The sequence below is a fragment of the Euphorbia lathyris genome, chromosome 7 (assembly GCF_963576675.1).
Source record: "Euphorbia lathyris chromosome 7, ddEupLath1.1, whole genome shotgun sequence".
NCBI classification, from domain to species: domain Eukaryota; kingdom Viridiplantae; phylum Streptophyta; class Magnoliopsida; order Malpighiales; family Euphorbiaceae; genus Euphorbia; species Euphorbia lathyris.
The window spans coordinates 424,233-496,321 of record NC_088916.1 but is presented as its reverse complement, the minus strand read 5'-3'; the positions used below and the strand labels follow the sequence as shown (position 1 = coordinate 496,321).

General features: G+C 33.7%; 4 protein-coding genes across 8 annotated transcripts in view; 2 read left to right on the top strand and 2 right to left on the bottom strand.

Moving 5' to 3' along the window:
• Positions 1-11,441, top strand: part of LOC136235802 (organic cation/carnitine transporter 7-like) — a 13,782-nt gene extending 2,341 nt beyond the window's left edge. Inside the window, exons 1-6 of one of the 2 annotated variants that reach the window (XM_066025835.1) lie at positions 688-784; positions 2,564-2,829; positions 4,488-4,725; positions 6,340-6,841; positions 7,580-7,782; positions 10,895-11,441. In XM_066025835.1, coding sequence (XP_065881907.1) covers positions 713-784; positions 2,564-2,829; positions 4,488-4,725; positions 6,340-6,841; positions 7,580-7,782; positions 10,895-11,128 — 1,515 coding nt within the window. In that variant the 5' untranslated portion in view covers positions 688-712 and the 3' untranslated portion in view covers positions 11,129-11,441. Of the gene's footprint in view, positions 1-687; positions 785-2,563; positions 2,830-4,487; positions 4,726-6,339; positions 6,842-7,579; positions 7,783-10,894 lie in introns of those variants that run through there. The other variant, XM_066025838.1, reaches the window with a different exon arrangement.
• Positions 11,442-29,988: 18,547 nt separating this feature from the next.
• On the top strand, positions 29,989-39,296 carry LOC136235331 (glucan endo-1,3-beta-glucosidase 6). 2 transcript variants are annotated; one of them, XM_066024932.1, is made up of 2 exons: positions 29,989-30,696; positions 38,044-39,296. In XM_066024932.1, the coding sequence occupies exons 1-2, from the start codon at positions 30,365-30,367 to the stop codon at positions 39,149-39,151; spliced, it is 1,440 nt and encodes a 479-aa protein (XP_065881004.1). In that variant the 5' UTR covers positions 29,989-30,364; the 3' UTR covers positions 39,152-39,296. The 2 variants fall into 2 exon arrangements, with proteins under 2 accessions (XP_065881004.1, XP_065881005.1); XM_066024933.1 differs by lacking the exon at positions 29,989-30,696 and adding an exon at positions 31,738-31,887.
• Positions 39,297-40,593: 1,297 nt separating this feature from the next.
• On the bottom strand, positions 40,594-44,599 carry LOC136200732 (3-ketoacyl-CoA synthase 15). Its single transcript, XM_065991158.1, has 3 exons — positions 44,167-44,599; positions 42,757-43,341; positions 40,594-41,262 (listed from the first exon to the last, which is right to left on the bottom strand). The coding sequence occupies exons 1-3, from the start codon at positions 44,554-44,556 to the stop codon at positions 40,699-40,701; spliced, it is 1,539 nt and encodes a 512-aa protein (XP_065847230.1). The 5' UTR covers positions 44,557-44,599; the 3' UTR covers positions 40,594-40,698.
• A 5,123-nt stretch (positions 44,600-49,722) lies between these two features.
• LOC136235478 (uncharacterized) lies at positions 49,723-69,494 on the bottom strand. 3 transcript variants are annotated; one of them, XM_066025173.1, is made up of 25 exons: positions 69,350-69,494; positions 68,762-68,885; positions 68,606-68,671; positions 67,678-67,779; positions 67,391-67,559; positions 67,167-67,265; positions 65,899-66,048; positions 64,544-64,583; positions 64,216-64,273; positions 64,021-64,103; positions 62,767-62,865; positions 62,518-62,630; positions 62,330-62,448; positions 59,476-59,546; positions 58,684-58,789; positions 58,471-58,610; positions 57,872-58,030; positions 57,697-57,800; positions 57,332-57,507; positions 54,522-54,711; positions 53,833-53,932; positions 53,355-53,523; positions 52,799-52,881; positions 52,642-52,718; positions 49,723-50,154 (listed from the first exon to the last, which is right to left on the bottom strand). In XM_066025173.1, the coding sequence occupies exons 1-25, from the start codon at positions 69,431-69,433 to the stop codon at positions 49,983-49,985; spliced, it is 2,853 nt and encodes a 950-aa protein (XP_065881245.1). In that variant the 5' UTR covers positions 69,434-69,494; the 3' UTR covers positions 49,723-49,982. The 3 variants fall into 3 exon arrangements, with proteins under 3 accessions (XP_065881245.1, XP_065881246.1, XP_065881247.1); XM_066025174.1 differs by having other exon boundaries at positions 68,606-68,668; XM_066025175.1 differs by having other exon boundaries at positions 68,606-68,668; positions 68,765-68,885.
• Between the last annotated feature and the right edge of the window lie 2,595 nt (positions 69,495-72,089).

Below are 72,089 nucleotides of genomic sequence, written 5' to 3'. Positions count from 1 at the left end.
CTCCTAACGGGCGCATCAAGCGCTCTACGTCCGAATTTAAGTTCATAATATTATAAAAAAAAATAAAAGGCCTAAACCATCGGGAGCCCCCTAAAATTGTCAATTTTGGTCATTTTGCCCTCTGAGCTTAAAGGACAACCCATTGGTCACTCTAACTCCCTGAAAATGACATAAAGCGCCCCTTGTTTTTCATGGATTGGAGCAGATATTTATCCGTGAGGACAACACGCCTTCTGGTTGACTTCCCATAGGCAATGTGGCTAATGGGCTATCAAAAAAGAAACATTGCATATGGGAAGTCAACAGAAAGGCGAGTGGTCAAAATCTTATTCGATTGAGGAAAAATAAGGGGCTCGTTATTATTCCTGTCATAAATATTATGATTATAGTATGATTCCTGTCGTATGGGTAGAAATTTATTCTACTTAATCCACATTAATTAGTGTTTGTTTATATAATCTAGTAATTTATATTCTTAATTAGCTTAGGTACTGATTCAAGTTACAGTGGAAAAGGGGGAAACACAATTCTATTCACTGGATTGGAATAAACATGGTTCTGATGAATTAGGGATTGTGGTTTTGCGGTGATAATATATACTGATTAGATCATTTCTTACTAGTTTTGTGTGCTTTAGATAATCAAAATTATGTAGAAATTTATGCTACTTAATCCACATTAATTAGTGTTTTTTCTTATAATCTAGTAATTAATGGTGTTTTCTGATTCTGATTCTGCAATCAAATACTTACAAGTTAGGGTTTCTCTCTCAAGTTCAGAAAAGGTATCATCTGTTTAATGTTCTTTCTTCTGCTCATAGATATTATGATTATTGTATGATTCCTGTTCATATGGGTAGAAGTTTATTCTACTTAATCCACATTAATTAGTGTTTTTTCTTACAATCTAGTAATTAATGGTGTTAATTAGCTTATGTACTGATTCAAGTTACAGTGGAAAAGGAGGAAACGCAAGTCTATTGGCTGGATTGGAATAAACATGGTTCTGATGAATTAGGGATTGTGGTTTTGCGGCGATAATATATACTGATTAGATAATTTCTTACTGGTTTTGTTTGCTTTAGATGATCAAAATTGGGTAGAAATTTATTCTACTTAAGCCACATTAATTAGTGTGTTCTTTTGATAATCTAGTAATTAATGGTGTTAATTAGCTTATGTACTGATTCAAGTTACAGTGGAAATGGGGGAAATACAATTCTATTGACGGGATTGGAATAAACATGGTTCTAATGAATTCGGGATTGTGGGTTTTATAGGTAGCTAGCTCGTGATAATATATACTGATTAGATCATTTCTTACTAATTTGTTTGCTTTAGATAGTAGTAGTTGTCAAATCGAAATTCAACTTGTGAATCGAAATACTCATTTTGTGAATTGTGAACCGTGAATGGTGATTTGAATTCAGTTCAAATTCATAATATTATAAAAAAAAAAAGCTTAATACATCATTTGCGTGTCCTGAATTTATCGCTTAAGCTTGATTGCCCTGAACTTTCAATATGTCGTGATAGCCTCCGCAGCTTGCTTAAAATGCAGTCAATTAATCATTCAGTTTAAAAAAAAGTAAGTTGCATGCAATTAAGTGTTTTGCACGTGCCGTTACGAAGTTCTTAATTGCTCAATTGTATTACTAACTTAGTGGAGATGGAGAGTTTGAGTTTCTAACTCTGTTTTTTCGCCTCATTGTCAACTTGATAATGATGGAATGGAACTAGTTTGAGTTGATAATTTGTCTCTGCTCATCTAATGTGGCACCACGCAAAGCAAAGTTCCGTTTTCTGAATGGGATGGGATGGGACTTGTGTTTTGATTTGTTAAGGGTTAATTATAATTTATTTTATTTCTTATCTTTCAAATTTCTGATTGGTTCTTTTCCACTAATTTGATTTCTTCCTTCATTAGATACTTCTAGTTTTCCTAATCTACAATTTGTAATCTGCGTCAGTAGTTATTATCACGACTTTTTTAGCATATTTCCTGAATCGGTGGAATCGCCTATTCACATCTGATTCTGTTATGATTTAGATTTCCCCTATAGATTCGGCTCGAAATACAGCTGAATCAAATCGAATTGTAGGATTCACGATCTGATAACATTGCCATAGATAATCAAAATTATAAATTTGATATGATTTCAGAACGTGGGTAGAAATTTATTCTAGTTTATGGTTACTCTGCAGTAATATATGGTTCTATTTAGCTTTTTGAATGCATTAGTTATCCTGCAGTTTGGTGATAAATATAATCTTGTTGCACGGACACAGACATGAATAGGGAAACGGAAACTGACAAAACATAATTTTCATAAAATAGCCTTAATACGGACATGGGAACAGAAATCAGAAACGTTATTCCTAAAACATAACCTTCATAAAATAGCCATAAAAAGCAGATACGTACACGAAATGCAGAGAACGCTACTAAAGAGGAGTGTCCGTGCAACATAGAATTAATTCTTTGTTTGTGATTGGATGTGAAGCGAATTGTTCTAATGAAATACGAGGTTGAATATGCTGACTTTGTTATTTAATTGGTTTAGATGGATGAAGGTGTTGTGTACACTCTAGATGAGGCACTTGCAGCTGTAGGATTTGGGAAATTCCAAGCAGGTGTGCTTTCATATGCCGGAATGTGTTTATTCGCGGAAGCCATGGAAATCATGATTCTATCATTTGTCGGACTGGCTGTGAAGTCCGAGTGGGAACTCTCCTCAAATCAAGAGAGTTCAATAACAAGTGTTGTTTTTGTTGGTATGCTATTCGGAGCGTATTCTTGGGGTCTTATATCTGATAACTATGGAAGGAGGCAGGTTTTTGTTTCCTTTCTATCTACAGTTTGCTGCTTTAAACTACAAAGTTCTTCATCAGCATCTTCAATGATTTATGATTGAAATGTTCGAGACGAGCTTAAAGGTCGTTGATTTTAATTTCTTTCTTCGGTTTTGCAAAACTATAAGAAAAGATTAGCCATTTGTTCAATGTTTTTGTATCATCATCTCTGGTAATGCAAAACTATTAGAAAAGATTTAGTCATTTGGATGTTTCACACTTTGATACCTAGTTTTCAAGAGCAAAAATATACCGGAAATATGACGTGGCTTCCACGTTACCAGTAGTTAACTTTCATCGGTGATCGAAACGACACGTGGATGCCACCTAGCTGACCGAAACGGCACATGGCTGCCACCTAGCTCAGATGTGTCCTTTCGATCAGTTAGGTGGCAGCCGGTTAAAGTTTGACTGATGCTAATGTGGCAGCCACGTCACTTTTCCGGTGTCTTTTTGCTCTTGAAGTCTCCGAAATAATTTGATTGAGAAAAAATTCAAAGTTAGAATGATTTTATTGGGCCTAATACTTACCAGCACCCCAAATTGTTCGAAAACTCCAATTGACCCCTGAACTTTAGAACTAACCACCTCAACTTGCTTATTTGGAACAAATAATCCCTCAAATGTCGCGTGGCAGCGTGTGATTGGAACTTCAAAACGTTAATCTGAATTTCAATCATGTTTTGAATTTCCAATCACCTAACTAACCAAAACAGCATGTGGCTCCCACTTAGCTGACACTTGTCAACAGTAGTTAACTTTCACCGGGGATCGAAACAACACGTGGGTGCCACCTAGTTCACACATGTCCTTTCAATCAGTTAGGTGGCAGACATGTGTCATCTAGGTGGCAGCCACGTGCCGTTTAGGTCATGAGTTAAAGTTTGACTAATGCTAATGCGGCAGCCACGTCACTTTTCCGGTGTCTTTTTGCTCTTGAAATCTCTGAAATGAATGATTTGATTGAGAAAAAATTCAAAGTTAGAATGATTTTATTGGGCCTAATACATCCCCAGCCCTCCAAATTGTTCAAAAACTGCAACTGACCCTGAACTTTAAAACATTACAACTAACCCCTCAACTTGCTTATTTGGAACAAATAACCCCTTAAATGCCATGTGGCAGCGCGTGATTGGAACTTCAAAACGTTAATATGAATTTCAATCATGTTTTGAATTTCCAATCACCTAGGTGAAAAAAACGGTACGTGGCTGCCACCTATATGACACATGTCAACTTCAAAACGTTAATATGAATTTCAATCATGTTTTGAATTTCCAATCACCTAGGTGAAAAAAACGGCACGTGGCTCCCACCTAGCTGACACGTGTCTTTTCGGTCAGTTAGATGGACATGTGTCATATAGGTGGCAGCCACGTACCGTTTCGGTCACTGGTGAAAGTTGATCACATCATTTTTCTAGTGTCTTTTTGCTCTTTAAGTCACCGGAGTGACTTGGTTGAGAAAAATATTCAAAATTGAATAATTTTATTGAGATATTGGCCATTTTGAAACAATCTCGAGCATTTGAGAAATGATTCATCAATAGTTGAATTGAATACATAACTAACGCTAGGCCTTGTAAAACTTGGAGTTGAGTAGCTTACATGAAATCTTTTGAATTGCTGAATCCAGGAAAGGTATCTTCGGGTCAACGATTCTAACAAGTATAGCAGGACTACTAAGTGCTTTCTCCCCAAATTATATATCATTGGTGACTCTTCGTTGTTTGGTCGGTGTCGGGCTTGGTGGTTCACCTGTATTTTCCTCTTGGTTTCTAGAGTTCGTTCCTGCTTCAAATAGAGGCATGTGGATGGTTGTGTATTCCACGTTCTGGACACTCGGAACAATTTTCGAGGCTTCACTTGCTTGGGTATGTTTCGTTCCTTAACTTATCTGATTACGCTTCTCTTACTTTTTTGATCCTTTGGCTTTCAGACTCGGATATTCATATTAATTTCGTAATACATATTTTTCATCTTCTTTTAGTAGCAGTAGAGATCTACCCAAATATTATAGAGTAGAGACTTCTAAGAATTACGTTGAAGCACATGCAATATATTTTCTGGTGTGAGATGCTAAAGTTCTCAACGAATCAGTGATGTTTAGTTTATGTTCTCCCCCGCAAGTTTAGCCGCCTTTAATTTGGTGTGATAATTTTCTGCTACATGCCTCACATTTAATCCTCTTTGTTCCTTGACCAACAATTTTTCCGAGTTCACTTGGACTATCGGACTAATGATTAAAGTTCACGATGATGATCGTATGGCATGATAGTTGATTCTGACATTAAACCCTAAACCCTTTGTTCCTTGACCAACAATTTTTCCGAGTTCACTTGGACTATTGGACTAATGATTAAAGTTCATGATGATGATCGTATGGCGTGATAGTTGATTCTGACATTCGTATTTTATAAATTCTTAAATTACTAACATAATTCATGGCAAGACAGGGAGCAGCATATAAATTGTGTTCCATGAATTGTTATTAGAAATTGACTTTTTTCGGGTGATGTTTTCGGTAAACTTGCTCATAATTTTCTGTAGATGCATTTTCCAGTTAAAGTTCATTGAAGCTTTACTTATATCTTATTATTGCATAAGTTCCATTCCCTTTAAGCAGGCAAAAAACGCAGTTTTGACCTTGTACTTTCAGAATGTGAGACATTTAGCGGGTAAATTACATACGTGGTGTACAACTTTTGTCCTATTTCACACTATGGTGTACAACCTTCAATTTTGCACACAAAAGTGTACAACCTTTTGATGACCTCCCACTAAAAAGTACAGCCGGTAATTGTGACCGGCCAACGCACCACGTCAGTAATTTTGACTTTTATGACATGACGCGTCGACTTTGCGTTGACCGGTCAACATTTGACTTTTATAGAAGTCAAATTGCTGACGTGACGCGTTTACTTCGTGTTGGCCCGTCACAATTACCGATTGTACACTTTAGTGGGAGGTCACCAAAAGGTAGTACACTTTTGTGTGCAAAATTGAAGGTTGTACACCGAAGTGTGAAATAGGAAAAAGGTTGTACATCGCGTATGTAATTTACCGGACATTTAGCCCTTGTACTTTAGTTATTGTTGAAATTTAGCTCCTCGTTGCATGACACGTGCCGTTAAGTAGCATGTTTGGATGTCCAACTTAACAACGCGTGTCATGCACAACTAACAGTGTTGTCAATGAGGAGCTGAATTTCAACAATAATCAAAAGAGGGGATAAAGTTCAAGGCTATAAGTCGAAATTTCGACAAGCACGTGGCGCGAAGATAGGGTTATGCCCCTTCAGATGTTACAAACATTTTGTTTAGGCTTGTTAGTGACCTACATCCTATGTTGGATGGACACGGATACAGAAATGAACACGGAAAACGTTATTTTTAAAACATAACCTTCATAAAATAGCCTTCAAATGAAAACGGACTCGGACACGAAATGGATTCTCAATTAATTGCATTTATATTATGATTTTGCAGATTGTGATGCCAAGAATGAGTTGGAGATGGCTACTCGGAATTTCCTCTCTACCATCATTTTCACTGCTTCTCTTTTACCGTTTCGTACCGGAGTCCCCGAGGTATCTCTGCACAAAAGGTAAAACAGATGATGCACAAAAAATTCTACAGAAGATAGCTTTAGTCAACCAAACAAAGCTCCCAAATGGGATGCTTGTTTGCGATAATATAATCGGATCAGACGATCCCTCTTATTCTTCGTGCCGTAGCCCTCTAGTCTCCTCAAATAAAGAAAAGGTCTCCGGTCTCTCGTCTTTCTTTATTCTTTTCTCATCAAAGTTGATCCGAACAACATTTCTCTTGTGGATCTTGTACTTTGCGAATGCATTCTCGTATTACGGGATTGTATTGCTAACCTCGGAACTAAGTGGCGGAAAAAGCAAATGTGGCTCAGCTATCTTGCAATCGGAAAATCTCCACGATGAGAGCCTTTATGCTGATGTATTCATCACTAGTTTGGCAGGTATTGCAAATCTAGCTCTGTAGTTTTTTTCGTCCGTTGTTTTGCGGGTTAAATGCACTATTGGTCGGTGAAAATGGCCACTCACTTCCAATTCGTCTAAATAAAATCATTAAACTTTGAATTTTGTCTCAATTAAGTGACTCCGACGACTGCCACATCATATGTTCGCTGACGTCAACTCATCAGACTCATGATTTGATCCAACCGCAATCTCACTCGACTCCTCTCCGCAACAACGTTAGAGCAACTCACATCAAATACTTCCTGATGTGGCAATTGAGCCAAAACACCTGAGACCCAATCAAGAGAAAGGTCCAAGTCCACTAGAAAGGGTCAACCGACCCTAGGAACGACCCAAATCCTTCGGTGTAATCGTGGGTCAGCTAGGTGGCAGCCACGTGTCATTTCGGTCAATTTTGAGATGAAATTCAAAGTGGAATGATTTTATTTAGACAAATTGAAGTTGAGTGACTATTTTGAGACAACCATAAAAGTTGAGCGACCAACTATGCATTTAACCTGTTGTTTTGCATAATAAATAGTTCAATGTCTATGTTGCACGGAAATGGAAACGGAAACGGATACCGAGAAACGTTATTTCCAAAAAAAATTGCAAAGAAACGGACACGGATACGGACACAAAACGCTATTGAAAAAGAGTTTCCGTGCAACATAGTTCAATATGAATTTTTCATTGGTTGAATCAATATTCGACTAACAAATCGATATTGAATGCAGAGCTTCCGGGGCTTATTATATGCGCAATGATTCTGGATAGAGTTGGTCGGAAGCTTTCGATGATATTCATGTCGGTTTTGGCTTGTATTTTCCTTTTGCCACTTGTTTACGAGCAGCCTGCAACTTTGCAAACAGTGTTATTGTTCGGAGCTCGCATGTGGTCGTCGGCAATCTTTACAGTAGCATGTATATATTGTCCAGAGGTAAATTCCCTTTTTCTCTCGTTATTCTTATTCTTTCTTGTTGAAATCTTACGATTCGGTTTGATTCAGCTCTATTTCGAGCTGGATCTATAGGGTGAATCTAAATTATAACATAATCATTGGAATCGATGGTGAATTGGTCAGGTCGGCCGATCCCACCGATTCAGAAATATGCTAAAAAAATCGTGATAATAACTATTGCAGCAGATTTCAAATTCTAGTTTAGAAAAACTAGAAGTCTATAATGAAGGAAGGAAATAAATTAGTGGAAAAGAACGGGTTAAATGCACCGTTCCTCACTACACTTTCATGGTTATCTTAAAATGGTCACTCATCTTCAATTTGTCTCAATAAAATTATTCAACTTAAAATTTTGTCTCAATAAAGTCACTGCGGCGACCTCAAGAGCAAAAAACACCAGAAATATGATGTGGTTTCCACATCTGCACTAGTCAACTTTTACCACTGATCAAAACGACACTTGAATGCCATCTAGATGACATGTGGTTGTCAGCTAGGTGGCAGTCACGTGTCACTTCGGTCAGCGATAAAAGTTGAATACTGCTGATGTGGCAGCACATCACTTTTTCAGTTTCTTTTTGCTCTTAAAGTCCCGTAGTGACTTTATTGAGACAAGATTTAAAATTGGATGATATTATTGAGACAAATTGAAAATTGAGTTATCATTTTGAAATAACCATGAAATTGTAGTTATCAGCCATGCATTTAACCCGGAAAAGAACTAATTAAGAAAATAAGAAATAAAATTAATATTAGCTATATTTAGTATATATTAGAGAAGAAATTCATAAAATAGCCGAACATATGAGGGCGAGCCTTAGTGTAACCGTAACCGTTGTTGTCGTGGACCGAGAGGTCACAGGTTCGAGTCTTACAAGCAGCCTCTTGCCAAAAAAAAAATTGGGAGGGGAAGGCTTGTCCTCAATACACCCTTGTGGTGGGTCCCTCGCTTAGCGGAGACGCATAGTGCGACGGGCAAAACACACTTTTAAGCCCTTGAACTTTCATGTTTGTGCTATTAAGTCCTTAAACTTTAAGCATTTGTAATATTAAACCTCCAACTTTTATTTTTGTTCTATTGAACCCTTGGAACTTTGTAATTGGAACCTATTGAGCTCTTTTTTTTGGATAAATAATTTATTAGTCTCTTACTTTTTACCTAACACACTGTTTAGTCCTTCTATTTTGAAAAATACATTATAAGGTCCCTAGCTTTTGCCAATATTAATCCTTTGATCCTTTTGTCTAGTTTTTTTAGACTTATAATCGTTATATTTTAGCATAAATAGATATATATATAAAAACAGAATAACATGGTCAACTTGTATTGTACCGTGGTTGTCCTAAAAGCTAATATATGTTCGGTTAAAAATCTAAAAAAATAGATAAAATGACCACAAGGTTAATATTGCAAAAGATAGGGATCTTAAAATGTGTTTTTCAAAATAGGGGACTAAACAGTGTGTTAGGTACAAACTAAGGGACTAATAAATTATTTACCTTTTTTTTTCTTCATCAAGCACCCTTTCATGGTATAATTGAGTTGTTTGTATAAAAAATATTCTTTGACCTTGATGTCATGCATGTTTCATGGTGCACACTTTTTTTTGGTCAACTCTATCAGGCACTTTTTTTTACGAGGTTAATTACATCCGTGGTCCTTCAAGTATCAGGAATGGAACATTAATACTACAAAATTTAATTTTGTAACATCAAAATCATCCTAATTTTGCATTTGATTTCTCATGTAGTCATTTTGTCCAAAGTCTGGTAATAAACATAACCGAAAAGGGCACGTGGACGAAACACGTATGACAGATTTTTGAACGTGGATTAAAAAATAAAAAAATATACCTAGTTTAGCATTGCTAGGCTCGGCTGATGTGAAAAATTGTAAGGGAGAGGATTAATGAAGTTGACTTGATTGGGTTGACTGACATGTATTTTTTTATTATTATTTTTTAATCCATGTATAAAAATATGGCATAAACTCCGCCTGTGAGGGCCAGTCCCAAGCCTGGACAAAGGAGGAGGGCTGTGGTAGGTTTGTGGCGGTCAACGTAAAACTTAGCCACATCTTATAACATGAACCAGAATACGGTTTTATATGATGGTTCATGTTAGCCAATCCCGAATCATTTCGGGACTAAGGCTTTGTTGTTGTTGTATAAAAATATGGCTTACTTTTCCTGTCAGACTACTAAAAAATTAAATGTGAAGTTTGGTGATTTAATGTTAAGAAATAGAAGTTTTGTGGCGTTAATGTTCCATTCCTGATACTATGAGGACCATAGGTGTAATTAACTTCAAAATGTGTCTAATTACACCTGTGGTCCTCCAAGTATCAAGAATGGAATACTAATGTCACAAAGCTTAATTTGTTGACATCAAAATCATCCAAATTTGCATTTGATTTCTTCTGTAGTTCGTTTTGTCTAGATTCTGACAATAAGTCATCGAGAAAGACACATGGACAACACACGTATGACAATATTTGCACATGAATTAAAAAATACCTAGTTTGACATTGCTAGGCTCTGTTGATGTGAAAAATTGGATGAATGAAATTGAATGGATTTTTTTTATTATTTTTTAATCGATGTATAAAAATTTGGCCCACGTGGCTTTTCCAATGACTGCCAATGCCGGAATCTAGATAAAAGGACTAGAGAAATCAAATGTAAAGTTTGATGATTTTGATATTAAGAAATTAAGTTTTGTAGCGTTAATGAATCTTTGTCTGCTATGTCGTGCATTTTTATGATGCATACAATATTCTTTATTTGTCTCGTAAGACCTCAATTATAAAGATGAGGAGTTCAATAGAACAAGGTTGAAGTCGAGAAGCTTAATCGCACAAATATGCGAAGTTGAGGTAACTTAAAAATGCGGTTTGCCTAAAAAGTATTCTTGGTATCAACTTAAACGAAGCTAAAACGTAAAGGAAACATTATTTCTAGGAAATGGTAGTGAAAACGGAAAAGAAACTGAAACGGAACTAAACATGGAAAAAAAGGGTTTCCGTGCAGCATTGAGCTTAAATATTTGGTGTATAAATTTGCTGATATGGTATAAATTTGTTTGTCCTCAGCTATATCCAACTTCTGTGAGGACGACCGGTGCTGGAGTTGCAAGCGCGGTGGGTAGAATCGGCGGGGTAATTTGCCCGATGGTGGCGGTCGGACTGGTAAACGGTTGCCACGTGGTAGAAGCCATAACATTATTTGAAATAGTAATAGCAATATCAGTAGTTAGTCTGATGTTTTTCCCATTTGAAACTAAAGGACGTGAATTGAGTGATGATGTTTCATCATTTCATCCCTAATGTGTATATCTATGCAATAAAAATAGGGGTAAGGGCTAAATTTAACATAACATTTCAAACGAAAAGCAGATTTAGCTATAACGTATGAAATGATGTAAATTTAATGACGTTTTCAAGCAAGATTAATTGTAGCCTTGGCGATTTTGCTGATTAAAAAGCATCGGAATGATCACATGTTGTATCTCTGACCGATATTGCATATGACATTTACGTATACGTCATTGGTCACTGAACTTACATGTTTGTTTTAAAATGGTCACTCAACTTTAATCTGTCTCAATAAAATTACTTAACTTGGAATTTTGTCTCAATTAGGTCACTCTGACGATTTCAATGACCAAAAAGTATCGAAATGATGATATAGATGACAAGTCAGTATGAGTCAATTCATATCTCAGGCCGAAACGATACGTAACATCTATGTATGTGCTACCTGGCTATCACAGATCAGTTATTTTTATGGGAAAAAAAACAAAATTTAATATTTTTTCATAAAATAACTGATCTGTGTCGGTCACTTTTTGTTTCGGTTAGAGATCTTAATTGTCTCATGTTAACGTGTCGTCCATCTCATTATTTCGATGTCTTGTAACTATTGAAATCAGCGGAGTGATCTAATTGAAACAAAATTCAAAGTTGAGTGATTTTATTGAGACAAATTAAAGTTGAATGACCATTTTGAGACAACCATGTAAGTTCAGTGACCAATAATGCATTTAACCTCTATCACATGACATTTATTTTTATGGAAAGAAAAACAAAATTTAGTTTTTTTTTCATAAAAATAACTGATGTATGGTTGTCACGTTTCGGTCAGAGATCTGAGTTGATTCATATTGACATGTCACTCATATTATGTCGATGGTTTTTAACCACTGGAATCGGTGGAGAGATCTAATTGAGACAAAACTCAAAGTTGAGTGACTAGTGGTACATTTAACTCTTTAATTGTCACATCGGACCTTTCAAACAAGTTTTTCGATAAATTGAAGTAGTTTTGTACATTTTTTATTGGTTTTTTTGTAACTATATTAATAACATAAGAAATATTTTAGACAGTGACAAAAAAAATTATGCCTAACTTATACGTAGCAGATTTTGTTTTTAATATTTTAACAGAATTTTTTTAATACATAAAATAAAATTTAAAAGTCTAGTAAATTTTATAATTTAAATTATATTAATATATATATTTTATATTATTCCAGTTTAATCAATCTGAGTCAATCAATCATTGACGAGAAGAGTCTCATTGTATATAAGCCAAGTGAAAGGCGAGAAGTTAAAATCTTCTCTTATTGAGAAAAAATAAAGAGCGCGTTATTTCACTTTCAGAGAGTTTGAATGACTAATGGATTGTTCCTTAAATTTGGAAGAAAATGTGACTAAAATAAATATGGGTGACACGTCAACTTGAATTAACTCAAATCTCTCACCGAAACGAAATGTGACATTCACATGCCGAGTATTTTTATGAAAAAAAAAACTAAAATTTATTTATTTATTTATAAAAATAAGGGTAAATTTCAAATAAAACTCATATGGTTTCACTAATTTTCAGATAAAGAACTATTGTTTATTTTTTGTCAAAACGAGAATTGAGGTTTCACACTTGGATTAATGCTATTAAACCATCTTTAATGACCTGAAAATGAAAATTTTCAAAAATTAAAGTTGTTCAATGTCATATTTTTTATGGAACTACATTTTCGATTTTCAAAAATCATCTTTTTTAGAACTTTCTCTCTCTTTACCAAACATCATCTAAATAATCTCAAAATAAAAAAGTTGAAGAATTAAAGTTGTTTAGAATATTAGTAGTTCTTAAAATATGTCATTTTTGAAGTCATCAATGGTGATTTTAATAGTATCAATCGAAAAAGTCCTTATTTTGCTAAAGTTGAAAACTCCAATCCTCGTTTTGACAAAAAGTAAACCACAGTCCTTTATCTAAAAATTAATAAATCACATGGGTTTTATTTGAAATTTACCCTAAGAATAATCGACATGTGATAGCTACTGTAGGTGGCGCATTGTGGATGTCATATGTCATTTCGGTTAGAAATATGAGTTGTCTCATATTGACGTGTCACTTATGTCATCATTCCGATATTTTTTAATCACTAAAATCATCAGAGTGACTTAATTGAGATAAAACTCAAAGTTGAGTGATTTTATTGAGAGAAATTGAAGTTAAGTGACCACTTTGAGACAATCATGTAAGCTCAATGATCAATGTTATATTTAGCCCGACAACAGATGTATTAATCTAAAATTCTTTGGATGACTGGCCATATAGAGAGTGAAGGGTGAGTGAGAAAATAAAATAAATGTTAAAAGATTTAATACATCATTTACCTCATAAATTTGTTCAAAAAAAACTTGATTGGCTACTTTAACTTTCAAAACGTTTGATAGCTGACTCAATTTATATAAAATGTTCAGTTAGCCCTCTGAACTTGCATAAAATGTAATCAATTAATCATTCGACTGTAAATAAAAAATAAAAAAATTGCATGTAGAAAATGTGTTGCACGTGCCTTATAATGTTATTACATAATTCACAATATAAATTAAAAATGAAGTTCTTACTTGTTCAACTGCAAAATTTGTCTTCTCTAATATTAGATTAGAACAGCATACCTTGATCTTGGTCGTTTGCAATTAACTTACTTTTTTACAACTAAGTGATTCATTAATTACATTTTACGTAAGTTCAGATAGCTTACTAAAACATTTTATGTAGGGTTAAGGTGCAAAAATACCCCTAACGTTTTGGGTTAGGAGCAATTTTACCCCTAACGTCTAAAATGGTGCAATTTTGCCCCTAACGTTTGTAGCCAAGAGCAATTTTACCCCTAACGTTGGTAATTTGGGTCAATTTCAGAAATAATTCATCAAACTATCTTCTCGGTCATGAATCTTATCATCTACACTTCCATGTGCGTCATTTTATCAATAATAAATCATAAATATATGTTGGGATGTGAAAAAAAATAAAAAAATATACTGTCTTTTGTACGAATTAGACAAAAAAATTCAAAAAATTCACCGAATTTATAAATATTAATCTCCAATTCTATTATTAAATTACAAAAAAACATGAAATCCTTTTTTTAAAATGAATTGATATACAATTGGTGTAAAATAATGAACAACGATATTTATGTTTTATAATAGTGTCTGAAATTGACCCAAATTACCAATGTTAGGGGTAAAATTGTTCTTGGCTACAAACGTTAGGGGCAAAATTGCACCATTTTAGACGTTAGGGGTAAAATTGCTCCTGACCCAAAACGTTAGGGGTATTATTGCACCTTAACCCTTTTATGTAAGTTAAGAGCTATCGGGATACTTTAAAAGTTAAGGAGGCAAACAAGTTTTTGGATAAGTTCATTAAGCCCAATTGAAACAATTGGTTTTCCGCATGCTCTATTTAAATTGATGTTTTTAATTTATGCTTAATACATCAAAAGCTCCCTAAATTTATCCAAAAAGTTTGGTTGGTCTCCTGAATTTACATAATATCTCATTAGTCATTTCAACTTGCTTAAAATAACCTATTAGCTATCTTAATTTATTTAAAATAACATATTGCCCCCTTAAACTTGCTTATAGTGATGCATTCGTCCTATAAACTTGTTTAAAGTGAAATAAATTTTCTCTAAATCCGTACGAAAATCAAAACTTACAAAATAAAGGCTCAATTGGTGATTTTGAGTTTTTAAAATAAATTAACCTTTTATTTTGTATATTTTTATAGCGTTTTTATATATTTAGAGATTTAATAATGACATTTTAAGCAAGTTTATAGAGGCTAATGAGATACCATATAAATTCATAGAGCTAATCAATTTTTTTTGGACAAATTTCGGGAACAAACGATGTATTAAGCCTTTAATTTACATGTTCGCTTTTTATTCTTTTGCCCACCTTAATTTCTGGTTAGAAATTTTGTCGAGATGTTTTTTTTTTTTTTTTGTGCATTGGAGTTTTAAATGGGTTAAATGCACCATTGTTTATTGAATTTAAATGGTAACAGATTTCAAATTCTAGTTTAGAAAAACTAGAAGTCTATAATGAAGGAAGGAAATAAATTAGTGGTAAAGAATGGGTTAAATGCACCGTTCCTCACTGCACTTTCATGGTTATATAAAAAAAAAATGGTCACTCGTCTTCAATTTGTCTCAATAAAATTATTCAACTTTAAATTTTGTCTCAATAAAGTCACTACGAGCCTTGGTGCAACGGTAAACGTTGTTGTCGTGTGACCAAGAGGTCACGGGTTCGAGTCTTAGGAGCGGCCTCTTGCCAAATAAATTAGCAGGGGAAGGCTTGCCCCCAGTACACCCTTGTGGTGGGACCCCTCCCCGGACCCTCGCTCAGCGGGGACTTATAGTGCGACCGGGCCGCCCAAAGTCATTTCATCATTTCATCCCTAATGTGAATTGAGTGATGATAACAGTGGATGAATCCACTTGTAATACAATATCTTTCTGAGAAGATCATCGAAACTTATCCATGGAGAATTGCCCTCCCCACACGCTAAGATTCCCGCCTGGACCGTCTAGACGTTCGAAAATAAGAATCCACCGCAATTTTCACCAATTAGTCCCTTTAGGCGTTTATTGACTCCTAGGTGATTTTTAGTCATCTTGCCTCCGCCTAGGCTGCCTCAACACCGCCTAGACCGCTTAGGTACCGCTTAAGCGACAATGAACAAAAGCATGTTGTATTATGAATTTATTTTTTTAATTTATTATAATTCAGTTTTAAGTTGTTTCAATGATATTGTTATTAAAATGTTGATGTTTATTTTTTAAGATATATGTTACAAATATACATGTTTTTCTATATTAAATAATTTTATATTATTATTTTTAGATAGTATAATACATATTTTAATTGAATTTATATAATAATTTATTGATTAATAATAAAAAAATACAAAAATACAAATCCGACTAATCCCCGATTAATCCCTGAGGGCCTTGTCCGTCCGACTAGCGCCAAGCGTTTTTTACAACCTTGGTCCCATCATAGCCATCAGGGACGGATCTAGATGGGGCAGGGAGGGTCGGTCGACCCTCCGGAACACCCGTAAGGAACAGTGGTTCAACTCCGAACAGCTCCCAAGATATCATTATTATTAATTAATTTAAATTTTTTTGATTAAATTTTTTCCCTTAAATATGTTTTATCCAATTATGATATTTCCCCTTAAATCAATTGTTTCCCTTAAACCTCATTCCCATTAAAAATATCAATATTATTACATAATTTAATTAATTTTAATTTTTTTATTATATTTCTTCTCTTAAATCCTCCAAAATGTGTTTTTATCCAATTATAATTTTATCCCATTGTGATTTTTCTCATTAAATCATTTTTTCTCTTAAACCTCGTTTCCATTAAAAATGTCAATATTATTACCTAATTTAATTATATTTTTTCATTATTATTATTAATTAATTTTAATTTTTTCTTTAATCAAAATTTCAATTTAAATATTCAATTTATAAAGAATAATATACTTATTTATGGATTTTAATTTAGGAAATTATGTCTACTTTTTCATATTAAAATCAACCCCTCTAAACGTTGAGTCCTGGCTCCACCATTGCTGTAAAAGTAGAGGGTTTTGCACCATAAAGACCACTTCACATATAAAACCCTTCTTGGCAACTAGTAATGAATCTGTCTTCCCTCTTCAAAACCCATAGACTCAGCGCATGATTTGAAAACCACAAAATATGTACTTGTCGTTTGTAGATATGTAATTATCTTATTTATGAAATATATTATTTGATTGATTTGTAGTTATCATATTAACATAATTATAGACAATTGTCAAGTATGCTCCATTTACAAGTATCTCTGAATTTTCTATTTCCTTTACTATTTCCTAATCTGAATAAATGTCCATTGTCAATTGTTTGTAAGTATATAGATAAGAAATGTAACTTTTTTCTCTGTATTAATTGTTTTTTTTTAATAAAATGTCATATTGGCATCCCATTAGAATAAAAAATACAAATATAACATGCAATTAAGAGAAATAAGACCTCTCATCTATACAAACCACAGCCACTACAAGATCCACAAAGAGAAAGAAAGAGACCACAAATAGCATAAAAAGACTATAAAGAGTAATAAAACAAAAAGGTACACGTACAATAAAAATAGAAATCATATCCTTCTTATAAGTCGATTCCATTGAAAAAACATTGTAACTCATACTTCATCATTTAGTCTCTTCCGGACGTTCGGATTTGAGTCATTTCTTTTTTTACAACCACATAGATCTATAGATCTACGGAAAAGATGAACTTTTTCCGCTCTTACTAAGACCGAAGAAAGAATAAATGAAAGAAATATAGCTAACAAGTATAAATCTGACGGAAAAAGAAGTTCAATAAGAAATATAGACTTCAAGCTAACAAAGTAGATTTGAACCTAAAAACTAAAACTAAACATAAATAGGAGGAGGAAGAAGGAAGACAAGTAAACCTGGTTAAAAAGCAAAATCCGGAAACATTGAGCCGTAGTGACGATGGTGGAAAGCTGAAAAAATCACGATATTTAGAAGAGAAGAACAAGGAGAAGAAGGGTGTAGAAGTTAGAGAGAAGACAGAGCTTCTCTCACTACTAGCTATGACTCTGGCTACTTTTTCTCTGCATTAATTGGAGTTTTGTCATGTTGAAATGGAGGATCAAGAGAGAGAAATAAGGTTAAGAGATGAGTTAGAGGGAAATGAGAACGAGGAAGAAGAGGGTATGAATCTAATTTTATATTAGGTGGTCGAATTTTGATTTTTTGACTAGTCAACTGTTGATGTGGCACATTGATTTTGGGTTGACCGGCCATTTTTATTTGCTATAAATCAAAGTGGGAGATCACATATAAGTTCGTCCATATTAGTGAGGCAATTTGAAGGTTATATATCAAAGTGTGAAATTACCATGTCGTTTTGGTTAGAGATCTTAGTTGAGTCATGCTAATGTGTCATCATTCTGATTCTTTTTAATCACTGAAATCGCCGGAGTGGCCTAATTGAAACAGAACTCAAAATTGAGTGATTTTATTAAAACAATTTGAATTTAAATGACCATTTTGAAACAATTGTATAAATTCAGTGACCAATAATACATTTAACCATGTTTTAAATATTTTTCTTGGATCCACAGCACTTAAAGATAAATAATCAGGGGAGACTTATAATAAAAATAAAAATAACTAAAATAGTGGACAACATGTCTGTTCTTATTTTATTGCATTTGGAGTTGTAATATTTGAAGTATTTATGTTCTTATTTATTTTTTAAGATTTGATAAAAACAAATTTTCTTTCCATTTGAATTGGTTAAACGTACTATTGGTCACTGAATTTATATGGTTGTTTTAAAATGATCATTCAATTTTGCTTTGTCTTAATAAAATTACTCAACTTTGAGTTTTGTCTCAATTAGGTCACTTTGTCGATTTCAATGATTAAAAAACATTAAAATGATGACATATGTGACATGTCAGCATGAGTTAACTCAGATCTCTGATCGAAACGACACATGAAATCCAAATATACACCACCTGGCTATCACGTGTGACGTGTTAGTTATTTTTATGAAAATAAAATAAAATTTAGTTTCTTTTCATAAAAATAACTGTCTTGTGGCTATCACGTTTTGTTTCGGCCATAGATCTGAGCTGACTCATGTTGATGTGTCACTCATGTCATTATTTCGATGCCTTTTAACTAATAAAATTGGCAGAGCGCGCATTGAAAAAACTCAAAGTTGGGTGATTTTATTGAGACAAATTGAAGTTGAGTGGCTATTTTGAGACAATAATGTAAGTTCATTGGTCATTTTATTCCGAGCTGCATTTATATCACTGACGTCGTGTGAGTGCATTCTAACCTTGTGGTGTTTCGATTGCACCCCTACGCGTGAGAGAGCATTTTCCTTTAGAAACTAGTGGAAACTCTCAAAAAATTTCAATGTGGGATGGGGAACGTTAATTTCCTTTATCATTCTCAAAACAATTTCAAGTGGTTCACTTTAAGCATCAATTTCTCATTTATCACTTGTCCGTTTTGAGCTCGTAACATGGCATATAATACATTAATGTATTTCAAGTTATTTTAACCTCTATTTATACATTATATATTTAATCCTCAAGTTGACAAAAAAAAAAACAATGAAACTTGTTATTTTAATATAAATTTCCAATGAACTATTATGAAGAGAGTACACGTGGGTGGGATAACGAGGTGACTTCACTCAAAAGCATGACTGCTGGACACGTGGCCCAATCAAATAGAAGCATCAAAAGACACTCATATCCTACCCCTTATTCATCATCGGACTAAGCGGAAGCAGTAGGTGTCTCCAAATATAACCGTAATTGATTCATCCACTAAAGAATCACCATGTGAAAATCTACTAAAATCTAGGGTACTGCCTAAATCTCCTATAAATACCAGATACAACACTACAAAGGTATTCACTCACTCTTTTATCTCAGCTCCTCTAAGTTTATTTATTGCTCAATACTATTCTTCACTGACTTAAGTATCAGAGCGGGATCGTCGGTTCCCAGCCCATTCTCTAACCACTTCCATGTCTTATTTTAGACAATTAGTGTGCCCAACAAGTCCAGTTTGAAAATCTAGACATCAATTACAAACAAAATTCTAAAGAATACGGTAAGTTTTCTCAAATTAAATAAGAGCATAATGAATCACTCCAAAAAAAAATTATCATTTTTTCTACTTATATAATATTTTATTAGATAATTATTTAAAAAAATGATATTATACGATTACGACTCTTTGGATCAGTTCTTAGAAGATGTGACTAGACGTCCTAAGGAATCTTATAGAGGATTCAGATATGGACTTATAGTCGGCTGCTAGGATGCTCCAGTTCCGAATGTCGTACATCTGGTTATCACTAAACACGATGTCATCTTGAACCCTCTAGAGATCGATGGCATGGTATCTGGATGGATGTAATATAATAGGTATTAACATTGTATCTCTAAAGAAACGCTAGTATAAACACATAAAAGGAAAGACAACACAAATGGAGGCCTCCTATTGGAAAAATGCAATCTCTCAATAGGAATGTGACACCCCAAAACCTAATAGGGACCTCCACAATTTGTAAATAAATTGTTTAAGAGAATCTTTCTGGTATGTCAAAAATCCTGGTCTTTAAAATCAAATCTCAAGCTCAGTCCATATAAATTCATCTAAAAATATATACATAATTTTTAATTATAAAAAATAAAATTGATAGTTAAAAATAGATATTTAATATATAAATTAATATTAATAGACGAGCCGGGCTGGCTGTTCCGTGCTAATTGTATCAATCTCAAACCCGTCCAAAAAATAGATGGACTTTAACGGGCCTGGACCAGCCTGGACCTAAGATCTCATTGTCCAAGTCCGTTCCAGGGGACACGGGACCGGGTGGGTACTCGGACTTGTGGACAGATCTAGCTGTTAGAAGACATATAGAAATATAATTTTTGTTGAGATCATTACTTTTGTGGATAAATTTAATTAATTGAAGATTTAATATATCAAAGTGAGAATAAAAATGTAATCAACAAAAATCTGAAAAAATCAATATTGCTTTTTGGTATAATTCTTTGTAATAATTCTCAAAATCATGGTAGAAAGAGAAAACCAAAAAAGTTGGATATAATGGATGAAACCCATAAAGGAAATTGGAAAAGTAAATATGTCTCTCTCATAGAATTATTCCCTCAAAATTCCTTATTACATCCATCCATCCAAAAAGAAAAGAAATAATTAATATATCTCTCTACTTATTAAAAAAATCAAAAATCAAAAATAGCCTAATATTTATAATCACGCACAATTTTATTTCTAACATCTAAAATGGTGCAATTTTACCTCTAACATTAGCTGTCAAGAGTAATTTTATCTCTAACATTGGCAAGTTTGATCAATTTCAGACATTATTTTAAAACACATATATTCTATTCCTTATTCTATACCAATTGTATATCTGATTTTTTTAAATTTATATTTTCTGTGATTTAATAATAGAATTAGAGATTGATATTTATAAATTTGGTGAACTTTTTTGAAATTTTTTTGTCCAAATCATACAAAGACAGTATATTTTCTAATTTTTTTAAAAAAAAAATCACGCTAGTCATATGTTTATGATTTGTTACTAACGGGTAAAAAAAAAATTCACGTCTAATCAAAATAATACACATGTGAAGTGACAAGATTCATGACTAAGAAGACAATATGATGAATTATTTCTTAAATTGACCCAACTTAACAACATTAGAGGTAAAATTGCTCTTGGCTGCCAACGTTAGAGGTAAAATTGTACCATTTTAGACGTTAGGTTAAATTGCTCCTGACCGTAAACGTTAGAGGTACCTTTATACCTTATAAAAAATCAATTTTCTCACTGTATTTTTAAAATATCCAATTTATTTTCTCAAATTTGTTAAATTGTTTTATTAACCCTCTAAAATTCACGTGACGAAATAAAAGAGATTTTAGAAAATTTGAATGTATACTTTTAACTAAGTTCAGAAGGATAAGACCATTTCCAACTCATTTCATCTTTTTTTGTTACATAAAACTAAATTTTTTTCATTTTCTCTCTCGGTTTTGATATTGTTATTGTATTTTTACTCCAACACATCTCTTATCTCCAATCAAAAGATTTATTCAAATAATAATATTATTAACAAAATATACAATACTATATTTATATGCATTAAAAGTAAATAAAAAGGTCAAAAGATATTAATAAAATATTATATGATGTTTTATAATAAAAAATTGATACAACGTCAAATTTGTAGTAGAAAAATTATATTCATCAAAATGAGAATACCATGATGGTTGGAGAGCGGACCATAATCAAATCTCATTTTCAATATTAATTTAAGGGTTAATACATCAAAAGTCGTCTTAACTTATCCAAAGAGCTTGATTGACCCTATGAACTTACATGGTGTCTCGTTAGTCCTCTCAACTTGCTTAAAATAATCTATTGATCTTCTGAATTTGTTTGAAGTGACCTATTGATATCTGAACTTGCTTACAGATATCCATTTGTTCAATAAACTTGTTTAAAGTGATACGCATTGCAATTAAACTAAATCTGTCTCTGCGAAGGTAACCGTGCCGCGGACTGGATGGTGAATTACGCAGGAAGTTTACCCCTGGGTCTTCACGAGTGTGAGGTGCCCCCTGCAGGCATCCTGGATATCTTATTTTCTGATATTTGTGGTACTTGTCTTCCTAGGATGACTAGTATCACTTAGCTTGTTTTTTATTGTGCTCCGGGGTTTCGTCCCCTCCATTAAGATAAAAAAAAAAACTAAATCTGTAAAAAAATTCAAAATTTAAAAAATAAAAATCTAATTTATAATTCTGAATCTTTAAAATTTATATTTTATACATTTTTTTATCGCGTTTCCATAATCAATTAAATCGAAAAAATTTCAAATAGTTGACTTTTTTATGGGTATAGTTGACTCTTTTTAAAAAACAAAATGAAACTAAAAATGTATTAAAAAAAGAAAAAACACAAACGGCGTCAAAGAGCCGTTAAGAAAGTGAAGAAAGTTAACAAACGGCGACACTGTTCTGTTCTGTAAAAGACATGGGATGGCATGGCAGACAAACCAGCCACCTTCCTGCTATTTCTTTTTTCTTTTTTAATCTCTAAATGTAAGCTGTGCTGTACATTTACATTTACACCTCATTTCTTTCTCTTTTTTCTCTTTTCTACCCCTTTCTTTTTTGTCTTTGTTTTTCACTCCAGTGGGGATAAATTACATCTATGGGTAAATTACACCCATGGACACTGAACTTTTCCTTTTTAACAATATAGTCACTGAACTTCAAAACATAATATAAAAGTCGCTTAACTTTACACTTTTTAGCACTGATGGTCACTCAAATTTAATTAACTCCTCAAAATGACCACTAACAACCTTAAAATGACTTAAATCATTACATCTACGTGATTGCACAAGAAATGACTTAGATTCGAAGATTCAGAAGAGTTTAAATGCTGAAGATATGATTACAGATGTTTTTCTGCAAATTTGGTGTTTGAGGAAGTATATATTTCATCTATTGTTTGTTTTAACTATACCTTTAATGGTTTATTTTGCTATTTGTAGTCGTTTTTTTACCTTTTGTGGATTTTGTAGTAGGCGTAACCCTTTACTTATATAAGATTTTATTCCTTACTTTTCTTACCTTAAAATGAAAATATTCAAAAATTAAAGTTGTTTATAACAATATTTACTATGAAACCATATTTTTTATTTTCCAAAATCACCTTCTTTATAATTTTTTCTCTCTAAAAATTCATTATCTCGCCTAACTAAACAACGTCTAAATGACCTCAAAATGAAAATTTTCAAGAATTAAAATTGTTTAAAATATTAACTCTTCAAAAAATTTATTTTTATGTCGTGAACGGTCGTTTTAAGGCCATAATGTTAAAAAAAGAAGCAAAATTCAGTGACCATCGGTGTAATTTATCATTACATCTATCGCCACTAAACTTTACTCATCTTGACAGTATGATTTACTAAACTTCAAAAATGGATAAATTACACCCATGGCCACTGAACTTTACTCATTTTCACATTATGGCCACTGAACTTCATTTCTTCCTGGTATAGTCACTGAACTTTACACTCTTTAACACCGGTGACCACTCAATTTTAACTAACTTCTTAAAATGACCGTTAACGACTTCAAAATGAAAATATTCAAGAATTAAAGTTGTTCAGAACGAAGTTTACCATGAAACTACATTTTTTATTTTCAAAAATCATATTTTTTGGAGCTTTCTCTCTCTAAAAATTCACTTTCTCTCTCCTAACCAAACAATACCCAAATGACCTCAAAACGAAAATTTTCAAGAATTAAAGTTCCTTAGAATATCATTAACGCTTTGGTCGTTTTGAGACGTTAAGTGGCCACCGGTGTTAAAAAGTGTAAAGTCCAATGGCCATACCGGGAAGAAATGAAGTTCAGTGGCCATGGGTGTAATTTACCCCTTCAAAAACTTCAAAAAAGTAATATAAAATCATATTTAATTTTACAATTTCTAACTTTATAACTACTGAACGTTAATCAATATCTCAAAATAACATTTGACGACTTCAATAAAAAAAAATCAAAAATTGACAATATTCTAAATAACTTTAATTCTTCAAAATTTTCGTTTACAAGTTATTTAAGTGTTATTTGATTACGAAAAAAAATGAATTTTATAGAAGATATCTCAAAAAATTGTAATTTTGGAAAATTTTATAGTAGATGTCATCGTAAACAACTTTAATTTCTGAACGTTTTTATTTTGAGGCTGTTAACGGTCACTTTGAGGTGTTACTTAAAGTTTAATCGCTATTAAATCGAGTGACTTTTATGAGATAAATTACACTAATGGACACTGAATTTTACTCATTTTCATGATATGATAATTAAACTTAACAACGTAACATGAAAATCACTCAACTTTATATTTTCTAACATTATTGTCACTACATTTCAATCAACACCTCACAATGACTGTTGATGATATCAAAACAAAAAAAAAATTAAGAATTAACAATATTTTAAGTAAATTTAATTCTTTAAAAAAAATTCAGGGTAATTTAAAATTTGTTTGGTTAGGAGATAAAGTGAATTTTTAGAAAGAGAAAACTCAAAAAACAGTAATTTTAGAAAATAAAAAAATATGATTTTATGATAAATATCGTTCTAAATAACTTTAATTCTTGAATATATCTACTTTTAAATCGTTAGTGGTCATTTAGTATAAAATCGAGTGATTTTTATGTCACGTTTTGAAGTTTAATGATTATATCGTAAAAATAAATAAAGTTTAATGATCATAGGTGTAATTTACCCCTCCTTGTTGCATAGGCTTAAAAAGAGATGCCAAGTGAGCCTTTGTGAGAGGTGGTGAGTTGTGCTTTTATGTACTTTGTAATTGATTGGATTTTTGGATTAGGATTGATAGATTCTTGAGTGTAAATTACCATATTCTCACTAAACTTTATCGATTTTCATTTTACAGCCACTAATCTTATACGTTTTAATATTATAGCCACTGAATTTTAATTAACGCTTCAAAATAAACATTCACGACATCAAAATGGAAAATATAAGAATTAAAGTTGTTTAGAACAATATTTATCATGAAACTATGTTTTTTATTTTCCAAATTCACAATTTGCAGAGCTTTCTTCTCTAAACGTTCATTCTAGATGACATCAAACTAAAAATATTAAAGAATTAAAGTTGATTAGAATATCATAAACTCTTCAAATTTTCTATTTTGAGATAATAAACGCTCTTTTTTTAACGTTAATATTTTAGTGATCATAATAGGATAAATTACATCTATTGCCACAGAGCTTTACCATTTCCACATTATGATCAATAAGCTTCAAAGTTAACATAAAAATCACTAAATTTTGAAATTTGTTACATTCATAACCACTAAACCTTAATTAAATCCTTAAAATAACCCTTACCAACCTTAAAATGAAAATATTCAAGAATTAAAGTTGTTCAGAAAGACATTTACCATTAAACCATATTTTTTAATTTCCAAAATCACATTTTTTGAAATTTCTCTCTCTAAAATCCATTTTTTCTCTCGTAACCAAACATCACTTAAATGACCTCAGCGGTAATTTTGAGGCGTAGATTAAAGTTTAGTAGTTACGGGTGTAATAAAATGTAAAGTTTATTAAGTTCAGTAGACATACCATGAAAATAAGCAAAGTTTAATGACCGTGGTTGTAATTTACCTGATCAGAATATTAAAAAGTTCAGTGGACATATATTGAAAATTATCAAAGTTCAATCACCATGAATGGAATTTACCCCTCCATCTCACCATCTTTTAACCCTTTTCTTCTCTGTCTGTCTGGATTTCTGTGTTGTTTTCTGTGTCATCATATATTTTCTTTCTAGATTACCTATTTCTTCATCTTCTACTTCTGCAAACTTCAATTATTTTGCATAAAGCACAGTTTTTTATTCTTCTTTTTTCAAGATTACCTATTTCCAAGAATCTTTTCTGGGTTTATCCTCCTTATTGAGCTTCTCAACTATTCCTTTCTGGGTTTTTCATTTCCCCCAAATTTCTTCAACCATGTTACTCTTACTTCCATTGAAATTTTTGCCATAAAAACCCCAATTCCTCTGTTATTTCTGCAATTGATGCTGTAAATCACACCCTCCTAGATTTAAACTCCCAGAAGATCCCCTAATTCTTGCAGATTTGGAGAAATAAAAAATGGGGGTTTTATCTATGTCTATTGCATTGATAACTTTAGCTTTAATAATGGGTTGTGGGAGTGGAATGGGAGTGGAATGGGTTCTAATTGAGGGCACAAAACAATATAAAAAGATGGTTTAAGAGGAATTTTATCCTAACATCTTATATGGTGCAATTTTATCTCTATGTTGATATTTAAAGAGCAATTTTGGTCATAATATTTGTAAATCTAGTCAATTTCAGATATTATGATCAATATAAAGTTCAGTGATTTTTATAAATAAGTAAAATTTAATAGCCAGGTGTAATTTACCTAATAATAATATTAAAAAAAGTAAATAATTTAGGAGTCTCTTTATTTTTAATTAATACAGTGTTTAGTTGTTATTTTAAGGGTACAAAATAGCACCAATATAGACTTGGCGTTTACAAAATAATACGAATTTAAGCTTAACGTTTACAAAATAATACGAATTTAAGCTAAACGTCATAATTAAATTAATCATATTATATTCTTTCCCTATTAACTTTATATGTTATCTTTTTATTTAATTCTATTTTCTTATTTATTATAATATAATTAATTAGTATTCTTGCCCATTAAAAGCTTATATTTGTTTTTCATCAACGATTCTATGACTACTAAATTTTATTGCTCACGTAATATATGCAAACTAAAAGTAATTAAATATCCACAATATTTAATATAAGGTTTTAATAGGCAAAAATACTAATTAATTGTATTATAATAAATAAGAAAATAGAACTAAATAAAAAGATAACATATAAAGTTTTATACAGGAAAGAATATAATATGATTAATTTAATTATGACGTTTAGCTTAAATTGGATATATTTTGTAAACGTTAAGCTTAAATTCATATTATTTTGTAAACGTTAAGCTTATATTGGTGCTATTTTGTACGTGAAGCCTAAATTGATACTATATTATAAACGTTAAGCCTAAATTGATATTATGTTGTAAACGTTAAGCCTATATTGGTGCTATTTTGAACGTTGAGCCTAAATTGGTACTTCCCTAAAAACCTTAGACCTATTTTGGTATCTTATCCCTTATTTTAAAAAACACATTATAAGATTCATATCTTTTGGTAATATTAATAATTTGGTCTTTATGTCTATTTTCACATTATGGCCATGGCCATTGAACTTTATTCATTTTCACATTATGGCCATTCAACTTCATTTATTTCCGGTATGGCCACTAACTTTATACTTTTTAACACCGGTAGCCACTCAATTTTAACTGACTTCTCAAAATGACTGTTAACGATCGTTAACGACCTCAAAATGAAAATATTCAAGAATTAAAGTTGTTTAGAACGACATTTACCATAAAACCACATTTTTATTTTCGAAAATCATATTTTTTTGAGCTCTCTCTCTAAATTCATTTTCTCTCTTCTAACCAAACAACACTTAAATGACCTCAAAACGAAAATTTTCAAGAATTAAAGTTTCTTAGAATATCATTAACGCTTTGGATTTTTTATTTTTAGCCGTCAATGGTTGTTTTGAGGCGTTAAGTGGCCACCGACGTTAAAAAGTGTAAAGTTCAGTGGCCATACCAGGAAGAAATGAAGTTGAGTGATCATAATGTGAAAATGGATAAAGTTCAGTGGCCATGAGTGTAATTTACCCTGCCTAAACTTAATGGTATTTTTAAAGTTTAGTAGTTATAAAGTGGAAATTATCAAAGTTCAATGACCAAGGACGTAATTTAGCCCTCCATCTCACCATCTTTTAACCCTTTCCTTCTCTCTCTCTCTCTGTCTGGATTTCTCTGTTTTCTGTGTCATCATATATCTTTTTCTAGATTACCTATTTCTTGTCATCTTCTCTTACTCCTCCTCCTCCTCCTCCTTCTGTAAACTTTAATAATTTTGCATAAAGCACAGTTTTTTATTCTTCTTTTCCAGGAATCTTTTCTGGGTTTATGCTCCTTATTAAGCTTCTCAACTATTCCTTTCTGGTTTTTTTTTTCCCCAAATTTCTTCAACAAAAACCCAATTCCTCTGTTATTTCCAGGGCTGTAAATGAACAGAGCCGCTCGGTGATCGGCTCGATAAAAGCTCGGCTCGACTCGGCTCGATTTATAAACGAGCCGTGCAGACTTTTCTTTTCCTAATTCCAGCTCTGGCTCGGTTCGTAAACGAGCCAAGCTTCAGCAGGCCAAAGCTCGGCTCGAAAGCTCGCGAGCAAGCTCGATTAGAACATTTATGAAAAAAATTTAGTTTTGTAGAAAACTATATAGTTTTGTGTTAGTTCACAAACATCTAAACTTAATATTATTTCATTTGCTATTAGATGAGTTCGTTCACAAACATAATAAATGAGTAATAGACGAACTATTTGTAAGCATCTTGTTTATTTATTCACGAACTTTGCTTGTGAGCTTGTTTATGTACACAATTAAAGAGTTATTTGCGAGCAAACTTCACAAATATAATTAACAATTTACTCACAAACAATTCATGGTTAGATAATTTTCTTAATGAACTAAGTCCAAAAGAGGATTTTGGGCTTGAAACAAGCTCGAAGCTCGGCTCGAAGCTCGTTGAGCAAGCCAAAGCTCGGCTCGGGCTCGGCTCGTTAATTTTATAGCAGCTCGGCTCGAGCTCGAACTCGTTAATTTTATAACGAGCCGAGCTTGAACAGGGCAAAGCTCGGCTCGATTACAACCCTAGTTATTTCTGCAATTGATGTTGTAAATCACACCCTCCTATAGATTTGAACTCCCAAAAGATCCCCTTTTTCTTGCAGATTTGGAGAAAACAAAAAATGAGGGTTTTTATCTTTGTTAGCCACTCAACTTTACACTTTATTATACTTGTGACCACTAAACTTTAACTAACCTCTTAAAACGGCCTTTTACAACCTCAAAATGAAAATATTTAAGAATTAAGGTGTTCAAAGCAACATTTAACATGAACCCATATTTTTTATTTTAAAAATGTCTAATGCTCCTCCCACCCCTTAACTTCTCTAAATTGGTCATTTTACCCCTCCAACTCATCGAACGTCATATTTACCTCTTAACTCGTATAAATGGTATTTCTACCCACTTGTTCAAATTCATCATTTTACCCCTCTACGAATGTCCTATCTACACCATTAACTCTATAAAAGTAGTATTTCTCATCCCATATTTTTTATTTTTCAAATTCATACTCTCTCTTAACCAAACAACACCTAAATGATAAGTTAAAGTTTCATAGAATATCATTAACTCTTCGAATTTTTTATTTTGAGTCCTTCAAAATGCGTTTTGAGGCGTTGAGTATCAACCGATGTTAAAAAGCGTAAATTTCAGTAATCATACCGTTAAAAATTAAAGTTCAGTGACTATAATATTAAAATAGGTAAAGTTAAGTGGCCATATGTGTAATTTATCCTAATTTTTTAAAGTTTAGTAGTGCATACAGTGAAAATTATCAAAGTTCAATGACCATGGATGTAATTTACACCTCCATCTCACCATCTTTTAACCTTTTCCTTCTCTCTGTCTGGATTTCTCTGTTTTCTCTGTCATCATCTTCCTTTTTTCTAGATTACCTATTTCTTCATCTTCTCTTACTACTTCTACTTCTGTAAACTTCAATAATTTTGCATAAAGCACAGTTTTTATTCTTCTTTTTTCAAGATTACCTATTTCCAAGAATCTTTTCTGGGTTTATCCTCCCTATTAAGCTTTTCAACTATTCCTTTCTGGGTTTCTTTTCTTCACTTCAATTTCCCCAAAATTTCTTCAACCATGGTCTTACTTCCATTGAAATTTTTGCCATAAAAAACCCAAATATCTGAAATTGATGCTGTAAATCACACCCTCCTAGATTTAAACTCCCAGAAGATCCCCTTTCTCTTACAGATTTGAAGAAACAACTCCCAAAAAATGGGGGTTTTATCTTTAGCCATTACATTGACAACTTTAGCTTCAATAACCAGTTGTGGGAATGGAATAGGTGCTAATTGGGGCACACAAGCAACTCACCCACTTTCACCAGATACAATAGTGACACTTCTGAGAGAAAATGGAATCCGAAAGGTTAAGCTGTTTGATGCAGATTATGATACTTTAAGAGCTCTTGGTAAATCTGGTATTGAAGTTATGGTTGGAATTCCAAATGATATGCTTTCAACTCTTGCTGTTAATATGAAAGCTGCGATAAAATGGGTTGAAAAGAATGTTTCTACTCATATTTCTACTAATAATGTTAATATCAGGTATGATTTACTGTGTTTTTTTCAATTTATTTGCTGGTTTAGATCAGTTTTTGTCTATGTTGCACGGAAACGGAAATCGGAAACGTGATTTCTAAGATAAATTGGCTAGGAAACGGATACGAAACGCGGAAATGCTAACGAAAAAGGTCAATTTAGTTGTAGAAGTTCAAGTTTTATGTTGAATTGATGCTCAGAAGTTCATATATAGACTAAATTGATACTAAAAGTCCGTCTTGGAGGAGTTTATTGATGCATTCCATACGTTGTTTTGCTTATGCTTGTTAGGGTTGTAGATGCGCCGAGCAGCTCGTTGAGCTCGATAAAAGCTCGACGAAACGAGTTTGAAAGCTCGCATTATAATGTTTATGAATAGAGCAAGTTTGGTTCGATTAATTTTTTAATAAACGGTAAATGTTGTTGTCGTGTGACTGAGAGGTTACGGGTTCGAGTCTTAGGAGCGGTCTCTTGCCAAATAATTGGCAGGGGAAGGTTTGTCCCAGTAAACCCTTGTGGTGGGACCCCTCCCCGGACCCTTGTTTAATGGGAGGAGAAAAAGTCAAACAATGTAGTTTTATTTGAACTTTAGGTTTTACGAGCGAATTAACGAGTTGCTCGCGATCAAAGCTCGTGAACAAGCTTGCAGCAGCTTTGAGCTCAATCTCATCAATTTGGTGCTGCAAATTGACCCTTTATCTGATGCTTGTTAGGGTGGTAAATGAGTTGAGCTGGCTCAGCGTTCGGTTTGATTGGGCTCGAAAGCTTGCCAGCAAGTTCAGTAATAGGTTCATGAACAAGCTCGATTATAATGTTCATGAAGCTTGGTTCCATTATTTTTTAATAATGGTATTTCTATAAAGGGAGGAAATTTAAAACAACGTATACAAAACTACGTAGTTTTGTAAAAAAAAAAAAAGGCGGCCCGGTCGCGCTACGCGTCTCCGCTGAGCGAGGGTCCGGGGAGGGGTCCCACCACAAGGGTGTACCGGGGGCAAGCCTTCCCCTGCCAATTTATTTGGCAAGAGGCCGCTCCTAAGACTTGAACCCGTGACCTCTTGGTAAATCTGGTATTGAAATTATGGTTGGAATTCCAAATGATATGCTTTCAACTCTTGCTGTTAATATGAAAGCTGCGATCAAATGGGTTGAAAAGAATGTTTCTACTCATATTTCTACCAATAATGTTAATATCAGGTATGATTTACTGTGTTTTTTTCATTTTATTTTCAGTTTTTGTTCAGAAATGAAGTTTGGATGTTAATTTTAGTTGTTGGAGTTCAAGTTTTATGTTGAATTGATGCTCAGCTATGTTGCACGGAAACGGATACCGGGGAATGTTATTTTAAAGAAAATTTAGCTAGGAAGCGGAAACAAATGTCATGTGGTCAGTCCAAAACCCTGTGTGGCGCCTCGACTTTTCCCAAGTCTAGGCCAGCCAACTCCTAAAGAAGGGGTCTATGCTCAAAAGCGTCTCGTTAATGCATATGTCGTATTCTGTCCCGGAGGGTCTCCCTGTGATTAAACCTCGTCCTAGAATGGTTAAGCACTATAGGCTCTCGCCACCCCTGTCGTAATGCCTTGAATCTATATAACACACTACGATAGGATGCAACGGGGTCTCGCTGCCCGGTCAGCGAGTCGGGATCCAGGTTATCCCTGGCCTGGGGTCCGGGGGCGGAGTCGTCCCTGTCCCGTCGGTATATCTTGTTTCCTATTTGGATTAGTATTGGCTTTCGGTTTTCTACTTGGAAGCGACATCGTGGGATCCAAGCCGGTTTAGGATAGATTGAGTACTATAAATACTATTTTATGTAAACCCTAATCTCTAATCTGATTTTCCGCCTCCTTACTAAAAACTATTCTACTTCTGTCTGTGGACTAGCCAACACAAAGTTGGTGAACCACGTAAAATCTATATTTTCGATTTTCGTTTATTTATCTTTCGCTAAATCCGCACAACAACCCCCATAGTATCCATTGAGTTCCCCTCTATGGAGACATCTGTCTCCCTTCAGGAAGGATGTATGCCCGACTCTCTTGTCCCGAGTGGACGAGGGTGGATCGCTTAAGCCAGTTCTGACTAACGACTCAGGGGTGGCGGAGATCCAATACCCGGTAGTACGTTAATTCTAAGATAAATTAGCTAGGAAAGGGTAATGAAAACGGAAAAGAAACGGAAACGGATACGAAACGCAAAGTTTGGATGTCAATTTATTTGTTGAAGTTCAAGTTTTATGTTGAATTGATGCTCAGAAGTTCATATATACTCTAAATTGATACTTGAAGTTCGTCTTGGTGGAGTTTGGTGCTGCAAATTGACCCTTTTTTTATGCATTCCGTATGTTGTTTTGCTTATGCTTTGTTAGGGTTGTAGATGGGCCGAGCCACTCGTTGGGCTCGATAAAAGCTCAACTGTGTTCAGCTTTATAAACGAGCTGAGCATGCGAAACTCGGCTCGAAAGGTTATAGGTTCATGAACACGATTGGTTATAATGTTAATAGACACGCTCAAGAGGAATTGTAAAACGACTTTAGTTGCGTTAGTATGTGTAGATTTTTTAGTTTTATAGGTTTCATTTGTGGTAAAAGAAATTTTAAATGAACATGATTAATGAGCGATTTGCGAGCAAAGTTCATGAATAGAATTAACAAAATGCTTGCTATCAAAGTTCGTGAATATGTTGGCGAGCAGCTCAGATGTTGAGCTCAAGCTTGTCAATTTGGTGCTGCAAATTGACCCTTTATTTGATGCATTCCACACTTTATTTTGCTCATACAACAACAACAAAGTCTTAGTCCCGAAATGACTCGGGGTCTGCTAACATGAACCGTCATGCAAAACCGTGAAATATATAGTCTAAATTGATACTTAAAGTTGTATTAAATCTGGTGCTACAAACTGACCCTTTGTTTGATGCATTCCATACGTTGTTTTGCTTATGCTTTGTTAGGGTTTTAGATGCGTTGAGGCACTTGTTAAGCCGGACCGTGTTTGGTTTTATAAACGAGTTGAGCTTTAGTATGTCGAAACTCGGTTCGAAAGCTCGCAAGCGGACTCGTTTATAGGAACAAACTTGATTATAATGTTCATGAATACGCTTGCGAGCAAGTTTGGTTCAATTATTTTTTATAATATTGTTTATTTTTACAAACGAGAAAATGTAAAATAGCATAGTTTTGTGTGAACTTTAGTTTTGTAGGTTTTAACGAGCGAATTAATGAGTTGCTCGTAAACAAGCTTGCAAGCAGCTCACGAACATATTGTTGAGCTCAAGCTCGTCGATTTGGTGCTGCAAATTGACCCTTTATTTGATGCATTCCACAGTTTATTTTGCTTATGCGTGTCAGGACCGTAAATGAGTCGAGCCACTCATGAGTGGCTCGGCGTTCTGTTCAATAAAAGCTCGACCGTGTTCGGTTTTATAAACGAGCTGAGTTTGCGAAACTCGGCTCGAAAGCTTGCAAGCAGGTTCAGTTATAGGTTCATGAACAAGCTCGATTATAACGTTCATGAACACATGTGAACAAGTTTGGTTCCATTATTGTTTAATAATGGTATTTCTATAAAGGGAGCAAACGTGTAAACTACAAAACTACGTAGGTTTGTAGGGTAAATTACACCATGGCCACTGAATTTTACCCATTTTAACATTGTGGCTACTGAACTTTAATTCTTAACGGTAAGGCCACTGAACTTTACCTTTTTAACATCTGTGGCCACTCAACTTTAACTAACTCCTCAAAATGACCGTTAACGACCTCAAAATGAAAATATTCAAGAATTAAAGTTGTTCACAACGGCATTTACCATGAAACCAAATTTTTTATTTTCCAAAATCACATTTTTTAGAGCTTTCTCTCTCTAAAAATCCACTCTCTCTCCCCTAACCAAAAAACACCTAAATGACCTTAAAACGAAAATTTTCAAGAATTAAAGTCCCTTAGAATATCATTAACTCTTCAAATTTTTTATTTTGAAACCGTCAACTGTCGTTTTGAGGCATTGAGTGGTCACCAGTGTTAAAAAGTGTAAAGTTCAGGGGTCATACCGTTAAGAATTGAAGTTCAGTGGCCATGGGCGTAATTTACCCTATGTTTGTATTAAAAAAAAAATCAAATGAACATAATTAGTGAGTTGTTCACGAGCGAATTTCATGACTTACGAACATGATATTGAGCTCGAGCTCGTCAGTTTTCTAACGAGCCGAGCATGAGCAATCCAAAACTAATTGGATTACAGTCTAATCCTTTGTATGGCATTTAAAATAGGATATTTGGTGTTCAGGTCCCACTTTATACACTAATTTAGCCAAGCAGAATCATATTCTTCAAGAAGATTTTCAGTTGGATTTGACAGCATAAAATTGATTCTACCTAATCTTCATTTGATATAAAAATTAATAATTGTATACAATTTTTGATGGTTGATTCTACCTACTAGAGTTTTTTCTGAGTTTATTTGATGATCACGCAGCTAATTGCAGTTTTTTGGATTAAATTCCCATGTTTAAATTATAAAAGTAAAATGTCCAAAACTTCAATTGCTCCTGAACTTTCAAGAGTTCCAAACGACCTCTATTCTTGTCCAATTGCATTCAATAACCTTTGTTGATGTAGAAAATTTGAGACACGTTCAGCCACGTGACAAAAAGAAAATACCCAATAGATAAATAATTAGAAATTTTTGAAAGTTCACGGGACAGTTGAAATTTGTTTTGAGGTTATTGAATGCAACGGGTAAATTATACCCATGGCCACTGAACTTTGCTTTTTTTAATGTATGATAACTGAATTTCAAAATGTAACATAAAAGTCATTAAACTTGACACTTTGTTACACCCGTGGCCACTCAACGTATCTAAACGACTGTTGACGGCCTCAGAATAAAAAATTCCAAGAATTAATGATATTCTTATTAGCTTTAAATCTTGAAAAATTTCATTTTGAGATCATTTTGGTGTTGTTTGGAGGAGAGAGAAAGTGGCTTTTAGAGAGAGAAAGATACAAAAATGATGATTTTGGAAAATAATAAATGTGGTTTCATGGTAAATATCGTTCTGAACAACTTTAATTCTTGAATATTTTCATTTTGTGGTTGTTAAGGGTCAGGAGTTAGCTAAAGTTTAGTGGGCATGGGTATAACAAAGTGTAAAGTTGAGTGACTTTTATGTTACATTTTGAAGTTCAGTGGTCATGGGTGTAATTTACGCAGCAAATTAGGGATAATTCCAAAAATAACTCTGGTGGTTTCACTGATTTGCAGATAGGTGCCTGTCGGTTTTTTGTTGTTGCAAAAATAGGACTGAGTTTAATCGTCATTAGCAAAACCAATGACTTTTATAGTGACACCATCAATTTGACGGTTGATGACCTTAAAATAGAAAACTTCAAGAATTATATTTGTTTAGTATCATATTTACTATGGAACAACGTTTTTTATTTTCCAAAAGCGCCATTTTTTGTGCTTTTGCTCTCTAGAAATTATTATTTTCTCTCTAAATGAGCTCAAAACTAAAAATTTAGGTTCCACGTACAAAATAGCACCAATATGAGGTTAACGTTTAAAAAAGTACCAATTTAGGCCTCGATAACGGAATGTAACACATCATTCATATTACTCTGAATTGGTACTATGAAAGACATGTCTTGTTTAAATTGGTACATTTTTTAAACTTTAAGTCTATAATAGTGCTATTTTGTTCATAAAGCTTAAATTGATACTTCCCCCAAAAACTATAGACGTATTTTGGTACCTTATCCCACAAAAAACCATCCATCTGTAAATCGGCCAAATCACAGGAATTATTTTTGGAATTATCCCGACTAATTATTGACATTTAAACAAAATTTCACTTTCTTATCTATGATTATCTCATTATATTATTTTTCAGTTTCAAAGTGACATCAGATTCTTTTGCTTTTTGGATTTAAAAGATCACTATGAATTTTTTCCTGCTGAAAATTGGCCTGTCTGGTCATTCTGAGGTGTGATATCATTCATTTGCATCTGTTTTGTGTTTTGTGTGTCAGTGTCTGTTTTTTACGGCTATTTTATGAAGATTATGTTTTAGAAATAACGTTTTCGGTGTCTGTGTCTGTGTCCGTATTAAGGCTATTTAATGAAGGTTATGTTTTAGATAGAACGTTTTCGGTGTCTGTTCTCGTGTGTGTCCGTGTTAAGGCTATTTAATGAAGGTTATGTTTTAGATAGAACGATTTCGGTGTCTGTTCTCGTGTTCGTGTCTGTTTTAAGGCTATTTAAAGAAGTTTATGTTTTAGAAATAAGGTTTCCGGTGTCTGTTTTCGTTTCCTTTCCATGTCTGTTTCCGTGTCATTTTGTCTTTTAAGGCTATTTTATGAGGGTTATGTTTTAGAAATAACGGTGTTGGTGTATGTTCCATGTTTGTGTCCGTATTAAAGCTATTTAATGAAGCTTGTGTTTGAGAAATAATGTTTCCGGTGTCCGTTTCCGTGTTTGTATTCGTCTCCGTGTTAATGAAGGTTATGTTTCCGGTGTCCGTTTCCGTGTATGTTCCATGTTTGTGTCCGTATTAAAGCTATTTAATGAAGGTTATGTTTTAGAAATAACGTTTCCGGTCTGTTTTCGTTTCCCTGTTCGTGTCCGTGTCTGTGTCCGTGTCCATGTCATTGCGTGTTTTAAGGCTATTTTATGAAGGTTATGTTTTAGAAATATAACAATTTCGGTGTATGTTCCATGTTTGTGTCCGTATTAAAGCTATTTAACGAAGGTTATATTTTAGAAATAACGTTTCCGGTGTCTATTCCCGTTTCCTGTTCGTGTCCGCTTCCGTGCAACATAGTTCTTTACATATGTTTATATGCGGACTAAATGATTCTATCAACGCTGCTCAGATGATTAATTTGCCCAAAAATTAACTTTGAGTGTCATTTTCCCGTTCATTTAGCATTTTTCGGGGAGGGGTCTCGATCTGTTTCAAATAACTTGAATTTTGTCTAGGCGTATCCCGCGTTAACTAAAAGCACGAGTAGTATTTTGATATCCGCTTCGTTGTCTGTATCCGTTTTTTTAAGGCTATTTTATTAAGGTTATGTTTTACAAATAACTTTTCCGGTGTCCGTGTCAGTATTAAGGCTATTTAATGAAGGTTATGTTTTAGAAATAACATTTTCAGTGTCTATTCCCGTTTCCCTGTCCGTTTCCGTGCAACATAGTTCTTGAAATATGTTTATATGTGGGGAGTTCTTGATTTATAATCGAATAACTTGAATTTTGTCGATGCATACCCGTGTTAACTAAACGCACACGAAACATGCTTTATTTGCAGTATTTTCCGGTACAAATTGTAACGAAAATTCATCTTTTTACAGATATGTTGCAGTTGGAAATGAACCTTTTTTGTCAACATACAACGGAAGCTTTCTCGGGACAACCTTCCCGGCTCTCCGAAACGTCCAATCTGCTCTCATAAAAGCTGGTTTAAGCAGCCAAGTGAAAGTGACTTGCCCCCAAAATGCCGACGTCTACGCATCCTCTTCCACCTTGCCATCCGGTGGCGACTTTCGAACCGATATCCATGATCTCATGCTTAATGTTGTCAAGTTCTTGAACGACAACGGTTCCCCGTTTACCGTGAATATCTATCCGTTCATAAGCCTTTACACCGATGCTAACTTCCCGGTCGAGTACGCCTTCTTTGACGGTGATGCTACCCCTATAATTGACGGCGGAACATCCTACTCCAACATGTTCGACGCAAATTACGACACTCTTGTATATGCGTTGCAAAGAAACGGATTCGGCAACATGCCTATCATTATAGGCGAGATTGGGTGGCCAACGGACGGTGATAAAAACGCGAACTTGGTGTATGCTCAGCGATTCAATCAAGGTTTCATGTCACGGATTTCGGGTGGGAAAGGAACTCCGTTGAGACCGGGACCTATTGATGCTTATTTGTTTAGTTTGATTGACGAGGACGCTAAGAGTATTGACCCGGGGAACTTTGAACGTCATTGGGGGATATTTACATATGACGGAAGAGCTAAGTACTCTCTTAATCTCGGCACCACGAATTCCGGTGTACTAGTCGAAGCAAGAAATGTGCGGTACCAGGAGCGTAAATGGTGTGTGATGAAGCGAAATGCCAAACTCGATGACCCGAATCTCGCGCCTAGTGTGAGCTACGCTTGTGGATTAGCTGACTGCACGAGCCTTGGTTACGGAACTTCTTGTGGAAATTTGGATGCATGGGGCAACGTTTCGTATGCGCTGAACAGTTATTATCAGATACAGAATCAGCTCGACACTGCTTGCAAGTTCGAAAACATTTCAACGATCACGAAATCAGATCCGTCGATCGGGACTTGCAGATTCGGGATAATGGTCGAACCGTACTATGGAGGAGCACCGAAGACCCCTCGAAAGTCACTCGGATTGGCTGCCGGTGTCATTCTTTTTTTGCTGACAAGTTTATAAAACTCAAAGCTCGTAACTTTTCGGTATCATTTTTATTTTATTTTTGTCGATATCGTGTAAGTTTAGCTAAGATTCAGACATCGCGTGGATGTGACCAATTTTTTCGTGTTTCTTTTGGCAATTTAGAGACCAGTGTTTGGTTAAATATGCATTTTTTTCGTATTGTTTTAGGCTAGATAGCTGCAAATGTTTTTATGCATTTATGGCCCGTGAATTTCTGCCGAATGGAACCGAAAATTGGCCGGGTTCGGCCAGGTGCTTCAGGAAAATGAAACTAGATAGACTAACTGCTAGAATTTTTATATATTCAATAAAATTCGATGCACGTAAACTTATCCTACTTTTTCGTTGCAATTTCCGCTCTCGACGGAACCCGGAAACCAAGGGCTCCGTTCGGGTTTCGTGACAGTTTTAAGAGCTTTCCAAACAGCACTGTTGCTAACAAGTTTATAAAATTCAAAGCTCGTAACTTTGCGGTATCATTTTTATTTTATTTTTGTCGATATCGTGTAATTTTAGCTAAGATTCAGACATCGCGTGGACGTGACTGATTTTTTCGTTTTTCTTTTGGCAATTTAGAGACCAGTGTTTGGTTAAATATGCATTTTTTCCTATTGTTTTATACATTTATAGCCCGTGAATTTCTTCGATAATCGGCCAGGTTCGGCCAGTTGATTCGGGAGAATGAAACTGTATCGGCTAGAGAAGATTAGATAGACGGGTAAACTACACCAATGGTACCTGAACTCTATCCTAGTTCACAATTTGGTACCTAGATTACATTTTGTTCCAAAAATATACCTGAAGTAACGATGACCGGACAATTAAGTATATTTTACCAGTCAATGACCTGTTAACGCGAGTTTTACGAGTTAATTACATCAATGGTACCTGAACTTTACCACAATTCATATTTTGGTACCTGGATTTTATTTTGTTCTATAAGTCAAGTAAAGGTGACGGAATAATTTAGCAAATTTGATCGGTTAGTGATCGGACAACATGAGTTTGACCATTTTAAACTAAACATTGAGATTCACCATACACTCAATTAACATAAAATTACAATAGTGCCCTTTGGTTAAATGGTAGTATTGTAATTTTATGTTAATTAAGGTGTGTGGTGGGTTATATTTTTAATTTAAAATGGTCAAACTCGAGTTTACCAGTTACTGGTCGGTCAAATGTACTATATTGTTGAGTCATTTTTACTTGAGGTGTGTTTTTTGGACAAAATGAATCTAGGTACTAAAGTGTGAATTAAGATAAAGTTCAGGTACTATTAGTGTAATTTACTCATCAAACTCGTATTGACCGGTTATTTTCTGGTAAAATATACTAAATTATACGGTCATCGTTACTTTATGTATATTTTGGGGACAAAATATAATTTAAGTATCAAAGTATGAATTAGGTAAAATTCAGGTACCATTGGTGTAATTTACTCTTAGATAGACTAACGGCTAGAATTTTTATTGCCAATGAAGTAAAGATTAGAACATTACATATTTATATATTCTATAAAATTCGATGCGGGTAAACTTAGCCTACTTTTTCGTTGCAATTTCGGAACCCGGAAACCAAGCGCTTCGTTCGGGTTTCGTGACATTTTTAAGGGCTTTCCAAACAGCACTGTTGCATTTGAATCCAGAACCGAAAGCAATTTGCCAAATTCTATCGCCTCTCTTGATCTTTTCATTCGTCTCCAAATAAGCCAGCTCGTACCAAACGCTACTGCTTGAAGTATTCCCGAATCGTTCCAAAGTTTTCCTCGATGGTTCCATGTACTCGTCGGTGAGCTCCAAGTTCTTCTGGAGTTCATCTAGTGCCTTTTTGCTTGCGGCTAATATGCATACATGTTCAAAAGCAAGCTTATAGTCCGGTATATACGGCTTAGTCTTCCTCTTGAATACCAAATTCGTAAAAAAACGAACTTGTTCTAATACCGGAAGAACTAGCGGACTTAACATCGTTATATTCGCCTTCAAAGCATGTCCGGCAACTTCAATAACATCTTTGCTTACCGAAAGACCTAGCTTCCCGTCTTTATCTTCCTTCAAATGTACACTTTTGAAGCTTCGGTTATCCATCCCCTTGTTGGTCCGAACTAGCTGCACCCGATACGAGTCTTATCAGTATAATTTCATGGGTAAATAATTATAGGGTAAATAATTTATTAGTCCCCTACTTTTTACCTAATACATTGTTTAGTCCATTTATTTTGAAAATCACATTATAAGGTCCCTAACTTTTGCCAATATTAACCATTTGGTCCTTTTGTCTAGTTTTTTTTTGGACTTGTAACCGTTATATTTGGCATAAACAGACAGATATAAAATAACAGAGTAACATGGTCATTTTATATTGTGTTGTGGCTGTCCTAAAAGCTAAGATATGTTCGGTTAAAAATCTAAAAAGATAGATAGAAGGACCAAAGGGTTAATATTGGCAAAAGATAGGGACCTCAAAATGTGTTTTGCAAAATAGAGGGACTAAACAGTGTGTTAGGTAAAAAGTATGGGACTAATAAATTATTTACCCATAATTATAAGGTCTTTGTATTTTTACCTAATATACTACTTAGTCCTTGTGTTTTTAGAAATAATTATATAGTCCTTCAGTTTTTGTTTTTATTAACTCTTTAGTCCTTATGCTTGGGTCAATGGTCAAACTATACTAAATAAATTTTAAAATACCAAAATTACCCTTTACTTTATGTTTTAATAACAAAACATTTATTTTTCCTATTTTATATTTCTTTCTCTTTTTTCCTACCTAATCACAATCTCTCCAATATAAAGTAATGATTTATTAATTTCTATATAATTATAGAACTTTAATTTAATAACGTAAAATTTATTGACTAAAAAATGAATGAAAAATATTTCAAAAATTATTAAAATAGGAATAAAACCATCATTGTAAAAAAAAATTACAATTCTAATAAATTTTACGAATGAAGAAAAAATATATGATTTTAAAAAAATTTATAATAATATTTAATGTTAATTTAAAAATATTATATTAAAAAATAATTACAAAAATTAATAATACATTTTTTCAAGTATATTAATTTTGGTGTATATGTAGTTCAAAAACTTCATTACAGTTAATTAGATTAAATTTGATACTATTTTTTGGGTAAATAATTTATTAGTCCCATAGTTTTTACCTAACACACTGTTTAGTCCTTCTATTTTGAAAAACACATTTTAAGGTCCTTATCTTTAGCCAATATTAACCTTGTGGTCCTTTTATCTATTTTTTTAGATTTTTAACCGAACATATCTTAGATTTTAGGACAACCACAGTACAATACAAGTTCACTATGTTACTCTGTTATTTTATATATATCTATTTATGCTAAAATATAACGATTACAAGTCTAAAAAAACTAGACAAAAGGACCAAAGGGTTAATATTGGCAAAAGTTAGGAACCTTATAATGTGTTTTTCAAAATATAGGGACTAAACAGTGTGTTAGGTAAAAATTAGGGGACTAATAAATTATTTACCCTAAGTAAAAAGATAAGGACCTTATAATTATTTACCCTAATTTCATTAACATTGATCCGTTAATTTGGGGATAGGATGTTATTACGTACCTGTTTTAGTTCGTACTTAGAGCGCCATCGATCCATCCTACGACTCGAGAGGAGAATGGCTGCGGCCCCCATTCGGAAAAAAGAGTTAGCGAGGAGCATTTCGGGTTCGTTGCCGTTATACCAGGTGTAACTAACAGCTTCAGTACTTACAACAAGTGCGTAAGAACCCGGATACGCAACGAGGAGGTCTCGAGCTAGATCAACGGCTACAATTCCCGCAGCACAGCCCATTCCGCCGAGATTGAAGCTGTTTATGTTATGTCTAAGTTTATAATGATTTATGAGCATTGCTGATAATGACGGGGTAGTATTTAGGACGCCACAATTTACGACGAGAACCCGAATGTCTTTAGTGTTAATTTTCGTAATAGCTAAAAGATCGTCTATTGCTCCGTACATCATCATCGCTGCTTCGTCCCGTCCGTCCTTGAGTGATATTTTGTAACCGGGTTGGAATACTATTCTAGGCATGTAGCTCTCGTCTCCGATCCCGGAATTCTTGAGAACTCGGTGCTGAAACTCGATTGCAGCGTCGTTGAATCTACCTGACTTATTCGCTAGTTGAATGAACTCTTCTTTCGAAATCTGCATAAGTTGAAGAATAGGACAAGGTCAATCAATCAGTCAACGGAAAACAGAAAAAAGCGAGAAAAAAATGGAGAAATACGTGGAATTTTGAAAAAAGAAAAAAAAATAAGAAAATTTGAAAAGGCGAGAAAAGATGGAAAAAAAATACAAGAAAACAGAAAAACGAGAAAAATGAAAAAAAAAAAAACATGAAAATTTGAAAATTTTGAGAAAGATATAAAAACTAAAAAAACGAAAAAAATTGGAAAAATGGTAAAAAAATCCGGGAAACAAAAAAACAAAGAAAAACGAAAAAACGTGGAATTTCTGGAAAAGAAAAAGAAAAAAAATGACAAACTTGGAAAAACGAAAAAATGGAAAGAACATAAAAAAATGAAAAAAGCGTGGAATTAAAAAACAGAAAAAAGGAAACTTGGAGAAACGGAAAAAAAATGATAAACCGGGGAAACGGAAAAAAAATTGAATTCTAGACAAAAAAGGAAACAAGGAAATAACGGTTAAAAAACTAAAAAAACGGAGAAAACGGAAAGAATATAAAAAACGAAAAAAAAGTGGAATTAAAAAACAGAAAAAAAGAGGAAACTTAGAGAAACGAAAAAGAGAAAAAACGGAGAAAACGCAAAAAACAAAAAAAAAACAAAAAAATAAAATTCTAGGAAAAAAACCCAAAAAAGGTGAAAGCTTGAATAAATGGAAAAAAAACCGAAAACGCGTGGAATTCTAAAAAAAACGAGAAAAAAAGGGAAAAAGCGCGAAAACATGAAAAACGAGAAAAACATATAGACATTTAAAAGAAGAAAAGAGAGAGATTAGATTACGTACCTTGAGGTGATCGGGCGGACGAAAGCAAGCGAACTCGACTAAATAAGTTGATCTCGGGGTCAAATCGAGATAAACATAGACGACAAACGACAACATTGCAGCGAAAAAAACAGCATCAACAGGATCAAAATTTGTAAAAAAGTCATGGAAATTTCCATTTCCAATTCCAATAGAGAAAATAAAAGCAAGAAGTGGTGCAATTAAGAGATAAAAACTGTGATTAAGGAGATAAGCATAGCCTAATTTAACATACTTCAAGTTAACGGAGTTAAGAAAGTCAGGTAATCTTGGTCTTACTTTAACGGAGAAATTCAAAGATCCGTCGTCGTTTTCTGTTCCTCTGTTAACTATTTCAGTAGATAGAAGTTCTTCTTCTCTTTCTCTTGCCATTAATTAATTAATTAATAGTTAATTAATTAATTAATTAAATTATGATGATTAATAACAAAAGATGGAAATGTGAAGAGAACATGGATTTATATAGAGAGGATTGGAGTAAATTACATCCATGGTCACTGAACTTTACTCGTTTTCACGGTATGACCACTAAACTTCATAAAAATAACGGGTAAATTACATCTATACCCACTGAATTTTACTCATTTTAACATTGTGGGTACTGAACTTAAATTCTTAATGGTATGACCACTGAATTTTATACTGGTAGCCACTCAACACCTCAAAATAAGAAATTCGAAGAGTTAATGATATTATAAGGAACTTTAATTCTTGAAAATTTTCGTTTGGAGGTCATTTAGGTGTTGTTTGGTTAGGAGAGAGAGTGAATTTTTAGAGAGAAAGCTACAAAAAATGTGATTTTGGAAAATAAAAAATATGGTTTCATGGTAAATGTGAATCTGAACAACTTTAATTCTTGAATATTTTCATTTTGAGATCGTTAACGGTTATTTTGATCAGTTAGTTAAAATTGAGTAGCTACCGGTGTTAAAAAGTATAAAGTTCAGTGGTCATCTGTTAAAGAACATGAATTTATATGGAGACTTGGAGTAAATTGCACTCATAGCCACTGAACTTTACTTATTTTCATGGTGATTAAACTTTATAAAAATCATGGGTAAATTATACTCATGACCATTGAATTTTACCTATTTTAACATTGTGGCCACTGATTTAAATTCTTAACGGTATGGTTATTGAATTTTACATTTTTTAATATTGGAGGTCACTCAACACCTAAACGACTGTTGACGGTCTTAAAATAAAAAATTCGAAGAGTTAATGATATTATAAGGAACTTTAATTCTTGAAAATTTTCGTTTTGAGGTCATTTAGGTGTTGTTTGGTTAGGAGATGGAATGAATTTTTAGAGAGCGAAAGCTCCAAAAAAAAATGTGATTTTGGAAAATAAAAAATGTGGTTTCATGGTAAATGTCATTCTGAACAACTTTAATTCTTGAATATTTTCATTTTGAGATCGTTAACGATCATTTTGATGAGTTAGTTAAATTGAGTGGCCACTGGCCATGAACTTTACTCATTTTAACATTGTGGCCACTGAACTTCAATTCTTAGCGGTATCGTCACTGAACTTTATTCTTTTTAACATCGGTGGTCGTTGAACTTTAACTAATTTTTCAAAATGACTAGTAACTACCTCAAAATGAAAATATTCAAGAATTAAAGTTGTTCAGAATGAAATTTAACATAAAACCACATTTTTTATTTTTCAAAATCACATTTTCTGAAGCTTTCTCTCTAAAAATTCACTTTCTCTCTCCTAACCAAACAACATCTAGATGACCGCAAAACGAAAATTTTGAAGAATTTAAATTCCTTACAATATCATTAAGGCTTCGAATTTTTTACTTTCAGACCGTTAGTGGTCGTTTTAAGGCGTTGAGTGGCCACTAGTGTTAAAAAGTGTAAAATTCAGTGGCCATACTGTTAAGAATTAAACATTAGAGGCCATAATGTTAAATGGGTAAAGTTCAGTGGCTATGAGTGTAATTTACCCAATTTTCATGTTATTTTTTAAAGTTTAATGGCTATAATATAAAAAGAGTAAACTTCAGTGGTCATGGGTGTAATTTACCAATAGAATTGCGTCATTGTTAGGTTAAAGAAAGCTAACAAGAAAAAGGGTGTTTATGCATGAATACTTGACAACAGCAGGTTTATAGCAAAACACAGAGATTGTGCTTGCTTCTTCAGGAAATTGTTTTTTTGCTTTTCCCTTTTATAGATTAACTACGAAAAAAATATGTGACACATCATTGATATTATTCCGTTAAATTCTGATTTCTTTCTTCATGTACAATCAGTGACGAATACGAGATTGTTCGGCTGGGGGGCTGATTTTACACGTGGTGTGTAAAAAATATTTTTTTTTGCTAAATCAGTGTCTAATAGAAAAAATTCGGATTTAAAGAAAAAAATTATAAATTTAGATTTAGGGAGGGCCTAACATAAAAAAAATAGAAATTTGTATTTAAATGTCTAACAGAGCAAAAAAAAAAAAACATTAGAAATTTGGATTTAGAGAGGACCTAACATGCAAAAAAAAAAAATGGAATTTTGAATTTAGAGATGACTTAATAAGACTTGGATCAATTTTGGGTGCTAAATCACAACCCGATCCAGTGTTCTAAAAATCGGCCAAGACGGGAATTTTAGAACACCATCCCGATTTCCACTAATTGGGCGGCATAAATCGGTTGACCGATTTTTGGCCTCCTAGGCAGTCCTAGGCGGGTCTAGGCGGCCTTTTTGAAAAAATTGGTCCTTAAATTTTATATCAATTTTTTTAATTTTAAAAAAATATTAAATAACAAAAAAAAAAAACCTTAAACTATTAAATTTATTTTTAAGAATTTATTTTATTTTATTTTGACACATTTTGTTATCAATATTATTTTATTAATCTATTTGTTATTTTTTAAGGATATTAATATAAATAATATTAAAATATGTATCTTTTTCTATCCTAAATATTTTATATTATTATTTTTACATAGTATAATTCATATATTAATTGTATTTATATGATACTTTATTTAATAAAAATAAATAAATATAAAAAATACAAATCCGATTAATCCCCGATTAATTAGTAAGGTCCTTGTCCGTCCGACTAGCGTCTTTTACAACCTTGACCCGATCTAAATTTCTTAGAAATAGGGGGATCGGAACCACCACAACCTCAAATTTTGTGAAGATAGGGGGCCGAAACTACTCGTGGCCATGGTGGTTCCGGCGGCCGGAGGGGCCCGACCCCCTATCTTCGCTCATGTGTACAATTGATAGAACTTAACGGAGTAATATAAATGACGTGTCACGTTCCGTTATCAAGACCTAAATTGGTCCCTTTTTTAAACGATAAACATATATTAGTGTTATTTTGTACGTGGTGCCTAAATTGATACTTCCCTAAAAACCATAAGCCTATTTTGGTACCTTATCCCGTGTTATTATCGTCAAAGAATGGATTGACTTGGTAGATAAAGGTTCTAAACGTAATTTTACTAACACAATTCTAATTAATTAGAATCATTTTCAAAAGGGTTAATACATATATATCTTTGTATTTGTCTGTTTTGTCATATATATCATATATCAAATAAACAGTTAAATATGTTCTCGTAATTGTTAACGACACATAGATATACCCTTATTTGAACGGTAAGCTTATTTGACATAATTATGTTAGTCTAGTCATCACACTATTAAGAGTATATTTATCTGTCGTTAATAATTACGAGCGTATATTTAGTTGTTTATTTCATATAGGTGGAGTGACAGGAGGTGTTAGTGCTTTGGAAGTATTTTATATGTCATTTGTAAAATATTAAACAATGACTTATATGTGTATTAACCTTTTTCAAAAATAATTTACATTCTTGTTAGTTTTATATGTTTTTTGGGTTAAAAGTATATGCTTCATTTGAGTGGATGAATTGTGAAATACACATTTTACCTTGACTATAAAATTAAGTGAAAAGTAAAAAAGAAAAAACATTATAAGTTAACAAATTTGTAAAGAGAGTTCTCATGGTTTAAAAGTTTGCAAATAGAGATCTGTACTTTAAGAATTTTACAGTTAAAAAATATGCGAGTCAATATTTTAATCCAATAATACTTGTAATTTAATTAATTTCCAATTTGAATTTTAGTTAATTTGCAAAGTCGGTCTTTTTAATTACTTCAAATCGTTCCCTTTTAGGGTAAAGAGTCGCACTATTAAAATTTCATAATAGAACTAGAAATTAATATTTTTAAAATCAACAAAATATTTAGATTCTTATCCAACTCGTACAAACACAGTTCAATTTTTTAATCTTTTTAAAAAAATTCTACATGTATACACATGTTTGTGATCTATTACTCGATAAAAAAAACATAAAATGACAAAATTTATAACTAAAAATATACCGTTAATAAATTAATTTTTAAATTGACCCAACTTGTCAACGTTAAAGTAAAATCACTTTTGCTTGCCAACATTAGGTAAAATTACTCTTAACTATCAACAATAAGGGTATATTTACACCTTATCTCAAAATAATATTTAAATTGTCTTCTCCCAACACTATCATATGAAAGCACAAAAAAATTTATCAAAATAGCCCTAAAACTGTTAAAAAAAAAAAAAAAAGTGTCAATTTAACCCCAACATACAAAATAACACCATTTTAATCTCAGCCTCAGTTGAAATGGTACCAATTTACCCTTGAAAACTTGAAATACCATTTCATAAACATTAAGGCATCAAGTTCCGTTATTTAGAGCAACAAAATAAATTGGTACCATTTCATAAACGTTGAAGCTAAAATTGTGCGATTTTGTACGTCTGAGTATGGATGTAAATGGGCGTGGATTCCCGATAAGAATCTTCATGGGATGGGATCCCCCGTGGTAGGGATGGGACTGTCATAAAACCGATTAAACTAAAAGCTCAAAAAAAAAATACTTTGATACCATGTCATCAAACCGATTGAACTAAAAGCTCAAGTTGATAGTTAAGGTCCAATCACAAATCTTACATTAATCACTGAGATGGGATGGGGAAAGGTATCCACACCCCGTGGGGATCCCCATCCCCACCCCACCTCGATGAAGGATCCTCGACTATTTCCTGTGATAATTGGATGATTTTAAATATTTTGTAATTAAGTGATTGGTTATTTTTAATTTATAGTCTTTTATGATTTGGAAAATTTGAGAATGATTATTGATACTTAGTATTACTAACTACTAATTCTAGAAGTTTTAGGCATTACTATTTTATTTAAACATAAACAATGATTCCTCGCGAGGAATGAAGAATGGGGAAAAGGTTTTGGAATATTTGTAAACGGGTAATGAAGATCCCCGTGAGGACAGAAATGGTAACAAATTTATCCCCGTTCAACTTGACTCAACTTGTCACTATTAGCAGTAAAATTGCTCTTAGTTGCCCACGCTATGGTAAAATTACTCTTAACTATCAAGAATAAGAGCATGTTTACACCTTATCCAAAAATTAAATTAAATTATCTTCTCGCAACACAATGACAATCATATGAAAGCACAAAAAAAATACCAAAATAGCCCCAAAACTATTAGAAAAGTGTCAATTTAACCCTAACATACAAAATAACACCATTTTAATATCAACTATAAGGTCAGAAAATACAAATACCCCAAGTGCTAATTTAACTTCAGCTGCACTCTCATTCCTAGTTTGCTCTGTAATTTACGACCCGGGGTTTGAATATAACCTTTCCTGCCTAAAAACACAACAAAAATGTGTATACATGTTCCGGTATAAGTTCCATAATCGTTCCCCAGCTAAACTCCGTTTTCTCCTCCATTTTATCTCAATTAATTTTAGGTTTTTGTCGTCTCGGCTTCAATACGAAATAAAGAACACCGACAACAGTTACGAAAGCCGGAATTGTTGTCATATCGAATACCACATGCACATTCCTCTCTGTTGCGCAGTGGACTGGATGAAGTAGAGCTATAGTTGCATTTACTTGATCAGAGAACCTGCACAAATCAAAACAGTAGGTTAGCACATCCGACAGGAACGGCTACACGTATAATGCTTCTCCCAAGACTGAGCTGTTAGCATTTAAGATTCGTTAAACCATAGTTGTTAAAGGCACAAGGCACACTAAGGCAATAAGGGGTCATGGAGCCTAAGATCAACGTACAATGCAAGACACGCGCCTGAGGAACATGAGACACAGAAAATAAAATAGAGAGATAAGGTACCACCAAAATAGACCTATGGTTTTTGGGGAAGTATCAATTTAGGCTCCACGTACAAAATAACACCAATATGTGCTTAACTTTTAAAAAATTGTACCAATTTAGGCCTCCATAACGGAACGTGACACATCACTCCTCTTTCAATTGTATGTGGAGATTGGAGAGAAAATCGGAACTTAACGGAATAATACGAATAACGTGTCACGTTCCGTTATCGAGACCTAAATTTGTACCCTTTTTTAAATGTTAAGCCCAAATTGGTGCTATTTTGTACGTAGAGCCTAAATTGATACTTCCCCAAAAACCATAAGTCTGTTTTGATACCTTATCCTTAATATATATATATATATATATATATACACTCTATCTATTACTAGTTAAATCATATCAATATTTGATATCTCTAATTACTAGTTAAAGCATAAACCAAAAAAACACACTTATGACCCACATAAACAAGACAAAACCACATAAAAGTGTAATACTAAATGCCAAAAATTAGGGCTGTAAATGAGCTGAGCCGCTCATGAGCGGCTCGGTGGTCGGCTCGACTCGGCTCGATTTGTAAACGAGCCGCTCGTGAGCACGATTTACTGGCTCGGTCGTAAACGAGCCGAGCTTGAGCAGGTCAAAGCTCGACTCAAAAGCTCACGAGCATTTTAGTTTTGTAGAAACTATATAGTTTTGTGTTAGTTCACAAATATCTAAACTTAATATTATTTCATTTGCTATTAGATGAGCGTTCACAAACATAATAAATGAGTAATAGACGAACTATTTGTAAGCATCTTGTTTATTTATTCACGAACTTTGCTTGTGAGCTTGTTCATGTACACAATTAAAGAGTTATTTGCGAGCAAACTTCACAAATATAATTAACGATTTACTCACAAACAATTCATGGTTAGATAATTTTCTTAATGAACCAAGTCAAAAGAGGATTTTGGGCTCAAAGCTCGGCTCGAGCTCGTTGAGCAAGCCAAAGCTCGGCTCGGGCTCGTTAATTTTATAGCAAGCTCGGCTCGGGCTCGAGCTCGTTAATTTTATAGCGAGCCGAGCTTGAGCAGGTCAAAGCTCGGCTCGGCTCGATTACAGCTCTACCAAAAATACCAAGTTAAGTTCATACTTCATAGAGACGTTAACATATACTTAACGTTTTAACCTAAGTACCTAAGTAAGGCTACTAAACTAATAACCATTCATTGCCAATCGCCCAGTTTCTGTTTGAGTGGAGACTATTCGTTACGTGACTCTGCTCTTAATCCCTCTCTAGTCTTTCTATATTTACGTCTCTTTCTTATTTAGATCAAGGGTTAAGATTAAGTTTATTTAAATTAGATTAGTGGTTGAAATTAATCAACCATTTGTTTGCATAAAACGGTATAAAACAAAAAAAAAATAGTGAAAACAGTATATGTTACTGAGGCGCGCCTTGACTCAGGCTCCGAAGCCCAGGCGAGAGCCTTTTAAACTCTTCCTCGCCTTCTGCAATCAAGGCTCACTACCTTGAGCCTTGCATAAGGCGCGCCTCGGCTAAGGCTCCAGCCTTAGCGCCTCTGGAGCCCAAAGGCGGGTGCGGTCAGTCAGGCGCGTGCCTTAGTGCGCCTTAAGCCAGGCACTAGGCGCGCGCCTTGGCGCGCCTCGGCTACCTTAGGGTACTTTAGGGTATTTTTAGGGTTGAGGGTTTTAGGGTTTTGAGGGTATTTTAGGGTTGGGGTATTTCAGGGGTTTTTAAGTTCAGAAAATAAAAGAAAAGCAGAGACAGACAAAGATCGATAGTTTTTACTCCACATATCGCAACAGACATGGTGCTTCCATCTATCAGGGTTGATGATGATTATGATTCCGATGAAGATTAGGAAGGAAGACTAGGAAGTTAAAGATTAGTTGTTTTCTAGAGTCAAGACTATTAGAGTTTTCTTTAGTTTTAACTTTTAAATCGGAATTATGAGTTTATGATTATGCCTTAGTAGCTAACTAGAACTTAACTCATGCATTTTATGGTTTTATCGTTGATATTTGACTATTTGTGATTATTTATAATTTTTTTTTTGTGCACCTCGAGTCGCTCGGGCGCGCGCCTTAAGTTGCGCCTTGCACCGAGGCTCCAGGACCCCCCTTGTGCCTTAGTGCGCCTTTAATAACTATGAGGCGCGCCTTTAACAACTATGCATTAAACAACAACAAAAAATGCTAAGAAGTTTGGCTGTCCAGCTTCTGTGATCCTACGGCAAAGATGTATTATAATTACTAGGGCCTAACCCTTTGGAAGCATCTTCTAAGGTATACAGAAGTCGCATGGCATCCACATAGCGCAATTCTCCAGAAATGGTTGAGATCTGAAAACATAAACCGAAACAAATTATATATTTTTAAATCACTTACTAGGAATTTCAAATAATATTAAAAAGATACTCACTCTTCTCCATAGGCTAACAACATAGTTATACTTGTTTACAAGCTCCCGCTCTTGAGACTGAAAGAGTCTGAAGGTCTTTTCAGCTAGTTATATCAGTTAAGTCTCCACAATGGCATCAACATTTAGCAGAACTAGAAAACGGAAGTGTCAGAATATTGACAACCTCGGAATTTATGGCAACGGATAACATTGCCTGAAATATGTTAGCAAATTCTTAATTGATTTGATATCTCCCAATCAAACCACGTCCTCAGTACGAACTCCTATTGATTCTAAAAGAAAACTAGATGCACGGAAGGATGACTGCAAAATGCCTAATAGCAAGCAGATGAAGATAAATATGACTTGAAAAGCAGTATAACAAAAAGTTCCTGCAAAATAGTCGGTGAATGTTACGAGCTGCTTGTCCATCGCTGCATAGAATATAAAATACCACTAACTGATTTGCTACAAAACCACACTGCATAATAGTTGGTGAATGTTATGAGATACTTGGCTGTTGCAGCAAAGAATATATAGTATCACTAACTGATTTGGTACGAAACCAAAAGGATACATGTACGCTCCATAAGTAGGCGACGAATGGCTGAATTGACCAGTTCTATTGACTCTTCTAAACTTGTGATGACATAGCTCCGAGCAATCGTATCAGATTGAAACTGTGATATTTGCCAGCCTCCAGAAGTTACGGAAAAAGGATTGCATCCCACAGACCACGTCCAGTCCTATTAAAATCCATAACATCATCATACAATCAATATGGCTTTATCCAGAGGATCAAGAAATTGCCAAGCACAAGAATCAAATAAGATGCATGAATCTGTAGAACAAACTACATATCAACCCTTGAGAATCTCAGGGACAAAAAAGATAAACATGCTATGGGTGAAACTCGGGTGGAATATCATCCAAAAGTGCAACCTGAATCATTAATATGTGTTTTCTGAAGACAAACAGCTTCAAAGAGTATCATCATCATGTTATCAAGTAGGTATGCAAATGAAGTACATTAAGTATTTGTAAACACTAAATACCTCAATTGCAGCTTCATGGGCACGGCTGTAGACAATATGAAGGGGAAGTAAACCGGACAGATGTTCAGAAACAACAGCCATGGCAGCTTTTATAGGCCTCCTGAGTTAAGGGGGGAGGGCATATACCAAAAAAGGTTAGACCTCAAAAATTTTGGTTAAAAGTAAAACATGATAATCCCAAATATACTAGAAAAGATATTGCTACTGGTTCTCTTCATCCTAGAAATGGCTTCCCTCAACAATTATAGTTCATTTCCACTTCAGAGCTTAGAAGAAGCTATGTTGCACGGAAACTCTTCTTCCCTAGTGTTTCTGCATTTCATGTCCGTTTCTTTTCCATTACGGTTTCCTAGCTAAATTTTCTTACGTTTCTGTTTACATTTCCAATTTCCATTTCCATTTCCATTTCCGTGCAACATAGGAAGAAAGTGAACTGTCCAAGAGTAAGCAAGTGTTTCCCGCAGGGAATGGGAAACTTAAATAAAATCAAAATGAAAATTTTACAGCATATAGAAGATATGGTCGATAACAAGTTCTTCAAGGAAACTGATAGATGAGAACGTCTGATAATCAGCCTGCTCAAAATCACCATATCCTGTTGTTTTGTGAAACTTCTCTAGAGAACAAGGAGCTAAAATAGATGCTTGATAACAAACTGATTAAAAATTTAAAATGAACCTCGCTCTAACCTCAAATCCCACAAGAGTGATCGGCCATTGCACTGAAGATGGCTTTCCCAGGATGATGACTCCGACTGGACAACAATAACCATATCAGAAAGAGCCTTTGCTTGATAATGCTTGTCAACCAACAATGGTTCTCCATGAATGAACCAAAAGATAGGAACTTCAAGTGTAGATCTGCTGTGGGCATGAGCTCCTGTATCATTTCAAGTGCAGAGAAGTTTAACTTGGCTTGAATGAGGTTATGTAATATAATTCTTATGCAAACTTGCTAAGAAACAGTGCATAAATAACCCTTCACAGAGTAGATAAAAGTTTAAGCAATCAAAAATCGAAAGAAATAACTGTACTAGATTCATCAAGTACACATATGAAACCAGTCCTAACAAATAATACAAGCTTCAACAGTGCAACAATAACCCAGTCCCATAAGATAACATTTGAAAAAAGGAAATTTAATTACAATGACTAGGAACAGTTACGACTTACTGTGCATTTTTAACAACTGAAATATGAATCATCCTCAACAAAAGGAGTAATATTTGAATCTCTAACCATAGAATTTAGCCTACACATTGACAACTTAATTTACCAACAAATCTCAAGCAGAAAGGGTCATAGTGTCCCTTGGACTTTTGATCAGTGTCAAATTATCCCATTTCAACTTTACTTGTCCAAATTCGCAGAACACTTTGATTCAGAATCCTTACATATTACTACATACTAAATTTCTGCATGCAAAAGATAAAAAAAAAAAATAAAAAAAAAAAAATCCACTCAGATTCTCCCAGAAAAATGAAACTTCCTTGCACAAGTATCAGACTATTTGGACAAAATAGATGTTTTCTGGTGTAATAGGACACAACCACATCAAATCTTGTTTTTATTCAAATAGTTACGAAGCTGGAAGTTCCTCTATGATAAATTGATACAACAAAGTATCATAGATACTTAAGAGTCCTATTCATAGAGAAAAAGGACCAAAAAAAGAAAAATGAAGCATAAAGAGAAACAAAAGTCCTTCTTCCTAAGATATTTTACCATGTCTTTCTCTTCAAGAATCACAGAACCAATAACCAGTGATAAAGCTTCATCCAGTTATTTATTCAAGAAATTAGATCTATTCACATATACCATTGATCTTCGAATATTCTAGCTGTTGTCCACAAGCTGGTTCCCATAAGAAACCAAGCTAATTCCTATGAACATTTGGCTGCATCCATACACAATACTCTCTTCACCATTATCCAGTCCTATTTTTAAAATTACCATAACAACGTTCTTAGCATGTAACTCCTATGTGTGTTTTGAACTTCCATCCCAATTTCAGTTTAACTTGAAATTGGGAGCCAAGAATACATTGAAACTAAATGGTTGAAACAGAGCAGCAAGACTGGGCCTTAATCTAATGATATGGTTCAAACTGTGAGTTTTCACAAACTACATGTAAATAGACATCTACGATGCATGACAAAGTATGTTGGATCATACATCCTATACACAAAATCCGCTCAGAAGAAATTAGGACGTTAAACTCAGTAAAAAGAGAATGAAATCCTGAATGGGTGCATTTGTTAAGAGGGGCAAAGCAGCTGCTGGAAAGATAATTTGAGAGGCATATAATCGAAATGAATAAGATATATACAAGGTACAAAGTGGTGGATGCATCCTTAGTAGAAGCATAGACATTCTATTAACACTTCCTGAAACAGAGAATAGGGCAGAGAAGCAACCACGTATGAAAGAACAGAGACAGATCTAAAATGAGTGAGCAAATTGGCAAAGCATTAAATATTAGGCATTAGATCTTCATGACCCAAAGCAAGAATCGTTGATGAAACGCATCCACGCCAGCTAAATTAGAATTAAGGTTAGGAGAACTGGTATCCTATTAGATTTTAGGCTATAAGTAACCCTATATAATACTTCTAATCATTGATTTTTTGCTTTTCTGTAAATTCTTCAGTTGAAACTTCTTTCTAGAGTTGTTTCTGGGCATTCTGATTCACTGTTTGGCAAATGATACTTTATTCGTTGATCCAAAAGAAAAGTTTCGTTTTTAACAAATTCTTGAAGACAAGCCTTAATGATCTTTTTGTTTGTTTGTTTGTTAATGAGCGTTCTAAATTAGTAGTCTCCATTTGTTCATGAAGCTTCTAACTTGGCAATTACATATAAGTACTAACTATCCATGTTTTTTATGTATAAATATGATATTGATTACTTGAGCAAGGTGATGACAAAGGCTCAATTTGGTTTCATTAGTTAGTTTATGGTATTTGGTTTAGTTCAGTTAGTGAACCAAACTGGCTGATGCAGATCCCTATTGTTAATCATCACACGAGGACCTCCGATCTTATTAGAATGAAGTGACATATGGCAACTCTAAATCGCATGCTTTCCTTCCCACCTAAAGCTAGGCAAGATATTCAAAGTTGGCTTCACAAGTACCAATACCTTGGAGATATATATCAATAGCTAAAATAAACTCTATTTTCTCAAGCGACCAGGCTTTTGTCAAGCCCTTCAGAAAAAAAAATAGATTGATTCAATTCACTGTCTTTCACCAAATGCCATCACTTGAATATTTGTGATTCTTAAACTCTTACATTTTCCTCAATTTGAAATGAGAATGAAAAATCTTATTGATGCAGACATTTGACTGTTTCCACAGCTTAAAGCATGTTGCATTGGGGTCAGGTCACTAAAAAACAACTATACCATTGCATTGAGGCTCACTATAAAGTTATAAATATATATATATATCATCACTTTGAAAATAAAGATGACATGAGCAGACTAAGTTGATAGATAACCTTTGAGAGAAGCATGCTCACTCAACCTCTGCAACTGATATTGAAGGATAGAGGAATCAAGATAGCTCCGAATAGTTTTTCTGTATGTTCCATTAACAAGTAATAATGGAACAGCTGCTGCTCGTCGTGCAACCGAAAAGGCCATTGCCAAAGCAGGATCCTCTGAAAGTGGTAATCTACAAACAGCTTTGCAATTTATATAAGTTGAAATGAAAAACCAATTTCCTAAAATTTATGCATGCTAAACATGTTGGAAATCATTGAAAATAGCATAAATACAAGACGACAAGATACCATTAGTTTACAAAGTAATGATGCATATGGAGCATAAAATTCAAAGGCAACCAACAATACACAATACATACAGGTTGTGGCTGAACATAGCTTTTTGTGAAGGCAAAAGCAAAGAAGAAAGCCCATCCTTGAGAGCCTTGATATCCACAGGTAGCTGTTTATCATTCTTAACTTTCTGCAAAAATTAACTATATAAGAAACTGGCCAGGAAGGAAAAGAGAGAGAGAGAGAGAATAAACAGCAGACCTCCTGTGTGATGAAAAACAACTGAAAGGATATCTTCTCATAATAGTGGAAAGCACCATCAGCAATTGATGGTGATATTATATGTCTCATTGACCCCCAAAGTGTCGCACCTAAATGTGCTAGAAATGTATCACGTGCAACTGTGTAGTTCTGAAATTCCTGGTAGAAAAAAGTAAAATGTTAAAAAAGAACAAATTTTCAAATTCAAAGAAATGACAGGTTAACCATTTTATGCAGTTATAATACATAGGAAACATACAATAAAATATCCTATCAAGCAAGTAAACTATTATCTGTCAAATCCTGGGGTCAAAAAGGGGACAAAATGCCAAGTTGCATTATTTTTCTGAATGACACTTTAGTTGGTCAAGAACTAAAACAGTATGTAATGAAAACTAAATAGCAATAAAGAAATGCAATATTCATAAAAGAACCACTTCAATGGATTCCAGGATAAACAGTCTTTGTAATCCAATACCAAAGTCTCGCAACAGAACATAAAAATGAGCATTTCAGGTTTTTTTTAGTTTATTTTTTTATTTTACTTCACAAGTCAAATAAGATACACCATATAAATATGGAAATACAAAGTGGTCTACCTCATGACTGTCAGTGAAAATATTCCAGTTCTCCATTCGTTTCAATGCTTCTAGAGCCTTCTTTTTATGATTTTCATCAGATTCATCACCTTCAAAAGACTGGAGCTCACCTTTCAAGTCCTGCATTCTCTCATCAAGTTCTGAGATCATAAATATCGGAATTAGAGGAGGTTTGTAAATCCAGATATCGTATCAGTCAACATATAAGATTACCTTCACAAAGGGCTAGCTTCACTCTCCTTCCCTTACAGTGTTTGAAAGCAAAAAGCTCATAAATATCAATCTCCGCCAGAAGAATATCAATTGCTTGATGATCTTTCTGTGATCATTTGAAAGAAAAAAAAATGAGCAATAAAAACCTTAAATAGCTCTATAGCTTCTCTGACTAACATAACAAATCAAAAATAATAATTTATAAACCGATGCTTCAGTTTTGCCAGAAACAATAATGAAAGCAAACTAAAGATATATATAGATGGATGCATGCCTAATACACTAACATATCAATAAATTCCCTAGCTGCACAAAATTTCAGAACTACTACACTTGACAATCTAGCACCTTCTTAAAGATCCATTTTACAGTTGTTTCTCTCTCCTATGTGCGAGGAAGGGACCTAACAAGATCCACCTGAATGTTAAAAAAGTAATATGTATTGCAAATTGGAAACCAGTAAACTACTTATTAAATTCTTATTTTACAAATATAAGAGAAGAAAGACTGATTATAATTTTTTGGGATACCATAAATGAGCCTCCAGTCCATATAATTAAGTTCAATGGAACTGACAAAAACAACTAATCATACCACTATGCTAGCTTCAGCTATCAGGTTGTTAAAATAAAATATTATAGAATTAATTGTGAAACAAATTAAATATTATAGCAGAACTTTATATTTAATCCCACCAAGGAGAGGTAAAACTAACTGGTTTGACTCCAAAAAGCACTACTATAAGTACGTCAAACATAATTCCACACTTATTATAATGCATCTGATACATACATCACTAAATACTGCAAACTTTTCCTGGATTGCATCTTGCAACCGATCTTCGGCTTCATCTTCCGAAATCTCTGGATACACAAAGAAAGACATATTATGTATTGGAAATTGGAAAACCTGATGGTCAGGGCAAAACATTGATTGAAGAACGCATAATAATTCTCATCAATTAAAAATAGAACATTTGAACTTACAAACATAATAATCATTAGAATAGCTAGCATTGAGCACATAACACAATGAAAAAATTTAGTGATCGGACAAAATGGAGAAAGCACATATAGTGTGATGCAAACCTAGCAGGAACGGATCCTAGAAAACCCATAACGAGATCTGAATCCCCAAGAAAGCTAATGAACTAGGGCCAACCCTTGCAAACCTAAGTTGCAAAGACTTGAATCCAGTCTCAAATAATCAAGAAAGATAACCGATTGTTCAATTGAAGTGCCCCAAAGAACACAAGAGAAGCTCTCAAAGAGAACCTCAATGAATCAATTTGATTTCATAAATGTCATAAACTTCATAATGATTACAAATATATATATATATATTGTACAGGTGCAGCAAACGACATTTTTAAAAAATGTGAGACACGGGTACGGCAGGGACACCGACATTCATTAGCCATTACAAACCATAAATAACATCCATAATAAGTCATTAATTCATCAAAAAGAAACATTTAATACTTCAATCTATTTAAACTACCAAAAAAGTAGCGGTTGCAATATTCTTTTCTCTAGATTTTGGTTTCTTTTTTTTTAATTAGGGTTTTATTTTTATTTTTTTTATATATCATAATATCAATCAACCCCTTTTTTGTAAAATTATTCAAAAAGACCTTATATTCTACTTAATTAACTCAAAAGACATGTCCCCATATGAAAAAAAAAAAAAAAAAGTGGGGACACTTATTTTGGAGTGTCCGGAGTGTCTACATTAACCTCCTAGAAGTTTGGTTCTACCAAGATTAAATCCCTTACAAGAAATAGACAAAGACCAAAATGTATAAGGATCTAAATGTCAAACCAAAAACTAAAAAAGATAAACAATGTTTTAAGTCTCATGGTCATGGACTTCAAATCACGACCCCAATTCAAATTCCAATTCCAATTAATTTGTTCAGGCAAGTCATTCAAAAGTTGTTCCTCATATCTGCAAATAGTACATCATACACAATTGTCATTCAAAAACGCTATTTCAATTTCCTTCACCTTAAATTTTGCATGTTCCCTAGAATTGTTGAACAATAAAAATCGGTATGTAATTGAACCTCCATTCTCATTATAGTGATTCATATTAGTCTATGGTAGGTAAAACACACGAGGCAATTAAAAATAATGACAAAAATTGCTTTTCCTTTTACCGCAACCATCTAATAATTAGGCACAGGGTGGAAAAATGAAGAAACTAATTTGCAGAAAGACTAATTTTGTTCTAAGGAAGGTAAAGCACACTTCACATAAGAAAAAAACAAGGGCAACAAGTATGGAAACTCAACGCATCTACAATTCACAAGTGCAAAGAGACAAGAAAGATTCTCATAATTGTTTCTTCCGTTCATGTAATAAAATTGGACATCCATCAATTTGGAGGACCATTGCAGCATAGGTTTGTTGTTTTCTGATGAAAGAGAGTTGCAAGTTTCTTATTTTAGGTTTATATGATAAGTAGAACCAATAGGAAGCTAAGCAAACAATTAAAAAAACTAAAAGGGTTGGTGTATGGTAGAAAAGAAATAAATGCAAAAACTAGATATCCTTATGCATCATACCAAATGTTACTATATGGATCACATCTAAGGAGAGAATTGTATGACATAAATGAAGAAGAACAATTCGTAGAAACTATATAAACTGAATCAAACCTAAATGTTGATATTAAGAGAGACTAATTAATCCTAGAGCGACATGACATATGACTCATGCTAATCCTAATTCTCTAAAAGATTTATAATCCTGCAAAAGAAGTTATAAAGAACATCATGACTTACTAAACTAAGTGCTCAAATAGAACTCTAGGATAAGAACTCCAAAGAAGATCCAGATTGCTGCTCCAGCGTACCAGAGAATCACGAAAATGTTCCTGATTTAGACTGATAAACCATCTAATTCCACAATAAACATCACTGATTTTTCTCCAGTTCCATTTGTCAGCATTATTCTACTAAGGGTGTACATTCTAATAATTACAGTTGCACAAACAGCATCCTAGCAAGGGCTGGTTCTCCTGATTTAAATGTAATGCAGAGTGCAGTTTCCTTCTCACATGTCATATATGTTGAGACGCCTTAGAATATTTCAAACAGCCTAATTATCACTCTAAAGAAAATTTGAATGAGTCCAAATTCTTGAAGAAATTCTGTAAGTCTACAGTGGAGGAGTTTGGAAGAAAGGTGCTAAAAATCCTAGGAACTGTGCCTACTTTTTTATGGTATTAATTATAGAGCATTTAGATCAAAAGTAAGGATCATATGATATATTATAACCAAAGGTTGTCAATTATTTTTCTGCAGGAAAGCAGTTTTCTGCCTCTTCCAGGCTTCAGCTTCAAGGACCTTAAGACCAGTGTCTTAGTCCAGTTCTCTTGGCTTCTCAAGGCTTGAGCAGTTGAGCTTAAAGGGCTTCAAGTACTATCCAGTTCAATTGACAAGCATTACTTTCGGGTCCAGTTTCAGTGTTGTTTTACGTTTAATGTGTGCATTAAGTAGTCATTCTTTCCCGCTCATGAGAAGTTTCATCTCATTAAAAAAACATGAATTGATCAAGTCATATGCACTTCACATTATTATATGGTTGAACTGTCCCTCAAAATAACATAATTACTACTACTTGAAATCAGCTAGCAGTTCTACCTGCAACTGCACCAATGGTTTTTGTCACATTAGGTAAACTTATTTCTGTCCGCACACCTTCTCCACCAACAGCAGGACCCCAAGAGAAAGGACCAGCTGTTAAATCAATGAAAGCCCACCTGAAAGAGCAAGTGTTAGTCATGAAGCCTTCATGAGACGTATGTGAATGCTTGTGTGAGAGAGAGAACCTTTCCCTTCCAATCCATGTATCAGTAAGGCATTCTGCATGAATATCACTGAAGCCCCCCGTTTTCACCTCCTTCTCCAGAAGTTTAAAATCTTCATTCTTCCTTTTCAGTAACTAAATGAAAAGAGAAACGCCAAGAACATTTTAGTTACAAAAAACATGCAAGCCTCGAACTTTGTATCTTTGTTCTTCATTCTGTATGCTATTTATGGAAAAAAAAAGGATGGAAGAAGGAGAGAGGAGAATATACCTGAAGAACTTTACTCTGAATGATATCGGAAATATCTTTCCCTAGATATAGCTTCTCGATATTGTTGAGAGCATTCAAACAAATATTATACCACTCATCCTGAGATAATTACAAAAACGTATAACTTAATAATATGGCATTGTAATGCAAAAGAACTCTTCCATCCCTTATTTAGGGCCTGTTTGATAACCTATTACAACACTTAAAATTAATAGATTAAGAGCTTGTTGGTTTTTAGCTTGTTTGATAACACCACTTAAAAATTTAAGTCAAGTAAAAAATCACTTATTCTGGTGGTAAGTCAAAATATTTAACTTAATATTTTAAGTTGAACATTATCAACTCCTATTTTTAAATTCAGAGCTTAAGTTTAGTATTTATCAAACAGTTAGACCATTTAATACTTTCAGAATTTACAAAATTCATTACTTATTTTTCCAATACTTAATTTTCAGTTTTATCAAACACCACCTGAGTCAAGCACTTCTATAGTCCATCTTTTCAATTGACTGGAAAAGTAGATGCGCTGTTTTGAAATTTGCAATCAGAAGCATCAAATGTATAAAGGAACCACCTAGATATTTAACTTAGTAGACAGTAATACAAACATATTGTTCATCTAAAAAACTCTCTACAATAATATCCAGATGCTCTCCACCATCAAAAGACCAAGCACAAAAAAGAACAAAGAAAAGCAAGATTTTAAATAAATGGAGACAAGTAATTGCCTATTAATCTATTCAGTTAAGTAGTAAATTCCTAACCATTTTCCAAATAAATTAAACTGGCCTTTTTCGGCCACTGTTCTCTTCAATCTATGAAGACAAACTCCAGTATAATAAACTAAATTCTTCATCAAAGACCATATCCATCATATAATTTTCTATGCAAATTACAGAAAATTAGTGTTCAATAATTAAGAGAATGTTCAACTAACGACCAACTCACTGAGACATAACCAATTAAATAAAAAAAAAGAGAGAGAGATTTGCAAATAAAGTCCGTTGGAGTGATTGCAAAGTCAATTAAGAGCCAAAACCAACACAACACTCACAAATAAATAATACAACATAAATCTTCCAAAACTCAAACATGATAACTAAGAAATCTCTCTCTAGTTTATTAGGTTTTAGTAAATACTACTATTTCCAGAGAATCTTATAAACTAAAGCCAAAAATTTCTATGTTTTTAGCAGACATGTTAGATAGGATACATCAGTTACGTTTAAGACTGTAAGCTCCAAGAATACTAACCGTATCAGTGTCTTCAGTTATTGTCCAGGCAAACTTTGCCATTGGATGTTTTTCATACAAAGGTCTCTTAAGCTTCTCAAGTTCTGCAAATTGTATTCAACACATTTACATATAAGTGGAGCACTATAGATCAGTTTGAACTTCTTGCATTTCAAAGAAAGGAACGAATACAAAGAAAATCAGACAGCTTTATACCAAGAGCACTTTCAGGAATGCTTCCCGACTGAAGAATCTTTTCCAGCAAACTCTTATTCTGAAAAACCATTGACAAAGTTAAATGTCATAATTTTGGAGCCGGTTCTGTGGATATTACAAATGGTGCGAACAGTACCAATACAATAATAACTATTACCTAACACAAACAAATCCCTGAAGAATTACATAATACAAGTAAATTTACCAAGCCTACTATCAACAATCAAACTTGTTGTAAATCCTAAATCATAATTGAATTTCGTAAGTAATATCATGTTAAGAGAATGGAAACAAATATGCATTGCAAAGAATATAGAGGGAAAAATACCTCCTTCAGAAAAGTTAACTCAGATTCCGATAAACCTCTCCTGTCATTTCAAAATGAAACAACTCAACATAAGACATTTGCTTTTTACATCAAAAGCATTCAGAAAAGACATGACAGTAAATATATCTGTTTGATCTTGTAATCTCTCTCATCTAGGAAAAGAAAACAAGTTGTTCACCCTGGATGGAAGAGTTGTCAAGGCCTCGGATTGCTTCCGGTATTTAGGGTCTATTATCCAAACGGATGGAGAAGTAGATGGAGATGTTGCACATAGGATTAAATCTGGTTGGTCGAAGTGGAAGAGTGCTACGGGTTTCCTTTGTGACCCCGGCATGCCTAATAGATTGAAGGGAAAATTCTACCGCACGGCAATTAGACCAACACTGTTATATGGTACGGAGTGTTGGGTAGTGAAACACTGTCACATTCATAAGATGTCGGTGGCGGAGATGCGTATGTTGAGATGGATGTGTGATCATACGAGAAAGAATCGGGTGAGTAATGAAATAATTAGGACAAAAGTAGGGGTTACATCTATTGAGAATAAAATGAGGGAAAACCGACTAAGGTGGTTTGGCCATGTAAGACGAAGAGCGCTTGATGCGCCGGTTAGGAGGACTAAAGAGTGGCAAAGGGATGTAATGGTGAGGGGTAGGGGGAGACCTATGCAAACTTGGAAGAGGGTGATCGAGAGTGATATGAGTTTATTGGGGATTGAGGAAAATATGATAGTGGATAGGAAGGAGTGGAGGGAGAGAATTTATGTCGCTGACACGACTTGATTTCACGGTTTTATATGATGGTTCATGTTAGCCGACCCCGAATCATTTCGGGACTAAGGCTTTGTTGTTATTGTTGTTGTTGTTGTATTAGAAAATAAAAAAAAAAAAAAAAAAAAAGCTGACTCCTACTAAAAAAAATCTATAAATGCAATAGTTATTGAGTTCTTTTATCATTCATTACTATACTGTTTGATGTAATGTTAAATTGAAGTTGATTTTTTCCGCGAATGAGTGTAAACTATTGTGTCCCACTCTAAAAAAAAGGGCGGCCCGGTCGCATTACGCGTCCCCGCTGAGCGAGGGTCCGGGGAGGGGTCCCACCACAAGGGTGTATTGGGGGCAAGCCTTCCCTTGCCAATTTAATTGGCAAGAGGCCGCTCCTAAGACTCGAACCCGTGACCTCAGGTCACACGGCAACAACGTTTTACCGTTGCGCCAAGGCTCGCCCTCTATATTTGATATAAAATCTAGTCCCACTCTAATAAATTAAATTTGATATAAATTCTAAATATCTTATTTGTATGCATCAATTCAATGTAGGAAAAGAAAAAATATGGTCAAAAAAGTAGATACCTGTAGCCATATTTTGATCTCTTCAAGTCATGTTTGGGGTTCAACACAAAAATGTTATATGCATTCTCAAGTTGAAGATATTCTACAAGGCTAGTGAAAAGAACACCCATCGTGTCCACATCCACTTGATAAAGGATATCTCCATCATCGCTGTCAACAACGAACTGGAACATTATTAAATTCAACAAGGGAGATGAGCAACAATTTTTTTTAAAATGGTATAAGATAAATGCGAAGTGATCATAATAACATGATACAGAAACTGGTGTGGGAAAGAATCCATAAAAAGCATGCAACTTTGACAAATGACAACAAAATCTAAAAGATATTATCAAAATCAGAACCCACAATGCAACTGCAAGACTGATAGAGAACGGGCTACCAATTTCGTAGATCAGAATGTTAATAGGCCCAGGGTATGGAAAGTGTACACCCATCACCAGGAAAGGCACCAGAAGACAGCAAGAGAATCCAAGTGAGACTACTGCTACTTACTTATTTTTGGCAGGACCCTAGGGTATGAGCTGGAGGGTATTATAGAATTTTGGAAGGTATTTGTAGGGGAAAGGAAGCATTTCTTTAGGGAGGGCATATTCAGTACTTGTTTCGTTACTATCAGCAGAGGTTCTACTTTGTAGAGAGGGAAGATCAATCTTCCTATGGGGTTGTGAATACTTGCATCTAATGATTAACCACTTACTGCTTTCTTCTTTTATCAGTTCTCTTCTAGTGATTTATTATCATTGATACACAAGTATTCCATCTTTTTGCTGTTTTTGGGTGATTATTATTAACTCTATCAAAGACAATTACGCACATGGTTTCACAAGAATTAAATTAACCAAGAACGCACATTACTTTCTCAAACAAAAAAAATCTCATTCCTCATACAAGCACTGCTGTTTTCATTTAAAACATTCATTTGATCTTAAAACGATAGCATTTTCTTCCACTACATGAAAAAAGAAAAAGCCTCCCAGTTATCTGCTTTGCTCCAAAATATTATAAATTATCTTACAATAAAAAAATAAAAAAAATAGTTGACTGCAACTTTACAAATGATGTCCCATGACCATGCAGCATTCATACAACATGAGTAAATAATCAATCCAGACCCCTTGGATGTGCAGGAAAAAGGGTTGCAACAACAGTACAAGCATAATAATAGACCTTTTATATTATTTTATTATGGAGGGTGGGGAGAGGGGAGGGGGAAGAGGGGAGTAATAAACAGATAGAGAAAGTATCAGGGAGTGTATGAATTCCACCTGTTGGCAGACACATCATCCTTGCGCGCCAAAATATTAATGGCATGCTCAAAGATAGAAGTAATCTTTTCACCCATCTTAATGGCATGCACTGAAAAACTGCACATGCAAATTTATCTTCCAAGTAAGCACAAAAACCAAGATTATTCAGATAAAATGTCGCAACTTTGAATTGCAAAGAATAATAAAACTGAAATACTATATGCATTATGGAAAACCATTACTTGTAATTTAGGTGACTGATAATTGGAAGATGATGACGTTGCTCTTTGTCAACACTAATTTTGTAAAATGGAGCAAGAACTTCCCCAATTTGTGGAATTCGTGTATGTTCAAAGATGTGATCAATTTTCGTAAACCAACGCTCAAGCTCTTCAGGATTAAGTTTGAAATCTAGAAAAACAGAAAAGGCAAGCCATCATATATCCAATCATTAAAACAAGTGCCAATAGGATAACTAGGAGGGTAAGAATAATCAAGTATGTATCATGATGGGTAAAAAGTAATATACCCTGGTTCCCTTTTCCTTCAAATCCTATGAAAATGAAATTCAGCGGTATTGGGAGATACAAAGAATCCACTTCCTGAAAAGCTAGATAATTTGCAACATTACCTGAAATGCAGAATAAGAAATCGAAAAGATTCAATTATCATTCTTTGTGATTCAAATCAAGAAATGGTAATGACAAATAAATCCTATCAACAAAAATTTAAATATCCTCAATGCATCCTGCTTTTCCAAATTATATATTATAAGCAGCGGGCATGATCAAATTCAACTCCAAACAGCATAGCAAATTACATGAACAAAAAAATTAACCATCATAATAGTAATTTCCAAAAATTGAAAGCAATTCCGGCATGGTGATAAATTTTTAGGAATTTTATTTTCAGATAACCTACTAGAATTAAATATAACGGGACTATTTAAACCTATGAGAATTAAATATAATGGGACTATTTAAACAAGTGAGAATTAAATATAATGGGACTATTTGCTAAATGTGCTCAAGAATCCTCAAGTTTCAAATGAATGTTTCTCTGTCAACAAGCAAACTGGGTGGTGGCAAGAGATGAACCAGGTGCTAATTCCTTGATCATTCATGAACCATAGAGACTAAGATGATATTATGGCATCTGAAAGTGCAACTATCAAATAATTCATTTTAGAAAACATCCTTGCCCTTATAAATATTTGTTGCTTTTCTTCTCTCCAATTAACACAAGGTAGAGTAGGAGCTAGAGAAGATGAATGACCAAGCTCTCTGAACTAGTCTTGATACGAGGCTAGCTAACACTACCAAAAGAGAGTACTAAAAAACACAACTAGAATTTCAATAGATTCAGAAGCAATTTACTGAAAGTGGCATGAGAAAAGCTTATTATAAAGTATATAATTAAGTTCTTTTCAGAAAAAAAGATAAGATGGAAGGAATTACCTGCCTTGGTGTAATTGAGCAATCCCATTTTTCCAGAGGTTGAAGATTCCAAGTCATCAAAATCTGCTTTTAAAAAATTGAAAAAAGAAAGAGCCAATTCAACAAGAAATTCTAAAGACATGTAGACACAGTAAGAAACACGAGAGTTTAACATACCACCATGAATAACAGATTCACTCCAATATTTACTCTTCTCTTTGATATTGAACAAAGAAAACACTGACGACCTGATAGTTTTTCGAGTTCCAGATGGAGATCCATATGACCCAGTAACAGCTAACTAAAAATACACATAAAAGGAGATATTAGCATAAAACGCTTCAACAAAATATACGAAAATCAACAACTAATGAGTAAAAAAAATAACCAAATTATGATTACTAAAATAACAGAATTTCACATTCATCAGTAATCTATACAAGTAAATTTAAGTTTATACATAACATTATACCAAACAGTCCCAGAACAAAAATTTCATTTCACTATTTATTCATTCCTACTTTCCATCAAGATGGCCGAAAAAGGAACAAAAGTATAAATGGAGATAAACTGCGGGCATATTGGCTCATTTTACCAAACAACAAAACTATCAAAGGAAGCATAAAAATTCCTTATAAAAAAGAAGAATCAAAGCATCGAAGATGTATCAGAAACCCTAATTACGTTCTTTAATCGTGAAATCGACCAGACTCAGAAAGCCCGCAGATTAAAGAAAAACAAAGTGAAATGACAAAGCTAGCTAACCAGTAAAAGAGTGCCGATTAAGACGATAAATCTACAAGACGAAGACGCAATAGGAGAATTTGAAGCAGATCGACAATCACTCATCTCTCTCTCTGTATCTCTTCTTTCTCTCTCAGTAAGACTGGGCAAAGACTTCTGCCTTCAATTTCATTGAGCTAAAAAGGTTAAATGCAGATTTGGTTACTCAACTTATAGGTAAATTACACCCATGGCAACTGAACTTTACCCAATCGACATCGAACTTCAATTCTTAAAAGTACGACTATTAAACTTTACATTTTTTAATATCGGTGGTCACTCAATGCATCTAAACAACCATTGATGGCCTAAAAATAAAAAATCTGAAGCGTTAATGATATTCGAAGGAACTTTAATTCTTGAAAATTTTCGTTTTGGGATCATTTAGGTATTGTTTGGTTAGGAGGCAGAGTGAATTTTTAGAGAGGGAAAGCTTCAAAAAATGTGATTTTGGAAAATAAAAAATGTAGTTTCATGGTAAATCGTTCTGAACAACTTTAATTTTTGAATATTTTTATTTTGAGGTCGTTAGCGGTTGTTAACGGTCATTTTGAGGAGTTAGTTAAAATTGAGTGGTCACTCGTATTAAAAATTGTAAAGTTTAGTGATCATACCGTTAAGAATTGAAGTTCAATAGCCACAATATTAAAATAGGTAAAGTTCAGTGGTCATGGATGTAATTTACCCTCAACCTATATGGTTGTCGAGATCAGTCACTCAATTTCAATTTGTTTCGATAAAATCATTCAACTTTGAGTTTTATCTCAATTAGGTCACTCTGTCAATTTCATTAATTTAAAAACATCGAAATAATGACATAGTTGACACATCATCATGAGTCAACTCGGACCTCTAAGTGAAACACACGTGACATCCACCTATGCGCCATCTAGCTATCACGTAAATCAGTTTTTTCATTAAAACAACCGACACGTGGCTGTCACGTTTCGTTTCGGTTAGACTTGAGTTGATTCGTATTGACGTGTCATCCATGTCATTATTTCGATATCTTTTAACTGCAGAAATTGGTGGAGTGACCAACTTGAGACAATACTCAAAATTTAATGATTTTATTGAAACAAATTGAAATTGAATGACCATTTTAACAAATTATATAAGTTCAAGGATTAATGATGCATTTAACCCTGAGCTAAAATATTAAACTTGCCCATTTCGAATTTATATTTTTTCCGTCATATTATAGTCTTTTTTTTCCAACCATTTCCTTGTAATTTTGCTCTTTTATATTTAATTTTCTTATTTATTTATAAAAATATTAATATTTTATTAAATAAAGGGTTAAGGTGCAAAAATACCCCTAACGTTTTGGGTTAGGAGCAATTTTACCCCTAACGTCTAAAATGGTGCAATTTTACCCCTAATATTTGTAGCCAGGAGCAATTTTACCCCTAACGTTGATAAATTGGGTCAATTTCAGAAATAATTCATCAAACTGTCTTCTCGGTCATAAATCTTATCATCTACACTTCACATGTGCGTCATTTTATCAATAACAAATCATAAACATATGTCGGGATGTGAAAAAAAAAAAAAAATATACTGTCTTTTGTACGAAGTAGACAAAAAAATTCAAAAAATTCACCGAATTTATAAATATTAATCTCAAATTCTATTATTAAATTACAAAAGACATGAAATCCTTTTTTTAGAATGAATTGATATGCAATTGGTGCAAAATAATAAACAAAAACATCTGTGTTTTATAATAGTGTCTGAAATTGACCCAAATTACCAATGTTAGGGGTAAAATTGCTCTTGGCTACAAACGTTAGGAGCAAAATTGCACCATTTTAAACGTTAGGGGTAAAATTGCTCCTGACCCAAAACATTAGGGGTATTTTTGCACCTTAACCCTTAAATAAAAAAGGTAGATTCCCCGCTCCGGCAAAATTTAGCTTTTATTAGTAGGTGATTTGTAAATTCCACTGTAAACCATCATCGAGGTCTGTGGTTTGCTCTGACCTTGGGAGTGAGTAGACCTACCCTTACCTAAACTTTTCAAAAAATAAAATTAAATAAAAAAGGTTAAGATGCAAAAATATCCCTAACGTTTTGGGTCAAGAGCAATTTTACCCTTAACGTTTAAAATAGTGCCATTTTACCCCTAATGTTGGAAAGCAAGAACAATTTTGCCCCTAACGTTGATACATTTGGTCAATTTGAGAAATAATTCATCAAACTGTCTCGGTCATGAATTTTGTCATCTAAATTTTAGACGTGCGTCATTTTATCAGTAACAAATCACAAACATAATGTGAAAAAAATAAATAAAAAATATATTGTCTTTTTGTACGAATTAGACAAAAAAAAATTAAAAAAATTACCGATTTTATAAATATTAATCTCCAATTTTATTATTAAATTATAAAAAACATGAAATCTTTTTCAAAAAAACGAATTGTTATGCAATTGGCGCTGAATAAGAAACAAAAATATATATGTTTTATACTAGTGTCTGGAATTAACACAATTGATCAACGTTAGGTGTAAAATTGCTCTCGGCTTCTAACGTTAAGAGTAAAATTGCACCATTTTATACGTTATGAGTAAAATTTAGCCTTCATTGGTAGGTGATCTGTAAATTCCACTGTAAACCATCATCGAGGTCTGTGGTTTGCTCTGACCTTGGGAGTGAGTAGACCTACCCTTACCTAAACTTTTTAAAAAATAAAATTAAATAAAAAAAGGTTAAGGTGCAAAA

Bases quoted from the DNA above. Each gene is read 5' to 3' on its own strand.
- LOC136235478 (XM_066025173.1), bottom strand. From the start codon at position 69,433: ATGAGTGATTGTCGATCTGCTTCAAATTCTCCTATTGCGTCTTCGTCT. The intron at 66,049-67,166 runs GTGGAATTCATA...CGTTGTTGACAG, and splicing joins GATGATGTGTCTGCCAACAG to CGATGATGGAGATATCCTTT. The intron at 54,712-57,331 runs GTTATCTATCAA...GAAATGATACAG, and splicing joins TGAGCATGCTTCTCTCAAAG to GAGCTCATGCCCACAGCAGA.
- LOC136200732 (XM_065991158.1), bottom strand. From the start codon at position 44,556: ATGGCAAGAGAAAGAGAAGAAGAACTTCTATCTACTGAAATAGTTAAC. The intron at 43,342-44,166 runs GTACGTAATCTA...CAACTTATGCAG, and splicing joins GTCCGCCCGATCACCTCAAG to ATTTCGAAAGAAGAGTTCAT. The intron at 41,263-42,756 runs GTACGTAATAAC...TATCGGGTGCAG, and splicing joins CTAAGTACGAACTAAAACAG to CTAGTTCGGACCAACAAGGG.
- LOC136235331 (XM_066024932.1), top strand. From the start codon at position 30,365: ATGGGGGTTTTATCTTTAGCCATTACATTGACAACTTTAGCTTCAATA. The intron at 30,697-38,043 runs GTATGATTTACT...ATCTTTTTACAG, and splicing joins ACTAATAATGTTAATATCAG to ATATGTTGCAGTTGGAAATG.